This window comes from Oratosquilla oratoria, unplaced genomic scaffold (genome assembly GCF_046742065.1).
Source record: "Oratosquilla oratoria isolate Oo_2021 unplaced genomic scaffold, ASM4674206v1 SCAFFOLD131, whole genome shotgun sequence".
Taxonomy (NCBI): domain Eukaryota; kingdom Metazoa; phylum Arthropoda; class Malacostraca; order Stomatopoda; family Squillidae; genus Oratosquilla; species Oratosquilla oratoria.
In genome coordinates, this window is record NW_027467487.1 from 76421 (window position 1) to 148509 (window position 72089).

At 37.2% G+C, this 72089-nt stretch overlaps 1 protein-coding gene across 3 annotated transcripts; it reads right to left on the reverse strand.

Annotated features, from left to right (window-relative positions):
* Positions 1 to 19681: 19681 nt before the first annotated feature.
* On the reverse strand, positions 19682 to 56421 carry LOC143022641 (uncharacterized). 3 transcript variants are annotated; one of them, XM_076180954.1, is made up of 5 exons: positions 55042 to 56421; positions 53667 to 53815; positions 53150 to 53408; positions 51985 to 52057; positions 21340 to 21615 (listed from the first exon to the last, which is right to left on the reverse strand). In XM_076180954.1, exons 3-5 carry the CDS (start codon positions 53329 to 53331, stop codon positions 21448 to 21450), a joined length of 423 nt encoding a protein of 140 aa, XP_076037069.1. In that variant the 5' UTR covers positions 53332 to 53408; positions 53667 to 53815; positions 55042 to 56421; the 3' UTR covers positions 21340 to 21447. The 3 variants fall into 3 exon arrangements, with proteins under 3 accessions (XP_076037070.1, XP_076037069.1, XP_076037068.1); XM_076180953.1 differs by having other exon boundaries at positions 53667 to 56421; XM_076180955.1 differs by lacking the exons at positions 21340 to 21615; positions 51985 to 52057 and adding an exon at positions 19682 to 19811 and having other exon boundaries at positions 53667 to 56421.
* Positions 56422 to 72089: the final 15668 nt, after the last annotated feature.

Here is a 72089-nt window from a genome sequence, read left to right on the forward strand (position 1 = left end):
GAAGTAAAGGTGGAGAATGAGGAATTGAAGAAGAATAGTAAAGAAAACAGAGAGACAATAGCTAAAGAAACTAAAAATTGGAAAACAACCCAAGAAGGAAATAAGGTTTCATTCACTGACATAGTCAAACAGCAATTGAAAGAACATACTGAAGACTCAGTTATTAAAGTGATGAGACAAAAGGAGAATATAGTAAGAGATTTAGCAGACAAGAAGAAATGTATAATCATATTAGGAATGGAAGAGAAACACAACACAGATAGAACCACAAGAATCAAAGAGGAAAATGAAAAAGTAAGCCAATTACTAGAATCAGTTCAGGAAGATGAACCAGAAATTATGAAACAAATCGAAGAGAAATTTAGACTCGGAAAGTATAGCACAGACAAGACCAGACCAATTAAGATTAAATTCAAGTCACAAACAACGGCAGAGAATATCTTATCCAAAACAGGGAAACTAGCAACAAGTGAACAATATAAAAAGATATGGATAAAAAGGGAAATGAATAAAGAGGAAAGAGAGGAAGAAAAGCAGAAAAGACTGGAAGCTAAGGCAAAAAACGAGAACAGAACGGAGTCAGAGAAAGAGAGATTCTATTGGAGAGTAGTGAACATGAAACTAAGGAAGTTCGACATACAATAGAAAAACATAAGGGAAACAGAGAACACAATGGAAGTGGCAGAAAACTAAGAGTGTCTTACACAAATATAGATGGATTAATAACAGGATTGAATGAGCTGAATGATTATTTGAAGGAAAAAGAACCGGACATAATGGGAATTGTAGAAACAAAATTAAAAGGCCCACTACCACCCAACAGTGTAGGACATGATGCATACAATTATTGGATTAGAAACAGAGAGAAAAAGCAAGGGGGTGGAGTTATGTTCCTGACTAAGAAGGATATAAACGTGAAAAGTGTCATATATGGAAAGAATACAGTAGAGATGATTATGATAGAAGTGGAAGACAGAGATAAGAAGAGCAGAAAATTTGTGATAAATTATGTACCTCCAAAAACAGCCTCATGGGAGGAGAGTGAACATAAAAGTATATTAGAGGACACAAAGATAACATTAAATAAAATAATGGAAGATGGAGGAAGAATAGTTATGATGGGCGACTTTAATTGCAAAGAAATCTGCTGGGAAGAAATGACAGTAAAGGGTGGAGACGACTCATGGGGAAACACTCTACTTGAAATGATTATTGACCACACAATGACACAATGGATACAGGAGAACACTAGGTATAGAAATGAAGAAGAACCATCGAGACTAGACTTATTAATTACATCTGAACCTAGAATAGTGGACAAGATTGAATATAAAACACCAATAGGTAAAAGTGACCACATATTGATTGAACTGGAACTTAATGACACGGAAAGAAAATAAAAAAAGACAGCTATAGAAGAGATTTGAAAAAGAACAGCTTTCCACACAGAGTAATAGACAGTTGGAACAAGTTAGATGAGAAAGTGGTGTGTGCAAAAACAATACATGAATTTAAAAATTGTTTAGATAAAATGAGAAATGAAGACGGGACCCCACGAGCATAGCTCCCCTTCCCGTAAAATACTAGGTAAATACAACTAGGTAAATACATACACACATATATATGTGTGTATATACATATATATATATATATATATATATATATATATATATATATATATATATATACAGTATATATGTATATATATATGTACAACACTGAATGGGTCCCAGTGATTTGAGATACATTTTAACATCCGCAATGCACTCTAATTCTAAGCCATCAGAATCGGGCCAATGCTGATGGCTTAGAATTAAAGTGCGTTGCGGATGTTAATATATATATATATATATATATATATATATATATAAATTTATATATATATATATATATATATATATATATATATATATATATATATGTATATATATATATATATATATATATATATACTGTATATGTACAATACTGAATGAGTCCCAGTGAACAGATATAGTTTTTTTTTTCATTAAACACAGTACACTTTAATTCTAAGCCATCAACATCGAGATACTCGCAAAGGCCAGCATGGGTCGTACCACGTTTCAATTTCTGCATGTGGGCCTCCGCAAGTCTCTCGATGTTGACGGCTTAAAATTAAAGTGTATTGTGGTTGATAAAAATGTATATATATAAACAGATACTGAATAGTCTCCATTACAAAGATATTCATCTTATCATCACATTAACTTGTTTCCGTTTTAATTCCTTGCAAACACGAGTACGTAGCTCGATGGAAGCATATTCGGAAACTGAGACGCTGTCAGGCTGAGGACTCGAACCTAGCCGATACGTAACAAATACTGACCTAAACAATTCAACCATCAAGAAGGATATAAGTTAAAGAATTTCTTATATATGTATGCTTCAATTACATATACACGAACTTTTTACGAATCGGATAGGTTCGAGTCCTTGGGAATGTTTTTCGTTCTCCGATTTTGGATATGATTAAGATAAAGGTTGCGCTGACCTGACCGAATCTTCTGTCATTGTTTATTTTTAGCGGATGCATAAACCAATAATCACACAAACTCGTCATGAATAAATGTGAGTTGTTTTCAACTGTATATTCGGTACGTATAATTTATAGTTTGTGATTCTCAAAATTTGCTTTCTATTGCCTTAAAAAAGAGATAATTATTTCCTCTCTTTTTAATCTTATCAGAAAATATTTTAGAAAAGGATAATTACCATATCTGGGTAAGAAAACATATATATCAATAATAAACACGTTAGGTTTTTCGAGACATACAGGAGGATTTGCTGTGGATGTGCTGTGTCTTGCTACAATGCTTCTGACCCAGGGCAGTGGGCGAGATGCAGGGATGACCCGTCATCCAGGAGGAGCCAAGATGAGAGGGAGGGGGGTGAATGGGAGTGGAGTATTTGGGGACGGAATGTGGGAGTGGATTTTATGCCTTTGTTTTTTGGCTACCTCCCTTGTAAGAGGTAAACAGCCATTGGTAGTATGTATGTATATACAGGAGGGCTTGACAAAAAAAAGAGAGGGAGAAAGAGAGAGAGATGGTGAGAGAGATCTGTTGAAGATAACATACTGCCTGTATGTACTTTTTGAGTGTAGAAAACACACGGGAATACTAGTTGATATTTTGAGTCTTTTTAATTCAGGGTTTTATTGTTTGATTCACCAGTGTTTTAATGTGAACCTAGATTATAAGTATTTTCGTAATAACCATTTTCTTCTTTTTTTATCACTGGAAAGACGGAAACTCATAAAAATTGAAATATTTCCTTACACCTTCTGGTTGCAAAATGGGTCTTCCTTAAGAACATAACAATGAAAAAGACTGCAAGAGACCATAAGGCCTACACTAGGTAGTTCCTTAGCAGAGTAAAATGACCTTGGGCCAGAATAAATAAATGACTGGATGGAGAAATCAAGACTCTCATGTTTGTGAGAAACAACTGAAGCAGAATGGTAGAAAATATATTTTAATCCATCTGCGCCCTCAAAGATTTAACTTTTTTTTTTTCCTTATGGTTTTTTAACCCGTAACCCTTTCGAAAACAAAAACAGGGAATATCTTTCATTTCTTTTAAATGCAAAGCTCAACCAGAACAATAATCAGTATATCATTGATATTGTTATTTTAGTATTAATTACAACGTCATGAATAGACGAACAAAATCAGTCGAATTTCTTCTTTAAGTTTACAGATACGATAAGCGTTATGAATCAAGACACACCTGGATAAAATCGGTTGTAATCGACTGAAAATATACTTTGGTCGTTAGTTCGAAAATCTATATCTAATCCATGACTCTATGAACGTAGGTTTGGATTACGTTAAAAGAGAAATCAATTTTCTCTTTTTTTAATTGGAGTGCTGTAAATAGTTGATAACTTAGTTTATTTGAATTTGCACATCAAAGACACGATTTTATGTTTTCGATTCATGTAATGTTTTAGCTTAAGAATAAAAATAAGCGTATATTGCTCTATGACACGAATTCTGACAAAATAATTCACATACTAACTCAAGTCAAAACGTTACTTTTTCGTGAATAACTTCATATCCTGGATATAAATAAATATTTGTTTTTAATATGAAAATACATCTTATCATCCCAAAGGAGATAATGGACTTTATACTAATAATGATTTTTGTTGTGGTTCCGATTGCATTGAAAAAACACAGCGGGAAATATCAGATTTCGGGATATTACTAGAACATATCTAGAGGCAGAGTACTTAGGAAATTCAGAGTAACCACACCTTTAAAATATTAACTAACACATAAACTAGATCTGTATTGAAGCAAAGTAAATACCCATTGAATTATATTCAAGATAAAAGTTTACAGTGTACATTCTGTTAACCTATGATTGTCTCTGTTAAATTTGTCATGAAACGACAAAAACGTACTTCTTGTTCCTTATGTCTTGGCTAACACATTAGGAAGACGAACCCATACATCAGATGCAGGTAAAGAACGAAGATTATATTACTCAGATGCCGTTTGAGCAAATTGGTCCTTGCACCGACATACACGCAGACACACACACACACACACACATATATATAACAAAGGATTACAAAGGCGGAGCATGCCGACAGGAGACCTTTTGATCCATATCTAGGTCGGATGCAAAAAAAAAAAAAAAAAAAAAAAAAAAAAAAACATATATATACATATACACATATACACATATATATATCATATATTAATAATAGAATAATAAATAAAAACTATAATAATGTAAATAAATAAAATACATAAATAAATGCATAGGTATAGTTAAAATAATAAATAAATGCATAGGTATAGTTAAAATAATAAATAAACAGGTAAATAGTAAATAATAAATTAACATATAACTAATAATAAATGAAGATCAGACAGACAAATGATAACAAAACAAAAACAAATAATATAAGATAAATTATAATCATTACAGCATCTTACTTAGGTATTTATCTAAATGATTCTTAAAGCTTCGAACTGAACTACATTGCACTACCTGTGCAGGAAGTTTATTCCATTCATTAACTACACGGTTGGCGAAGTTGTTTCTACCTACTTCCAAATTGAATCTATTTCCGGACAGTTTGAGACCATTGTTTCTTGTCTGATTCTCATTCAATGTGAAAATTTGGTCACTTTTGATGTTGTCAATTCCCTTTAAAATCTTAAAGACCTGTATCAAGTCACCTCTGAGTCTACGCTTTTTTAGGGAAAACAGATTCATGTGCTTTAGTCGATTTTCGTATGATTTATTTTTGATATTTGGAATCTGTTTTGTGGCTCGCCGTTGTACTTTTTCTAGTCTGTCAATGTCTTTAATGAGATTCGGTGACCATACGGAAACAGCATATTCCAAATGTGGACGAACTAACGATTTATATAGCTTTGAGTCTGTGATAATATTTCTTAGAACGTACCGGGATCCTATATAGTGCTAGAAGACAGTCAGCCACGTCTACACCTCCCATGTTCTTTTTGTACAAATGTACGATGTTAGGCTGTGGAATTTCCACAGCTTTCCTCTGACTTCTATCATAGCGTCGTGCAATGTGAGTTGGATTGCCCTCAGCAAAGGAAGACAATAATGTCACACATTTATTGTCAAACCATTTGACTGTTGTTGCCTGGCTGCCCTCACCAGATAATTTCCATTCCTCAAATGTACCTCTGCCTTTCTTCTTCATGTCAGCGTCCAATGTGAACTTGAAGCCTTGGAGCCGATTTGCCCGGACTGTCCCACAACACCATATATTCCTGTCAGCCAGATGTTCTACAAGTGGTAAAGATGTAAACCAGTTGTCAAAATAAAGTAGGTGATTCTTATTGTTTGGAATTGTCTCAGCCAAGTGTAAGACAATATTAGAGGATGCACCCAGATCTGGAATACCGTCTCCATTCACAGGTTGAATTGACCCTGTGTAAGGTATGAAGTCATGAATAAGACCCCCACTGTCTGCAAGAACAAAGAACTTGAAACCCCATTTTCTGGGTTTCATGGGCATGTATTGTTTCATAGAGTGCCTTCCCTTGAAAGGCACCATTTGTTCATCAATGCAGAGGTTTTGTTGCAATGGAAGGTCTTGGAATTTTTTCCGCAAATGGTCTACCATTGGCCTGACTTTGAACAGTTTATCATTGTTTAACTCATCAGTGTTGTCCCGAAGATGTAAGTTGGATTTTATAGTCTCCCATATGTTGCAACTCATAACTAAAGCAGTATACTCTCTATACCTCCCAAATAATTCACCAGACCAATGGAGACGTGTCTGGGGAGTCCCAATAATGTTGAAATGAATAAGTAGACCTATCCATTGTTCAAGTTCTTGCCTAATGAGGTTTAGAGGTTTGTTCACATCTTTTTGTGTAGCATATAAATTAGACTGATAGACTATCATATCTAAAAAATCAGGAGTGAAAAACTGTGTGAAATACCATAATGGGTTCGACTGTGATGGGTTCAAGTCACTGTTGATTGAAGCTGTCTCATTGCCAGGGATAAAATTTGGTAAAGGTGAAGGGGTGTACTCTGTTTTTCTGGTCCAAAGACGTAGATGACGAATCCGTCATGTTGATCATACATTTCTTTGTGTGCGCCATATGACCAACATGACGGATTTGTCATTGACATAAAATGAGCTCATAGGGTCCTTATTTCATCAAAAAAGAAACAGTATGACATTCTCAGACATCTATAACTATTCCCATTTCAGAAAAAAATTATATGCAGCACGTAACATATCTGACAACTCTTCCACATTTGGAATATGCTGTTTCCGTATGGTCACCGAATCTCATTAAAGACATTGACAGACTGGAAAAAGTACAACGGCGAGCCACAAAACAGATTCCAAATATCAAAAATAAATCATACGAAAATCGACTTAAGCACATGAATCTGTTTTCCCTAAAAAAGCGTAGACTCAGAGGTGACTTGATACAGGTCTTTAAGATTTTAAAGGGAATTGACAACATCAATAGTGACCAAATTTTCACATTGAATGAGAATCAGACAAGAAACAATGGTCTCAAACTGTCCGGAAATAGATTCAATTTGGAAGTAGGTAGAAACAACTTTGCCAACCGTGTAGTTAATGAATGGAATAAACTTCCTGCACAGGTAGTGCAATGTAGTTCAGTTCGAAGCTTTAAGAATCATTTAGATAAATACCTAAGTAAGATGCTGTAATTATTATAATTTATGTTATATTATTTGTTTTTGTTTTGTTATAATTTGTCTGTCTGATTTTCATTTATTATTAGTTATATGTCAATTTATTATCATTTACTATTTACCTGTTTGTTTGTTATTCAACTATACCAATGCATTTATTTATGTATTTTAAATTGTTATTGACATTGTTATAGTTTTAATTTATTATTAATATGATTTTTTTTTTTTTTTTTTTTTTTTTTTTGCATCCGACCTAGATATGGATCAAAAGGTCTCCTGTCGGCATGCTTTGCCTTTGTAATCCTTTGTAAATAGCACCAGAAATACCGCGTTTGACACCACTGTTGATGTCATCAGCTGATGGGCAACTGCCCAAAGGACTCTCGACCAATCAGCTTCAAGTGTTGTTCTCAGAGAGAGGAAGCCTAGACGAATTCGTCAGGACAGACACACCGTTTATAACTGTTTTTCTATGCCAGTGAGACTCACCCGAAACTTGACTTACGATTTCGTCAGGTTGGGATATATAGGGTTAATGGGTAATTAGAATATTTGTATCATTTCTATTACATTGTATTGTAAAAAAACTAACTTTACCAATAAGTAGAATTCTATTATTAATGGTAATTAGAATACATTATATTGTAAAAACTAACTCTACTAATATTAATCTTAAGCAAACTTATTAATGTGTATAATTTTTATTACATTGTATTGTAAAAACTAACTCTACTAAAATTAATCTTAAGTAAACTTATAGTTTGATTATCCCTCAAAAATCTTATCATATCTATAATAACATCTGTACAGAAAAAACTTACTCTTCTCTTAAACGCACGCTCATAAGACTAATCACGCGTGTAAAGAAAAAATTATACCCGGTCTGGAAACCAAAAAGAAAAAACATGTATACAGAAAAACAAGAAAGCAACTCCTCTTAAACGCACGCTCATAAAAACTAATCACGCGTGTATAGAAAGGAAAGAAAAAACATGTATACAGAAAAACAAGAAAGCAACTCCTCTTAAACGCACGCTCATAAAAACTAATCACGCGTGTATAGAAAGAAAAAACGTGTACAGAAAAAAATTACTCTTCTCTTTACATACAAACACGCGCGCACGCGCACACTCATACAAGGAGTCCTCAGACAACCTTGAGAGACACACACAACGAGTTCTAAGACCTCCTCTGGCGTACCTGAAACACTCACGCGCGCGCGCGCACTCATACAACGAGGCCACAGGACGCGTCTGGCATTTTCACATCTACTGGCTCCTCCTGCATTAGATTTTTCTAGATGCGGCAGCTTTGCTTTACCGCACAATATGAAGTCTGTAGTATTGGCCATAAGGTCAGTCCTTTAGGCTGGAGCCGGAAAATATTTTTCTCACAGCCGGAGCCTCGGGCACTACGTTCAAGTCGTCTCTTGGCGATGGCAAATTGTTGCGCCGCCAAAGACTATCAGGGAGCCAAGGGACACAATCCCGTTCTTTCAAGCCCAAAAATCCATGCAGGACAAAATGAATTTCCCTGCAGGAATTCGGAGAAGAATCCCACCAGCTGGAGCCTGGGTCACAGCAATATAATTGCTGCGCCTTTTAAAGGCTCCTCACGTTGATATTGGCTCAGGCGGGAAACCTGCCAGCTAACAACGGACTCTCAAGTGAGGAAAATTCTTCTGACCCCAAAAGTAGTGATCGAAGAGGCTGACAACGTATATCCATTTCCATCTGTATACGCAACTCAGATATGTTCAATATTGGGTGTCATGATATATACAATTACTGACACTTTTTCATTATTTTAGCAGTGTTATATGTGGATATATATATATATTATATATATATATATATATATATATGTATATATACATATATGTATTTATATGTATATATATATATATATATACACAATGTGTGTGCGGGGGGCGTGTGCGTGCATGTTGATATATATACATATATGTATATATATATATATATATACATATATGTATATATATACAATATATATAATATATATATACATATATATATATATATATTGAACATATCTGAGTTGCGTATACAGATAGAAATGGATATACGTTTTTAGCTTCTTCGATCACTACTTTTGGGGCCAGAAGAATTTTCCTCACTTGAGAGTCCGTTGTTAACTGGCGGGTTTCCCGCCTGAGCCAATATCAACGTGAGGAGCCTTTAAAAGGCGCAGCAATTATATTGCTGTGACCCAGGCTCCAGCTGGTGGGGTTCTCCGAATTCCTGCAGGAAAATTTTGTCCTGCATGGATTTTTGGGCTTGAAAGAACGGGATTGTGTCCCTTGGCTCCCTGATAGTCTTTGGCGGCGCAACAATTTGCCATCACCAAGAGACGACTTGAACGTAGTGCCCGAGACTCCGGCTGTGAGAAAAATATTTTCCGGCTCCAGCCAAAAGGACTGACTTTATGGCCAATACCACCGACTTCATATTGTGCGGGAAAGCAAAGCTGCCGCATCTAGAAAAATCTAATGCAGGAGGAGCCCACATCGACCCTCGCTGTCGGAGGTCATGTAGCAGGGTCCCTCAAAGGAGTTTTATTCGGCGCTAGCTACGCAAGGTCCAGTTGACATATATTGAGTCAGTGCTACTCATTTTTCCACGCTTTAAGCGGGTAACTTTCCTGTAGCCAACCTGGGTTACATGCCAGCGGCAAAGGCTCCAGGCAACATTTTCCCAAGGACCCAAAGAGGGCAAAGGCTCCGAGTGACTTTTCTGTAAAAACCTTTAGGGACTTTTTAAAGAAACAAAACATTCGCACTTCAATATAATCGTAATAAGTGCAAACTGGAGGTAATTTTAATTTTGTTTACAAATCAACACTTGGGAAAAAAATCAAGAAAACATCACGAGTAGAATCTTTTTGGCGACTCTCATCATATGTAAAGATTTAATTTTTCCGAAAAGACTCTCAAGGATCAAGCCAAGTACATTCGAATTTGCGGAAAATGCGACATCTGCTGCAAAATGTGGCATCTGCTCAGTATCGAATTCTCATCTTGTCGACATTTTCAGCCTATACAAAACATGTCGACAAGATGAGAATTCGATATTGTAATAATAATAATAATAATAGAAATAATAATAGTTATAATAATAATAATGATAATAAAAATAATAATAATAATAATAATGATAATAATAATAACAATAATAATAATAATAATAATGATAATAATAATAACATACAAATAATAATAACAATATATAATAATAATAATGGAAATATTAGTAGTAATAATGATAATAATAAAAATAATTATAATAACAAAATAACAATATAAATAATAATGATAATAATAATAATAATAAAATAAAAACTAAATAATAAGATAATGATGAAATATTCAAATGATAATGAAAATAGTAATAAAAATAGTAATAATAAAGCTAATAAAAACAAAATAATAAAGTAATAAAACAATGATAAAATAATTGAAATAACAAAAATAGTAACAATTATGATAATAATAATATTAGTACCAATAATGATAATGATAATAATAATAATAATAATAATAAAATAAAATATAGATAATAATAATAATGAAATACAAACAAAATAATGACAAGATGATAAAATATTAAAGAATAACAAAAATAATAAAATGATAAAATAATAATCAAAGTAATAAAAATAGTAACAATAATAATGATAATAATAATAGTATTAATAATAACAATAATGATAATAATAACAATAATAATAATCATCATCATAATAATAGGCGTCCTAAGTTACTTTCATGAGTGATGATGACCACTACGAGACTAACAACATAGCAACGGGATAAAAGAAACATAATGATTACAATGAGCCAAGTGGATCTGGGAACGGACTACACGAAGTGACCAGTGACATGGGTAAGAAAGAGCGTACAACACCAGGATATCAGGAGGAAAATATACAACACAAGCGGCAAGAACAATGGAACAGTGAAAGAAGACCAAAACTATATTTCCCTACAGCCAACGCAGAACTAAACCTGGAAAAGAAAATCAAGAGGACCTTAAGATTATTCAAAAGACATCCCCAATTTGAGGAGTTGTTTAAGGAAGGGAAGAATAGGCCACACATCTAACAAGCCATGGCTTTGAAAATATAAAAATGGTGGCTCCAGACACAACCGAAAATCTTACAAAAGTTGTCATTTTCAATTTTCCTCTTTATGCAGATCATAATGATTATTTGGACGATGAGAAATTTGTATGGGTTAAACGTAGGATCGTTAAAGCTGAAGGGGAATTGGTGGAGAAACCCCAGCTTATCGCACTCGTGAAAGGACAGTTGACTGACAAAATATAGGGGACAAGAAAATTGATATTCACAAAGAGAAACATGTAATATGCTACAAATGCAGCAGCAAATGGGGACGTATGGCATGGAAATGCAATGAAAGCTTTAAGTGTGGGTATTGTGGTGAAAGACACGCGTCTAAAGAATGCATTGACAAAATTAACGAATTTTTTTTAAGCCCAATGCCTTTTAATGTTCTCATGGATCAAATTGCAAGTTACAACTTTTCCTACGGAGCTGAAATGATCATTTATGCTGATGACATCCTTATAAAATCCAAAACTAACGAGTCGATGTGTAATGCTTTAAGTGACCTACAACATGTGTGTAAAATATTGAGATTAGTTATAAATGAACATAAAACTAGATATCAAACAAGAATGACAAACGATGAAGAGTTCTGGTTAGATGAAGTAAAATTAGAAAAAGTGAACTGAACAGAATTGAACACTGATCAATATCTTGCTATGTATACATCATTTAGTAATACCAAAAGCCAAATATCACGTGTTAAAAACATATGTATATGTATAAGCTTGACTTCAATCGTAGGAAAAATGATGGAAACTATCATCAGAGATGCTGTCGAACATCATACAAAAAGTAACTGTTTGATAAATGATAGCCAGCATGGATTCAGATGGAAACATTCTTGCGTGACTAACTTACTTGAATTCTACAACACAGTCATCTCGAATTATGACAAAAGAAACAATATAGACTTTGCAAAAACTTTTTATAACGTTCCCCACGTAAGGCTACTTACTAAATTAGCTTCACACGGAGTATGTGGTAGCCTATTAACCCCTTCCATACGGGGCCGCACACGTAGGCGTCATGGGGAGCGAGTGTATTCGCGAGGCTGCCATATCGGCGTCTTGATTATATTTATTGTAGTCGCCCCTCCATAATGACATTCTTTCTAATTCTTTTGTAATCGCATTTTCTATGGTTATCAAAATTCACGGGTGAAGAGAGAACGATCGATATAAGCGGTGACTATATTTTATGATGCGAGTATTATTACGACACGTCGTACGGCTGGCATTGGCTGCTGCCACCGAGATCTAAGTCCATGACGCCTACGTGTGCGGCACCGTATGGAAGGGGTTAAGTTGGACTAGAAATTGGTTAAACGATTGAAACCAGTTGTAAATGACAAAACTTCTATATGGAAAAATGTTATGAGTGGAGTTCCTTAGGGTTCTGTTCTTGGGCTCCTTCTATTCATAGTATATATAAATGATATAGACTACAGACTGAAATCTATTGTCTCCAAATTTGCTAATACGAAACTGTGCGGAATGGCAAACGATCACTTAAATCAATTAAATATTCAAGAAGATTTAGATGAATTACAACAACGTTCTGAAAAGTGGCTAATGAAATTTAACTTAAAATGCTGGAAGATACAAGACAAACACTAAATGAAACCCTAAAGAAAGGAGGAAATCTGGTAATTGTGGGTGATTTTAACTAAAAAGAAATATCTTGGGAAGAAATGACTGTGAAAGGTGGAAAAGGTCACTGGGGAAACATATTACCAGAAATGTCCATTGATTACACATTGACGAAATGGGTCAAGGAAAATACCAGATATAAAAATAACAATGAACCATCAAAATTGATTTGACATTCACATTAGAACCCAAAATTGTGGATAAAATCAAATACAAGATGCCAATTGGAAAAAGTGGTCATATACTACTAGAACTAGAATTAAATGAAGAAACATAGAACAAATGAAAAACACAGAAAAGGAAGACTAATGTATAACAAAACAGATTTTAAGAAACTTGGAAAATTCTTTCAAGCAAATTGGGAAAAATTTGATAATGGAGAAACAAAGGTGGAAGAGAAATAGACAATTTGGAAGGAAATCTATAAGGAAGGAGTGGACATGTATGTACCTATACAAAAACAGGAAAGGGTATACGTATCCTGTATCCTGGTACAAAAAACAAAACAAAAACAAAAAAGTGAGGCAAAAGACAAGAGATAAAGCCTGGAAAATATGGGGAAAAAATCTGAATAATGGAAAATATACACCAAACTAAGAAATGAAAATAGAAAAATACATAGGGAAGAAAAAAGAAATTATGAAAAGGCCATAATAGACAAATGTAAAGATCAACCCAAGTTATTTTATAGATATATAAACAGTAATAGTACTGGGAGACCTTAATGCTAGGGTGGGAAATGGTCCAATCGATGGAGTGGTTGGGAAGTGTGGAGTTCCAGGAAAGAATCGTAGTGGAGAGTTGATGGTGGAAATGTGTCTAGAAAGAGAGTTGATGATAGCAAATACAGTGTTTCGGAAGAAAGTCAAGCATAAGTACACATGGGAGAGGGTGGTGGAGGGAAGGGTGGTAGATAGAGCGCTAATGGATTATGTAGTGGTAAATAGGATTATGATAGGAAGAGTTAAGGATGTACATGTGCTAAGGGGAGAGGGTGGGGGAATATCAGATCATTTTTTGGTGGGAGGTAAGTTGAGAGTGGAGGATAGATTGAGAAAGAGGAAAGGGACAAAAGGTAGGGAGGTTCTTAGAGTGAACTCCTTGAATGAAAAGGAAAAGGAGAAGGAGTACGGAAAGAAGCTGAAGGAGGAGTGGGAGGGAGTAAAGGATGGAGCAGAGATGGGTGTGGAGGAGGAATGGGGATGGTTCAAGGAGGGAGTCATAAAGTGTGCAAGGATGGTGTGTGGAACAAGAAGGACAGGGGGAAATAGAAGAAAGGGTAGTGAATGGTGGGATGAGGAAACAAAGAAGGTTGTTGAAGAGAAGAAGTGAGCTTTCACAGATTGGTTACAAAAGAGGACGAGGGAGTCATATGAGAGGTACAAAGAAAAGAAAAGAGAAGTAAAGCAAAAGGTAAAGGTTGCAAAGAGGAGAGCAGATGTGAAATGGGGTAGGAGTATGACAGAAAAATATACAAAATAATTGAATGCTCACTCAAAGAAGGAAAATTACCAGGAGACTGGAAAAATGCCAATATAGTGCCGATATACAAGGGGGGAAATAAAGAAGACCCAAGAAATTATAGACCAGTGTCCCTAATGAGTGCAATAGTTAAAATTTGTGAGAGAATCATCAAAGATAGATGGACAAAATATCTGGAGGAGAACAATATACCGATCCCGAGCCAACTGGGATTCAGACAGGGAAGATCATGTACCATTAATTTGATTTGTTTCTATTCAAGATTGATAGATATTTTGCAAGAAAGGGATGGCTAGGCAGACTGTGTATTCCTGGACTTACAAAAGGCATTTGATAAGGTACCAAACAGAAAATTGCAATATAAACTGGAAACAATAGGAGGCATACATGGAAGACTAATAAACTGGATGGAGGATTTCCTACATGGAAGAAAAATGAGAGTAGTGCTCAGAGACAAATATTCAAAATGGGGAGAAATGAGTAGTGACATCCCAGATGGGTCAGTACTAGCTCCAATAATGTTTTCTATTTATGTGAATGACATGGACGAAAGTATTGAATGCTACATGAACTTCTTTGGAGATGATGCAAAGTTATTAAAGAGAATAAGATCCGAAATAGACTGTGAGTCATTAGAGTGATCTGAACAAAGTCTCAAGAGTGGAACAAGAGATGGGAAGTAGATTTCAACATCAAGAAAGGCCGTATAATCGAATTTGGAAAAAGCAAGAACAGAATACCAGGACACTATAGACTAATGAAAAAGAAGTAAAGAAAGTAAATTTAGAAAGGGACCTAGGAGTAATCATCAACAAAGACAGATCACCAAATAAACTTATAAATGAAATAGTCAGAGAAACATACAATTTGTTGAAATCAATAAAGGTGGCTTTTAAATACCTGGGTAAGGAAATTATAAAAAAAAATATTACAAACACTGATAAGGCCAAAGCTGGAATATGCAGCGCTGATATGGTCACCCAATATAAAAAAGAATATAATATACCTGTCTGGGGTATTGGATGCATGTTGTTATGTCAAAGTAGCATGCATGCAGTTGATACTTTTGGGTCTATATGGGGCACCCCTACGGATCAGAGCCACACATCATTTTGTCTGTGATGGAGGAGGACTGCTCACAGAGAAATGATGAAACTTTTATTATACTGCTACTGTCCCTCCATTATGCTGTCCCCCAACCCCTTGTCTGTCTTGTACCATTACTCTGAATTTCATTTCCTTGTTTCGCCTACCCTGTGGTGGTGGTGGTGGGGGGGGGGAAGAATACTGCCACCAAGTATTTCCACTTGGATCGTAAGAGGTGAGAAAAACGAGACGGGGATTGGGACCAGGCATCCTTCATCCTGTAGCCCCACAGGGGGTATTCCTAAAAAAGTAAACGCATAAGAGGGTCAGGAGTTTTCCAACCAGCACCCTAAAGTTTGGGTTTTTTAATGTGCGTGGATGTGGTACAGATGAGAGTAAAAGGGAAGAGATAGGTAGTATGTTTGTGAGAAGATGGATGTGTTGGCCTTGAGTGAAACTAAGTTGAGAGGGAAGTGCGAGTCTGAGTTTGGGAGTGTAATTGGGAGGTATTCAGGAGTGAAGAGAGGGCGAGGGAGGGAAGGGGTGGCTATTCTAGTAAGTGAAGAGATAGGTAAACGTGTAGTGGAGTGGAATGAGGTTTCCTCAAGGATAATGTGGATGAAGGTGAAATTGGGAAAGGAGATGTGGGTTTTTGTAAGTGCATATGGGCCTGGTAATGAGAAGAGTGTAGAAGAAAGGGAGGCTTTTTGGATAGATTTAAATGAGTGCATAGCGAGATTAGGGAGGAACGTCAATGTAGTACTACTGGGAGATCTTAATGCTAGTGTAGGAAATGAACCAATTGACGGAATGGTTGGGAAATGTAGAGTTCCAGGAAAGAATCATAGTGGAGAGTCGATGATGGAGATGTGTCTAGTGAGTTGATGATAGCAAATACAGTATTTCGGAAGAAAGTCAAGCATAAGTACACATGGGAGAGGGTGGTGGATAGAGCATTAATGGACTATGTAGTGGTAGATAGGAGCATAATAGGAAGAGTTAAGGATGTACATGTGCTAAGGGGAGAGAGTGGGGTAATATCAGATCATTTTTTGGTGGAAGGTAAGTTGAGAGTAGAGGATAGATGGAGAAAGAGGAAAAGGACAAAAGGTAGGGAGGTGCTTAAAGTGAACTCTTTACATGAAAATGAAAGAGAAGACTACAAGCTGAAAGAGTAGTGGGAGGGAGTGAAGGATTGAGTAGAACTAGTAGTGGAGAAGGAATGGGGATGGTTCAAGGAGGGAGTCACAAAGTGTGCAAAGATGGTATGTGGGACAAGAAGGATGGGAGGAAATAGAAGGAAGGGTAGTGAATGGTGGGATGAGGAAACAAAGAAGGTTGTAGAAGAGAAGAAGCGAGCTTTCACAGATTGGTTACAAAATAGGACGAGGGAGTCATAGGAGAGGTACAAAGAAAAGAAAAGAGAAGTAAAGCACAAGGTAAAGGAGGCAAAGAGGAGAGCAGATGCGAAATGGGGTAAGAGTATAACAGAAAGTTTTGAAAGAAATAAAAAGATGTTTTGGAAGGAAATTAAGAGAGGAAGAGGAGGCAAATCAAGTACAGAAGAAAAGGTAAAAGGTGCAGATGGAGAGATGATAATTGAAGAGAAGGCCGTAAGGGGAAGATAGGCAGAATATTTTAGGGAGTTACAAAATGTGAAGGAGGATAGAGAGGGAAAGATAGTTGCAGTGGGAAATGCTAAGAAAATGACTGGGATGAGTGAGGAAAATGGAGGACAATTAAGGAAGGATGAAGTGAAGGCAGTTGTTAAGATGATGAGAGCAAGTAAGACACCTGGTCTGGATGGATGCCATGCAGAATGTCTAAAAAAAGAAGGTACAATGATGGTGGACTGGCTGGTGAGGTTATTTAATGTTTGCTGGAGAGAGGGTAGAGTACTGGAGGACTGGAGGAGTGCCTGTATAGTTCCTCTTTACAAGGGTAAAGGGGACAATTGTAAGTGTAGTGGTTTCAGAGTGATGAGCTTGTTAAGTGTAGTTGGGAAGGCTTATGGGAGGATCTTGACTGAGAGGAGTAGGAGATGAACAGAGGGAGTGATTGGCGAGGAGCAGTGTGGATTAAGGACAGGTAGAGGTTGCATAGATCAGATTTTTGTGGTCAGATATGTGAGAAAGCTATAGAAAAAGATAAGGATGTTTTTGGGGCTTTTATAGATCTGGAAAAGGCTTATGAATAGGTACACAGGAAGGCACTGTGGGAGGCCTTGCAGACATATGGGATAGGAGGAAAGCTTCTAGGAGCTGTTAAGAGTTTTTACGAGAGTAGTACAGCTTGTGTCAGGATTAGAAATGGAGAGAGTGAGTGGTTCGAGGTAAAGGTGGGACTTCAATAGGGATGTGTTATGTCGCCCTGGCTGTTCAACTTATACATGGATGGGGTGGTGTGAGAGGTAAATTCAAGGGTGGTGGGTCAGGGTTTGGAGATGGTTAAAGAAAATGGAGAAAAGTGGGAGGTGAGCCAGTTGTTTTTTGCGGATGACACTGCGCTTGTAGCAGGATCAGAGGAGGGATTGAGGAAGTTGGTGACAGAGTTTGGGAGAGTGAGCAGAAGGAGGAAAGTTGAAGATAAATGTCGTTAAAAATAAGGTGATGAGATGTACAAGGGGTGAAAGTGGCAGCAAAATGGAAATGAATGTTAAGGGAGAACTGGAAGAAGTGGATAGTTTTAGATACTTGGCGCAAATGTGGCAGGAAAAGGTGGAGTGGAGATGGAGGTAGAATGTAGATTGATAGAAGCGAGTAAATGCCTTGGTGTATTAAAAAGTGTAATGAGGAATAAATATTTGGGAATGGATGATAAGAGGAGACTGTATGAAGGAGTGATTGTGCCAACAGCACTATGGAGCACAAACATGGAACATAAGAGAGGAAGAAAGAGTTTGAATGTGTTTGAGATGAGGTGTCTGAGAAGTTTGACTGGGGTTACTAGGCTGGATAGAGTGAGAGAAATGAGGAGGTGAGGAGGAGAACAGGGGTGGTAAGGGAGTTGGGAGATAGGGTTGATGAAGAGTATTTGGATGGTTTGGACACATGGAAAGAATGAGTGAAGAAAGACTAGTAAAAGAGGTATGGGAGGTAGATGTGGAGGGAGTGAACATGAGGGGGCGACCTAGGATGAGGTGGATGGATAGGCTGAAAGGGGCTTTGGGGAAAAGGGGAATGTTTGTTGAGGAAGGATGAGAGAGAACAGAAGACAGGGGTGAATGGAGAATGGTTGTATATGGATGATGTTGTGATGCATGAGGTGGAATGGGTGGGGGGATGGGGGGTGAGGTAGTATGTGTGAGAAAAATTTGATGCAGCCCAAAGGGATTTCTCCTTGTCTTCTCCTTTTCTGCATGAGGGGACGGAGAGGGGGGGTCGCCGATTTAATGAAGCAGCCTTGCTGTGGATGTGCTGTGCCTTGTGACACTGCCTCTGACCCAGAGCAGTGGACAAGATGCAGGGATGACCCATCATCCAGGAGGTGTCAAGATAAGAGGGAGTGTGGAGGGTGCAGGGGAGTGGAGTGTATTAGGGATGGAATGGGTGGGAATGGTTTTTATGCCTTTTTCTTTTTGGCTACCTCCCTTGTAAGGGGGAAAAATTCTTTGATATATGTGTGTAGAAAGAATACAAAGAGCAACGATAAAGATGGCCACAACACTTTCAAACTTGACATATGAACAAAGACTGGCCAAACTGGAATTACCAACCCTGGAACAAAGATGAGAACAAGGGGACCTACTAACCATCTACAGGATTATGAAAGAAAAGGATTACCTTGATAGAGAGGACTTATCAAAAAGGAACAGAGGAAAAACAAGAGGACATGAAATGAAACTCAAAAAGGGAAGCTACAGAAGAGACCTGAAAAAGCACAGCTTCCCACACAAGGTGATAGACATATGGAACAAATTGGATGAAAAAATAGTGTGTACAAACACCATAAAATAATTCAAGAACAAACTTGATCTTGAGAGAAACAAAAACGGGTCACTATGAGCATAGCTCCCCTTCCCGTAAAATACAACTAGGTAAATACAACTATATATATTGAGACATTGTGACAGGTTTGAGGAAGGAGGAAGAGAAAGACACAGGTCTAGAGCTGAGTTTATTCCTGACCGTTTTCGCTTACAGCTTCTTCAGCGGAATGTTGATCCTGCATGACGCTGACGGTATACATAGTAGTCCGACACCACAATCCCACCAACTGGGCAAGGGATGTGGGTTGGTGGACAGAGACCTGTAAATAATCAATTGAGAATAAATAAAATAAAATGAATAAGGTAAAATAAAACGAGTTTCTCAATTCATGTATTCAAAATGAGTAAGAATGTAAAATTAATGAGAAAACTTGCGTGAGTGTGGAATTTGGAACCTGCCGGACAAAAGATCATTGGATGTTTTGACCACTGATCTAAGTTGAGGCCATGTTTGTGTTACTCCTAACAGCTGCGTATTTTGCTATGTATTTAGACCATTTTATGTCCCCTACCTTTTGGTTCATGTTCTTTTTGGTAGCTATGTATAAGGCCACAATTACCTTTCTCTGTCTCTTTGTTAGGCCTTTTCTCAATACTTCTGCCTCTTGCCACTTGGGTAGATGTTTTTCTTTTTCCGTGTGGCTCACCAGCGCATTTGAGAGGCGATGGTTTCTTAAATCTGCCTAGTACCCCCTAATTCTCTTTTGAAGACCTCTATGGCTTTGGCCAAAGTAAGCCTTCTTACATTTGCTACAAGGGATCTTGTAGACTACACTTAGGTCGTTACTTACCTTTGTTGTTGGTGTTACCAAGTGTCCTATTTTCTTACCTGTAAGTGAAACTGGTCAGGAATAAACTCCGCCCTAGACCCGTGTCTTTCTTTGCCTCCTTCCTCAAGATTATATATATATATACATATATATATATATATATATATATATATATATATATATATATACATATATATATATATATACATGCGAAGTATGTATGTGCCCAATATAATTATTCACCAATCCTAGTAAAGGGAAAATCACTCATGGCAAATAGACTTTTACCTCAAAGTTGTTCAACTTTGGACAATGATAAGTAATGATAGCAAAATTTCTGAAGAATTTCTAGCATTTCCAGCTGATCCTGACCAGGCAGGGGGAGGCCGCCTCCTTCACTCCAAGGTGGTTGTGAAGGCCAGGTTGCCTGCCTTTCTGTGCCAAACTACCTATTGCCTTTGTGTCTGCCTACCTTCCTGCTTGCCTTCAGACAGATAAAAGGACAGACAGAGAGGTAGAGTGAATGATATATATATATATATAGAGAGAGAGAGAGAGAAACAGGGAGAGATTAAGAAGAGAGGGTGAGAGAAAGGGATATGTAGATTCCAATCCATTATCACTAATTATTCAAATACGGAAAAATATAGACATAAAATAAACAATAGAAATAAAAGGATAACTAAATAATGATGAAAAATACATAGAAATGAAAAAATATGCAATAAATGATAGTGATAATAAATTGAAAATAAACAATAATTGATAAATAGTAGATTAAAATGATAACCAATAAGTAATGTCATAAGTACAAAATAATAAGTAATGAATAATAAATAATTAATAACAAGTAATTATTAATCATTAGTATTAGTAGATAATTAATCAATGAATAATGAACAACAAATCTTAAACAATGAATAAAAAAAATGAATAAAAATACATACATTGAACAATGAACATTAAATGATTAAAAACCAGCAGATAATAAATTAAAGACAATAAATAATAAATAATTATTTATTAATAAATAAAAAAAATTACATTTTTTGGCAAAATTATCTAGCTGGTGACAGTTATTTGGTAACAGTCCACAAGGACCTGATTGGCTGAGAGAGTGGTGATGTCACAGCAACGAGGACAACTGATTGGCCGAGAGTGGTGACGTTACGGCAACGGAGATGACTAATTGGCTGAGAACGCTGACGTCACAGTAACAGAGATGATTGATTGGCCGCTCGCGAAGCGAGCAGCTCTGCAGGCCAAGTGCCCATGGCGAAGCCAGCGCTTGTAGCTAATAAAATAAATAATGAAAAATTAGTAATAGATAACAAATAAAAATAGTAAACACATACATATGCCAAGGCTTTTTACCCCTAACAAGGGAGGTAGCCAAAAAGAAAAAGGCATAAATCATTCCCCCCAATTCATCCCTATATACCCTCCACCTCTTATCTTACCACCTCCTGGATGACAGGTCATCCCTGCACCCTGTCCACTGCCTTGGGTCAGAGGCAGTGTCACAAGACACAGCACATCCACAGCAAGGCCGCTTCATTAAATTGTCAACCCCCCCCCCCCCTCACACACACACACACACTTTCAACGAACGGACGGCTTGAAGAACGTTCTGAAGAAAAGTGCAGATTGTGGATCCCAACGCAAAGAGAAGTGCCTTTTTGTATTTACAGGGTGGGGGGAAATTGCTCGTGGGGTAGTGGGAAAGTAAGGAAAGAGGAGAAGGGGAGGGATTGCTGGGAAAATGGAAGGTAATGAGGAAGTAGAGGACTTGGTCCAAACAGACCGCCGTAAAGTAAACAAACGACCACAAGACGAGCTGGAGGACGACGGAATGTCTAATAAGAATGTAAAGATTAGAAGTATAGATAGGAACAATACAGTAGAAACTGATGAGAATATTTTCAAGGGATTTAAAGAGAGTGGGGGGGACACAAACCCCCCCCGACTGACAAGACTAGAGAAGGTTGATAAGGTGATCGAAGACTTGGAGAGTAGGTTAGGTCATATGAACACCATTTTACAAAGGGTTGAAAGATTGGAAGAACTGGAAAAGGCGAATAAAAACTTAACTGATGAAATAGAAGACCTAAAAAGACAGTTAAGAGAGGTAAAGGTGGAGAATGAGGAATTGAAGAAGAATAGTAAAGAAAACAGAGAAACGATAGCTAAAGAAAGTAAAAATTGGATGAAAACCCAAGAAGGAAATAAGGTTTCATTCACTGACATAGTCAAACAGCAATTGAAAGAACATACTGAAGACTCAGTTATTAAAGTGATGAGACAAAAGGAGAATATAGTAAGGGATTTAGCAGACAAGAAGAAATGTATAATTATATTAGGAATGGAAGAGAAACACAACACAGATAGAACCACAAGAATCAAAGGGGAAAATGAAAAAGTAAGCCAATTACTAGAATCAGTTCAGGAAGATGAACCAGAAATTATGAAACAAATCGAAGAGAAATTTAGACTCGGAAAGTATAGCACAGACAAGACCAGACCAATTAAGATTAAATTCAAGTCACAAACAACGGCAGAGAATATCTTATCCAAAACAGGGAAACTAGCAACAAGTGAACAATACAAAAAGATATGGATAAAAAGAGAAATGAATAAAGAGGAAAGAGAGGAAGAAAAGCAGAAAAGACTGGAAGCTAAGGCAAAAAACGAGAACAGAACGGAGTCAGAGAAAGAGAGATTCTATTGGAGAGTAGTGAACATGAAACTAAGGAAGTTCGACATACAAAAGAAAAACATAAGGGAAACAGAGAACACAATGGAAGTGGCAGAAAACTAAGAGTGTCTTACACAAATATAGATGGATTAATAACAGGATTGAATGAGCTGAATGATTATTTGAAAGAAAAAGAACCGGACATAATGGGAATTGTAGAAACAAAATTAAAAGGCCCACTACCACCCAACAGTGTAGGACATGATGCATACAATTATTGGATTAGAAACAGAGAGAAAAAGCAAGGGGGTGGAGTTATGTTCCTGACTAAGAAGGATATAAACGTGAAAGGTGTCATATATGGAAAGAATACAGTAGAGATGATTATGATAGAAGTGGAAGACAGAGATAAGAAGAGCAGAAAATTTGTGATCAATTATGTGCCTCCGAAAACAGCCTCATGGGAGGAGAGTGAATATAAAAGTATGTTAGAGGACACAAAGATAGCATTAACTAAAATAATGGAAGACGGAGGAAGAATAGTTATGATGGGCGACTTTAATTGCAAAGAAATCTGCTGGGAAGAAATGACAGTAAAGAGTGGTGATGACTCATGGGGAAATGCTCTACTTGAGATGATTACTGACCATTCAATGACACAATGGATACAAGAGAACACTAGGTATAGAAATGAAGAAGAACCGTCGAGGCTAGACTTAATAATTACATCTGAACCTAGAATAGTGGACAAGATTGAATATAAAACACCAATAGGTAAAAGTGACCACATATTGATTGAACTGGAACTTAATGAAGAAAAATATATGAAAAGAAATGAACAATATAGAAAAGGAAGAATGATGTATGAAAAAACAAACTTTGATAAAATAAGAGAATTCTTCCAACAAGAAAACTGGGAAGAAATATACAAAGAAGAAACATCAGTGGAAGAGAAATGGAATATTTTGACAAAAATTTACAAAAAAGGAGTGGAAAAGTATGTCCCAAGACAAAAACAAGAAAAAGAATATGTAAAATGCTGGTACAACAAAAGTTGTAGGGAGTTAAAAGACAAAAGAGACAAAGCCTGGACCAGATGGAAAAAAGACAGAAGACCTGAAAAATGGAAAATATATACTGGTTATAGAAATGAATATGTACAAAAGTGCAGAGAGGAAAAAAGAAAATATGAAAAAGATGTTATAGAAAAGTGTAAAGATCAACCAAAACTATTCTACAGATTTGTAAACAATAAACTGAAAAACAAACAAGACTTGGAGAAATTAAGACAAGGAGGAGTTGAATACACTGAGGAAATGGAAATGGCAGAAATTATGAACAAACATTTTAAATCAGTGTTTACAAGGGAAAATATACAACCTGAAGAGATTGAGTGGAAAGAAAAAGTCCCCCCTATGGAAGAAATAGAAGTAACAAAGAATGAAATATTGACACACTTGGGTAATTTTGATGTCAGAAAATCGCATGGGCCAGATGAAATAGCAAACTGGATTCTGAAAGAATGCAGGAATGAACTGGCAGACAAAATACATAGCATAATAAGCAGTTCCTTAAAAGAAGGAAAAGTTCCAGAAGATTGGAAAAAAGCAAATATAGTACCTATATATAAAGGAGGAAATAAAGAAGAACCTACCAACTATAGACCAGTCTCTCTAACAAGTACAATAGCAAAAATTTGTGAAAGAATTATCAAAAGTAGATGGGTAAAATACTTGGAAAAAAACAACGTACTAAATCCAAGGCAATTTGGATTCAGACAAGGACGATCATGCGTCACCAATTTAATATGTTTCTATTCAAGGCTAATAGATATAATACAAGAAAGAGATGGATGGGCTGATTGTGCATTTCTAGACCTAAAAAAAGCTTTTGACAAAGTACCACATAAGAAGTTGCTTAAGAAATTAGAATATGAAGGAGGAATACAAGGTAAATTACTAAATTGGATGGAAGACTTTTTGCAAGAAAGAAAAATGAGAGTAGTGATAAGAGATCAGCACTCAAAATGGAATGAAGTAATAAGCGGTGTCCCGCAGGGAACAGTTCTGGCCCCAATAATGTTTGCTATATATATTAATGATATGGATGAAGGAATTGAAAGCTATATGAGCTTCTTTGCAGATGATGCAAAACTACTGAAAAGAGTGAAAACTGAAGAAGATTGTGAATCACTACAGAGAGATCTAAATAAAGTACAAGAATGGAGTAGGAAGTGGGAGATGGAGTTCAATACAAAAAAGTGTAGTATAATGGAATTTGGAAAAAGCAAAAACAGAATAACAGGATCATATAATTTGGGAGAAGAAGGAATAAAAAAAGTAGAAAATGAGAAGGACCTGGGAGTCATTGTTATGAATAATATGTCACCTGAGAAACATATAAATAAGATTTTTGGAGAAACTTATAATTTAATAAGAACAATCAAAGTGGCATTTACATACCTGGATGAAGAAATGGTGAGGAAAATCCTAATCACCCTGATAAGACCAAGATTGGAATATGCAGCAACGATATGGTCACCAAGTACAAAAAAATGTATAAAAAAACTTGAAAGAATACAAAGAGCAATCACAAAACTGGCACCAACACTCTCAAAACTATCATATGAAGAGAGACTACAAAAACTTAAACTACAGACACTAGAGCAAAGAAGAGAGAGAGGAGATTTGATAGCTATTTACAGAATCATGAAAGGCATAGAAATTACTGATAGAGAGAATCTGATAAAATGGGATGACAGAAATACAAGAGGACACGGAAAGAAAATAAAAAAAGACAGCTATAGAAGAGATTTGAAAAAGAACAGCTTTCCTCACAGAGTAATAGACAGTTGGAACAAGTTAGATGAGAAAGTGGTGTGTGCAAAAACAATACATGAATTTAAAAATAGTTTAGATAAAATGAGATATGAAGACGGGACCCCACGAGCATAGCTCCCCTTCCCGTAAAATACAACTAGGTAAATACAACTAGGTAAATACACACACACACATGCAGAACAGTAGAAGACAGGGAGAAATCCTTTAGGACTGCATCAAATTTTGCTCACACATACTACCTCATCCCCCCACCCATTCCACCCCATGCATCACATCATCATCCACATACAACCATTCTCCATTCACCCGTCTTCTGTCCTCTCCCGTCCTTCCTCAACAGACATTCCCCTCTTCCCGAAAGCCTTCACCCCATCCATCCATCTCATCCTAGGATGTCCCCTCATGTTCACTCCCTCCACATCTGCCTTCCATACCTCTTTTACTATTCTTTCTTCATTCATTCTTTCCATGTGTCCAAACCATATCAATACTCTTTCATCAACACTATCTCCCGGCTCCCTTTCCACCCCTGTTCTCCTCCTCATTCCTCACTCTATCCAGCCTAGTAACCCCTATCATACTTCTCAGACACCTCATCTCAAAAACATTCAAACTCCTTCTCTCTTCCTCTATCATATTTCATGTTTCTGCCCCATACAGTGCTGTTGGCACAATCATTCCTTCATATAGTCTCCTCTTAGCATCCATTCCCAGATGTCTATTACTCATTACACTTTTTAATCCACCAAGGCATTTACTCGCTTCTCTCAATCTACATTCTACCTCCACCTTTTCCTGACACATTTGCACCCAAGTATCTAAAACTATCCACTTCCTCCAGTCGCTCTCCCTTAATGTTCACTTCCATTCTGCTGCCACTTTTACCCCTTGTACATCTCATCACCTTACTTTTACCCATATCTATCTTCAACTTTCTTCTTTCACACACTCTCCCAAACTCTGTCACCAACTTCCTCAATCCCTCCTCCAATCCTGCCACAGGCGCAGTGTCATCCGCAAACAACAGCAGGCTAACCTCCCACTTTTCTTCATTTTCTTTAGCCATCTCCAATCCCTAACCCACCAACCTTGCATTTACCTCTCTCACCATCCCATCCATGTATAAGTTGAACAGCCAGGGAGACATAAACCATCCCTGACGAAGTCCCACCTTTACCTCGAACCACTCACTCTCTCCATTTCTAATCATGACACATGCTCTACTATTCTCGTAAAAACTCTTGACAGCTACTAGAAGCTTTCCTCCTATCCCTTATATCTGCAGAACCTCCCACAGTACCTTCCTGTCTACCCTGTTGTAAGCCTTTTCCAGATCTATAAAAGCCCAAAAAACATCCTTCCCCTTTCCAATAGCTTTCTCACATGTCTGTCCTACCACAAAAATCTGATCTACACAACCTCTATCTGTCCTAAATCCACACTGTTCCTCACCAATTACTCCCTCTGTTCCTCTCCTAATCCTCTCAATCAAGATCCTCCTATAAGCCTTCCCTACTACACTTAGGGCACGTCCACTAGAAAATCGAACGTTTCATGTATGGGGTGAAAGTGGCCAAAATTTTTCCTAGTAACTCTCTTGTCTCAGAGAAGATGCCACCAAGTTTTCAAGTCATTTATGCTTATACTTTTTTTATTGTGATTTTTTTTTCTTTTTCAGGGTAATTTTTGAAAATGTTGAAATTGATTCAGAGGATAGACCTTTGACTGGATACTGATTATTTTTTGTCTTTATAATGGGCTAAGATAGATGAAGAAATGAAGGCAGAATTATTATGTTCTGATCAGTCTGTTATGAAAAAAAAAAAATCCAAAGTAAGCTGATGAAAAAAGAAAAAGAAAAAAAAAATGTATATATGAAAAAATCCTACTAGTCCATGACAGAAGGACATAAATCTGCCTCCAAATGTTCACCCAGTTCTACTGAATCCGAAAAGGATTTGCAGTTGAAAATCAGTGAAGGCGTTCTGGATATGAATCAAGTTAAATGTGCAAAAATCAAGCTTTTCAGGAATGAGCATCATAGTTTTTGTTCATGGCTACTGGTCCCCTTTCATTATTTAGGATGTTATGGTGTTGAAAGGGTATCATAGGCACCACTCTACTCTTTATTGCCAGCTTTTGATTAATTACAGGTTTATATGATGAATCCAGTTAGTATCCACCAGGGTTATATTGCTCAGGTTCCAGGCGTGCACTTTTCCTTTTCTTGGTGCGATGCATCTTTGGCGACAGACGATCTTTATCTGCCATCCTAAGCTGTTTTATGGCAGTATTGGTTGTTGTCCCTCTTGCTGATGGCATATATGCATGTTCATAACCAAAGATGTGGTTCAGAACTGCAACTTTAGCACAGAATTAAACTCTAGGAAATAGTACATCTCACTCACTTGATGACAAGCTATGAATAAGTCACATTCACATACTGTGCGACAGTACGTTAAGCAGTCGGGTCCCTGTTGCCATATCGTATGCTATTATTTATCAAACAAAAGCATAAATATTGTGCAAAATATGCAGTTTCTTTTGTTAGCAAATATATGTAACAACAGAAAACGTGATATGCAGTACGCAGCACACATGACCCAGCCACAGTAGGGTGGGGGGTATTGTATTATATTATTTTTTAGATAGTAAAAATCAAGAAACAACATCCATACTCGGCCACAAGATAGCTAATGAGCAAAACTTTTAGAGGAAATATTTTCAGAATTTCATATCTTTTTTTTATATTTTCGTGATTTTCTGATGGACAATCTCCTTAACAGGCTAATCCCTCTGAAACTACTACACTCACATTTGTCCCCTTTTCCCTTGTAAAGTGGATCTATACAGGCACTTCTCCAGTCCTCCGGCACTCTACCCTCTCTCCAGCAAACATAGTAAATATTAAATAATAAAATCTTGTTATGATAAATGATTATAATGATCAATGATATTTAATAAGTATCAAATACTAGATAAGAAATGATAAATTATAAGAAATGAATAATAAACTAGGTATAATAAATGATAGATATCAGATAATACAGTACATATCAAACAAACACATGGGTGATAACATGTAATGAAAAAATATAATGAATGAAAACAATAAATGATTAATACTAATTAAGAGGTAATAAATAACAAATGATAATTAAAAATAATAAATAAGGAATTATAAGTAATAAATAATAGACAATGAAAAAAAATAATACACCATAATAAATAATAAATAACAAATAATAAATCCTAACAAACAATAAGAAATAATAAACAATAAAAATAAATAATAAATGATAGTTACTATATAATACATTATAATGAATAGTAAAAATAAGTAATAAATTATAAATAATTTAAATTTAGTGAAATGGGGTAAGAGTATGACAGAAAATTTTGAAAGTAATAAAAAGATGTTATGGAAAGAAATTAAGAGAGAAAGAGGAGGCGAATCAAGTAGAGAAGAAAAGGTAAAAAGTGTAGAGGGAGAGATGATAATGGAAGAGAAAGAAGGCTGTAAGGGGAAGATGGGCAGAATATTTTAAGGAGTTGCTAAATGTGAAGGAGGATGGCGAGGGAAAGATAGGTGCAGTGGGAAATGCTAAGAAAATGACCGTGATGAAAGAGGAAAATGGAAGAGATATAAGGAAGGATGAAATGAAGGCAGTGGTTAAGATGATGAAAGCAGGTAAGGCACCTGGTCTGGATGGATGCCATGCAGAATGTCTGAAAAAAGGAGGTACAGTGATGGTGGACTGGCTGGGGAGGCTATTTAATGTTTGCTGGAGAGAGGGTAGAGTGCTGGAGGGCTTGAGGAGTGCCTGTATAGTTCCACTTTACAGGGGAAAAGGGGACAAGTGTGAATGTTGTAGTTTCAGAGGGATTAGCATGTTAAGTGTAGTTGGGAAGGCTTATGGGAGGATCTTGATTGAGAGGATTAGGAGAGGAACAGAGGGAGTAATTGGTGAGGAACAGTGTGGATTTAGGACAGGTAGAGGTTGTGTGGATCAGATTTTTGTGGTAAGAAAGACAGATATGTGAGAAAGCTATTGGAAAGGGGAAGGATGTTTTTTGGGCTTTTATGGATCTGGAAAAGGCTTACAACAGGGTAGACAGGAAGGCACTGTGGTAGGTTTTGCAGCTATATAGGAGGAAAGCTTATAGGGGCTGTCAAGAGTTTTTACGAGAATAGTAAATCATGTGTCAGGATTAGAAATGGAGAGAGGTAAAGGTGGGACTTCTTCAGGGATGCGATATGTTGCCCTGGCTTTTCAACTTGTACATGGATGGGATGGTGCAAGAGGTAAATGCAAGGTTGGTGGGTCAGGGATTGGAGATGGTTAAGGAAAATGGAGAAAAGTGGGAGGTGAGCCAGCTGTTGTTTGCGGATGACACTGCGCTTGTGGCAAGATCGGAGGAGGGATTGAGGAAGTTGGTGACAGAGTTTGGGAGAGTGTGTGAAAGAAGAAAGCTGAAGATAAATGTGGGTAAAAGTAAGGTGATAAGATGTACAATGGGTGACGGTGGCAGCAGACTGGAAGTGAGCATTAAGGGAGAGCAACTGGAGGAAGTGGATAGTTTTAGATACTTGGGTGTGAATGTGTCAGGAAAAGGTGGAGTGGAGATGGAGGTAGAATGTAGATTGAGAGAAGCAAGTAAATGCCTTGGTGTATTAAAAAGTGTAATGAGGAATAGATATTTGGGAATGGATGCTAAGAGGAGACTGTATGAAGAAGTGATTGTGCCAACAGCACTCTATGGGGCAGAAACATGGAATAGAAGAGAGGAAGGGAGAGGGAGTTTGAATTTGTTTGACATGAGGTGTCTCAGAAGTATGATAGGGGTTACTAGGCTAGATAAAGTGAGAAATGAGGAGGTGAAGAGGAGAACAGGGGTGGAAAGGGAGTTAGGAGATAGTGTTGATGAAAGAGTATTGGGATGGTTTGGACACATGGAAAGAATGAGTGTAGAAAGACTAGTAAAAGAGGTATGGAAGGCAGATGTGGAGGGAGTGAACATGAGGGGATGTCCTAGGATGAGATGGATGGATGGGGTAAAGGGGGCTTTTGGGAAGAGGAGAATGTCTGTTGAGGAAGGACGGGAGAGGACAGATGACGGTTGCATGGAGAATGGTTGTATATGGATGATGTTGTGATGCATGAGGTGGAATGGGTGGGGGGATGGGGGGTGAGGTAGTATGTGTGGAACAAATTTTGACGTAGCCCGAAGGGATTTCTCCCCGTCTCCTCCTTTTATGCATGGGTGGGATGGAGAGGGGGTAGCCAATTTAATGAAGCGGCCTTGCTGTGGATGTGCTGTGTCTTGTGACACTGCCTCTGACCCAGGGCAGTGGACACGGTACAGGAATGACCCGTCATCCAGGAGGTATTAAGATGGGAGGGAGGGTGGAGGGGAGTGGAGTGTGTTTGGGGATGGAATGGGTGGGAATAATTTTGTGCCTTTTTCTTTTTGGCTACCTCCCTTGTAAGGGGGAGAAAGCCTTGGTAATGTATGTATATATTATATAATAATATATAATATATAAGATATATATAATAAATTATCAATAATATATAAAGTATTTCATAATTATTAAACAATAAGTAATAACATGTTATAAGTAATTATACATAAATACTAGATGATAAATGATAGATAAAACTATAACAAATAATATATAGCAGATAATAAGAAATAAATAACAAATATTCAACTGTATATAATACATCATGTTATTTTGGCAAAGTATCATGCAGTTAATACTTTAGGGTCTATATGGGGTGCCCCTACGGACCAGAGCCACACATAATTTTTTCTGTGATACAGGAAGACTGTTCATAGAGAAATGATGACACTTCTATTATACTATGGCTGTCCCTCCGTTATGCTGTCCCCCAACCCCTTGTTACTGTAATGTACCATTTCTCTGAATATTCATTTCCTTTTTTCACCTACCCTGTAGTGGGGGAATAGAATGCTGCCACCAAGTATTCCCACTTGAGTCATAAAAAGCGAAAAAAAAAAATAGGACGGGAATAAGACTAGGTATCCTGCTACCTGTAGGCCCAAAGGGGACATTCCTAAAAAGTAAAGGCATAAGAGGGTCTAGGAGTTTTCCAACCAGTATCCTAAGGTTTGGGTCTTTTAATGTGTGTGGATGTGATACAGATGAAAGTAAAAGGAAAGAGATAGGCAGTATGTTTGTGAGAAAAAAGATGGATGTGTTGGCTTTTAGTGAAACTAAATTGAAAGGGAGGGGCAAGTGTGAGTTTGGGAGTGTAAGTGGGAGGTTCTCAGGAGTGAAGAGGGGATGAGGGAGAGAAGAGGTGGCTATACTAGTAAGTGAAGAGATAGGTAAGCATGTAGTGGAGTGGAAGGAGGTTTCTTCAAGGTTGATGTGGATGAAGGTGAAGCTGGGAGGGGAGATGTGGGTTTTTGTAAGTGCGTATGGGCCTGGTAGTGAAAAGAGTGTAGAGGAAAGGGAGGCTTTTTGGGTAGATTTAAATGAATGCATAGAGGGATTAGGGAAAAATGTCAATGTAATCATATTGGGAGACCTTAATGCTAGGTTAGGAAATGAACTGCTAGACGGAGTGATTGGGAACTATGGAGTTCCAGGAAAAAATCATAGTGGAGAGTTGATGGTGGAGATGAGCCTCAAAAGAGAGTTGATGATAGCAAATACAGTGTTTAGGAAGAAAGTCAAGTAAAAGTACACATGAGAGAGGGTGGTAGATGGAAGGGTGGCAGATAGAGCAATAACGGACAATATAGTGGTGACCAGGAGTATGGTAGGAAGAGTTAAGGATGTATATGTTCTAAGGGGAGAAAGTGGGGGAATATCAGATCATTTTCTGGTGGAAGGTAAGTTGAGAGTGGAGAATAGGTGGAGAAAGAGGAAAAGGGCAGAAGGTAGGGAGGTACTTAGAGTGAACTCCTTAAATGAGAAAGAAAAGGATAAGGAGTATAAAAAGCTGAGAGAGGAGTGGGAGGGAGTGAAGGATAGAGTCTAGGAGTAGAGGAGGAATGGGGATGGTTCAAGGAGGGAGTCATAAAGTGTGAAAGAAAAGGATAAGGAGTATAAAAAGCTGAGAGAGGAGTGGGAGGGAGTGAAGGATAGAGTCTAGGAGTGGAGGAGGAATGGGGATGGTTCAAGGAGGGAGTCATAAAGTGTGAAAAGATGGTGTGTGGAACAAGAAGGACAGGAGGAAATAGAAGGAAGGGTAGTGAGTGGTGGGATGAGGAAGCAAAGAAGGGTGTAGAAGAGAAGCAGGTTTTCATAGATTGGCTATAAATTAGGACAAGGGAACTGTATGAGAGGTACAAAGTAAAGAGAAAAGAAGTTAAGCATAAGATAAAGGAGGAAGAGAGGAGAGCAGATGGGGTAGGAGTATGACAGAAAAATTTTAAAGTAATAAAAAGATGCTTTGGTAAGAAATTATAAGAGGAAGAGGAAGCGAATCAAGTAGGGAAGAAAAGGTAAAAGGTGCAGATGGAGAGATGATAATGGAAGAGAAGGCAGTGAGAGGAAGGTGGGCAGAGTATTCTAGGGAGTTGCTAAATGTGAAGGAGGATAGGGAGGGAAAGGTAGTTGCAGTGGGAAGCCTTTGGTATATGTATGTACCGTATTTTTCGGACCATAAGGCGTGGGCAAAATCCTTAAAATCAGCCAAAATCGGGTGGTGCGCCTTATCGTGCGGTGCGCCTTATGTGTGGCTTCAGTGCAAAAAAAAAAAAAAAAAAAAAAAAAAATGCCTCGGATAGTGACGTACTATTTTGACACGTTTCGTAGCTAGCCTGATGACGGCGACAGTGCATAGGCTTGACAAAAGTTACAACCAAGTTATAACCAAGGTGCATGTATCTTGACAAGAAAATTGCGAAAACTTCGACAGTTTTCGGGTCCATGGCACCGCATTCATTCACGCTATCATGGCTATGACATGATAGCGTCCACAACACAGACAGCCATTTTGCATTGGTCTAGTCTCGCTTCACTCAGACTGTAGTCATTTGGGTATTTTTTTAGTTTCGATCATGGGCGCAATATAGCAATATAAGATTAATTATTAATTTTGTAAATTAAAATGTATCAAGGTAATATGCTAATGAAAGAAGTCGGTAGCATAGGATCGGGACGCCAACGTCTCTCACGACGACGACAACGAGGACGAGCCAGATGACATTTAATTTGCAGGGAATTATTTATTAAACACAGGTTAGATTAGGTTAGACGAATTTATCACCCTTTCATTTCTTCGACGTCGGCATCTATCATAACAAACATGGCGTACCATTCGTCCGACACGACTTCGTTACTTACGAAATACGTTTCAGCATTTTTTTTTTATTATTATTTACGCTCACAAAATTGCATATTACGTTGATACATTATAATTTACAAAATTAATAATTAATTTTCTATTGGTATATTGCGCCCATGGTCGCAACTAAAAATTTACCTTCATTTGTAATCTTGTGTTTTTAAGTGAATAGAGAATTCCGGGAATAAACTGCTACTGTTGGTTTTATTCCCCACAATTCCCGTAACATGTTTGTTGTTTTATAGGGGTATTGGCAGGGCAGACCGTCCATGGAGGTGGTCTGATTTCACTGACCAAAATAAAAAATATATCATTTATTTTTGTAATTTTGCTAAATCCCAACCGATTTTTCTCATTCAACAACGAAAATGTTCAGTTCTGAATGCACTCACATTTGCATGATTATCCGATGACGAGACCAGGTTAGCTAGGTCAACATGAAAATGGAATTCCTGATATTTGAGCTGAAGTAGTTCTCATGGGATGCAGAAAGTCGCTATGAGTACAATGCAATTTGAATTATCCATCTAGCTGTCCTAGTTCTCTAGATATTGCATTTTGAAGGAAACTCGGGCCGAAACGGTCTGACTAATCGCCGATCAAATGTAAACAATGACGGATTTTACAGACAGGCACAATTTTATATAAGAATTTAGCATATGGTTGCATTATTTGACCTATTTTCTTTAGAATGTGTGATTTCCATGTAATTTAATCAAAGAATTACGTTTTTATCCTCTGTAAAATTACCCACCACAGCTACGAATACCGTCTAATTACATGAAAATCACACAATTTAAAGAAAATAGTTTGAATAATTCAACTATATGCAATCTATTACACTAATAACACAACAGTAACAAACTTAAGGGGACCGGCTGATCAAAAGATGAAAATCTTTATTAATTGGGTTATTGCACAGAAATTTATGCCAGGAGTTAAGGACACCATATACATCTTTCCTAACCCAAAAAAACTAATCTGCAACCCTTTCATGTTTTGCCCCCCCATCTCCCTTTAAAAAAAAATGATAATTTTGAAATGACTACTCCTCCTATAATAATTGCTCTACATGAATGAAATTAATATGGTGGAAGGACCTTATCCAGACCTTCAAACTAATAGAGAGAAATTTTAGTTAAAGTAATTAGTTTGTGGAATTTTAATTTTTATATCTTTTCTCACCCCGTCCCCCTTCAAATAGGGACAAAAAATTTTTGGCAAAAATTAACCCTTTCAGATATTAAAAAAAAACGTTCTATTTCATCAATCAGGCAGATTTAGACATATTATGTGTGAATTTTCATTGAAATTGATGAAGAAGTTATGGAGGAGTAGAAATTTGAAGGTATAAAACTTAGGTTTTGAGATACGGGCCGTCAAAGTTTTCACTAACTTTGAACCCCTACATACTAATATAAATAAGGGATATCATGGCATTTCCTTATTTAGCTTTTTAGGCTTGAATGTTGATGATATTTAGAATAAAATTTATTCATATTCAGTCATATATGTTGATGTCCAGTCATATAATCCTGTCTTCTGGCTCATGGTCCCCACCTGCATTTTAGGCAGGTTATTACATTAGGGTGTCACAGCTTGCTTACTTTGTAATTCTTGCCTTTTCCTAGCTTCCTGAAGGTGTTTGGTTTGCTTGCGAGGACATGGCATCTCAAAAATAGTATAACAGCTTGTCAAATGACAAAAGGATTGATGGTGGCTTGCAGTGGAGCGTATCACTCAATTTTTGTCTACTGTTTATCGCTTTCTGAGGCATCTACCCATTCTGGGGTCTATATATAACCTCTGGTACAGAGACAAAGTTGCCAGAAGTCACTAGGAATAGCACTCAATCATTACAAATTATTGTTATTTATTGCAATAATATATATATTGTAGTGACCAATACGTATCATAGGGCCGAGATGGGGTCGAGTTGGAGGGAGGAGGGGGTTTATTTGCCATAACTACGAAAATAAGGCGAATTTTGATTAAATACTCCACATACAGACTGTCGATTGCCATACGCAGATGTAGAACTTTTTTCCCAGTTTTTCATTTTAACCCAATTTTCATCGATTCTTGACCAGCCGGTCCCCTTAATAGTGTAGCTTGATCCATACCACCAATGATCATAGATAGCGGGCAGGACGAATCGTAGCTGTGGTCCGTAATATTACGGAGGATAAAAACGTAACTTCTCTTTGATCATATGGCATGAAAATCACACATTTTAAAGAAAATAGTTCAAATAATTCAACTATAAGTCTATTACACTAATAACATAATAGTAAGAAACTTAATAGAGTGAAGTTTGATTCATACCACCAGTGATCATAGATAAGATGGCGGGATGGACGTTGATGTTGTTGTTATCCGATAATCCGACCCGATAGAAAAAAAAAAAAAAACTAATTAGTACCACCGATTTCTCAGCTCTTCCGTAACACGCTGCCTTTATTTTGGTATTAGAATAATCCGCGAGACTAGTAGTTTTCGTTCATTTTGGTCAGTTGCCAATACACTGAATTTATTTAGCTCATTTTTTACACTGAAACATAAACCAATTTTCGATTTACTGCTGAATGCAAGCCGCCATGTTTATCTTATGTTTTTATGTACCGACATGTAACTGATGATGTAATTGTTTGAAATTTACTACGATCGTAGTAAATACACTCGCATAACATTTGCATGAATGAAATTTCCCGCGGTATGTAAATTTGGCCGTTTGCATGGCGTGCGCATAAAATGACGCGCTATTGTGCTCGTCATCGACAGTGGCACCTCTGGTGGTGTTTGACCTACCTAACCAGGTGCGCCTTATGGTCAGGTGCGCTTTATGTAAGGACGGGGAATAGCAAATTACGGGTGCGCCTTATGGTCCGAAAAATACGGTACTTATTTATTCATTTTTCAGTTTGTTTATTAATATCTTTAATTATTCATTTATCTAATTACCTATTTATTCATTCATCAACATATAAATTTATTGAAAAGTCTATTTATATATATATATTTATCTATTTTTCTCTATTTAATGATTAATCAATTTTTTTTTTCATCTATTTATTTACTTATTCATTTATATGCTGACTTGTTTATTCAGCAGTTTGTGTACCTGTTTACCTATTCATTTAAATTCTTATTTATTTGTGTATTTAATTATTCATCTAATAATTAATTAACTCCCTCCTTGAACCATTTCCATTCCTCCTCTCCTAGTTCTACTCTATCCTTCACTCTCTCAGCTTCTTCTTATACTCCTTCTCCTTTTCTTTCTCATTTAAGCAGTTCACTCTAAGTACCTCCCTACCTTCTGCCCTTTTCCTCTTTCTCCACCTATCCTTCACTCTCAACATACCTTCTACCAAAAAATGATCTGATATTCCCCATCTCTCTCCCCTTAGAACATATACAACCTTAACTCTTCCTACTATACCCTTGGGTACTACTATATAGTCCATTAACACTCTATCTACCATACTTCCATCCACCACCCTCTCCCATGTTTACTTATGACTTACTTTCTTCCAAAACACTTTATATGCCATCATCTTTCTTTCGAGACACATCTCCCCCATCAACTCACCACTACAATTTTTTCCTGGAATTCCACACTTCCCAATCACTTCATCTATTGGTTCATTTCTTACCCTAGTATTAAGGTCTCCCAGTACAACTACATTGACATTTCTCCCTAATCCCTCTATGCACTCATTTAAATCCATCCAAAAAGCCTCCCTTTCTTCTACACTCTTCTCATTACACTTACAAAAACCCACATCTCCTTTCACAGCTTCACCTTCATCCACATTAACCTTGAAGAAACCTCCTTCCACTCCACTACATGCTTACATATCTCTTCACTTACTAGTATAGCCACCCCTTCTCTCCCTCGTCCTCTCTTCACTCCTGAGAACCTCCCAACTACACTCCCAAACTCACAATCGCCCCTCCCTTTCAACTTGGTTTCATTCAATACCAACACATCCATCTTTTTTATCATAAACATACTGGCTATCTCTTCTCTTTTACTCTCATCTTTACACATCCATGGGGCTACAGGTAGCAGGATTCCTAGTTCTATCCCCGTCCCATTACGAGTATGTCACCTTGTACAACTTGGTGGTAGCATTTTTCCCCCACCACAGGGTTAGGCGAAAAAAGGAAATGAATATTCAGAGAAATGGTACAGGACAGTAACAAGGGGTGGGGGGACAGCATAACAGAGGGACAGTCACAGTATAATAAAAGTATCATAATTTCTCTACAAACAGAGATTTCCTCTATCAAAGACAAAATGATGTGTGACTCTGGTCTGTAGGGGCACCCCATATACACCCTAAAGTATCAGCTGTATGTAACTTTGCCACATTAACCTGCATATACATAATGATTAATAAATATATAATAAATGATAAATAATAACTATTAATTTCTTAATTATTCTATAATGCGACACTGCTTAATTATCATATAATGCAGCACTGCTTCTGACCCAGGGCAGTGGACAGGATGCAGGGATGACCCGTCATCCAGGAGGTGCCAAGATAAGATGGAGGGTGGAGAGGAGTGGAATACATAGGAAATGGAATGGGTGGGAGTGGTTTCTATGTCTTTTTCTTTTTGGCTACCCCCCATGTAGGGGGAAAAAGCCTTTGGTATATGTATGTATGTAATTATCATATAATAGGAAATAATATATACATACATATACCAAAGGCTTTTTCCCCCTTACAAGGGAAATAGAAAAAAAAAAAAAAAAAAAATAATACAAACCACTCCCGTCGACCCTCTACCCTCTCTCTTATCTTGGCACTGGGTCAGAAGCAGTCTCGCAAGACATAGAACATCCACAGCAAGGCCGCTTCATAAAATCGGCAACCCCCCCCATCTCCGTCCCCTCATGCAGAAAAAGAGAAGACAGGGAGAAATCCCTTCGGGCTGCATCAAATTTTTCTCACACATACTACCTCACCCACCCCATCCCACCTTATGCATCACAACCTCATCCATATACAACCATTCTCCATTCACCCCTGTCTTCTGTCTTCTCCCATCCTTTCTCCACAGATATTTCCCTCTTCCCTAAAGCCCCTTCCACCCCATCCATCCATCTCATCCTAGGTCCCCCCTCATGTTCACTCACTCCACTTCTGCCTTCCACACCTATTTTACTAGTCTTTCTTCACTCATTCTTTCCATGTGTCCAAACCATCCCAACCCTATCTCTCAACTCCCTTACCACCCCCCGTTCTCCTCCTTACCTCCTCATTTCTCACTCTATCCAGCCAAACCCCTATCATACTTCTCAGGCACCTCATCTCAAACACATTCAAACTCCTTCTCTCTTCCTCTCTTATGTTCCATGTTTCTGCCCCATACAGTGCTGTCAGCACAATCACTTCTTCATACAATCTCCTCTTAGCATGGCAAATGTACATTAAACTAAGAAATGAATATGTAAAAATACACAGAGATGAAAAGAGGAATTATGAAAAAAAGATAGTAGACAAATGTGAGGAAGAACCCAGACCATTTTACAAATACGTAAATGGAAAACTGAAAAACAAACATGAAATAGAAAAACTGCACCAAGATAAAAAGGAATATACAGAAGAACTGGAAATGGGTGAAATTATGAACAACCACTTCAGAACAGTATTCACAATAGAAAACTCACCTAACAGTGTAGATAGAGAGACAGAATTATCCCCAGCAATGAAAGAAATAAACATAACACAAAAAGAAATCAGTGATCAAATTAAAACCCTGGATGTCAGAAAATCACATGGCCCAGATGGGATTGCAAACTGGATACTGAAGGAATGTATGGAAGAATTAACTGATAAAATATATAATTAAATCCTCACTTAAAGAAGGAAAAGTACCATTGGACTGGGAAATGGCAAACATTGTACCAATTTACAAGGGAGGTGATAAAGAAAATCCATCTAACTACAGACCAGTCTCACTAACAAGCACAATAGCAAAATTTTTTGTCAAAAAGAGATGGGTTAAATACCTGGAAGAAAAATCTATACTGAACCCAAATCAATTTGGATTCAGACAAGGGAGATCATGTACAACAAATCTGATCTGCTTTTACTCAAGATAAGTAGACATAATACAAGAAAGAGATTGATGGGTGGACTGTGCTTTTCTGGACCTGCAAAAGGCATTCGATAAGGTACCTCATAAGAAATTAATAAATAAGATAGAATCAAAGGGTATCAGAGGAAAATTATTGGAATGGATGGAAGACTTCCTGATTGGGAGGAAAATGAGAGTTGTAATTAGAGAAAAATTCTCCAACTAAGAAGTATAAAGCAGTGTCCCACAAGAATCTGTACTGGCCCCGATCATGTTCACCGTTTATATTAATGACATGAATGAAGGCGTGGAGTGCTATATGAATTTCTTTTGCAGATAATGCAAAATTACTTAAAAAGGTAAAAACGGAAGAGGACTGCAACTCATTGCAACAAGATCTGGACACGATATGGAATTGGACTCAAAAGTGGGAAGTGAAATTTAATATAAAGAAATGCAGTATAATGGAATTTGGAAAGAGTAAAAACAGAATATCAAAAGATTACAGAATTGGAGAAGAAAAAATAAAAAAGCAAACTGAAAAAGATCTTGGAGTGATGATTGGAAAGGACATGAAACCTGATGTATAAATAAAATATTCGGAGAAACCTACAATTTATTGAGGTCAAAGTGGCATTTACTTATATGGATGAAGAAATTATAAAAAAAATACTAACTACACTAATAAGACCAAAACTTGAGTACGCAGCATCACTTTGGACACCCAGCACCAAAAAGAATATTAAGAAACTAGAAAGATTACAAAGAGCGACAACCAAACTAGCACTGACTCTCGCCGAACTAACATATGAGCAAAGACTATCCAAACTGAACCTACCAACACTGGAACAAAGAAGAGAAAGAGGAGATTTGCTGACTATCTACAGAATAATGAAAGGAATGGAAATTTTAGACAGGAACGACCTGTTAGTGTGGGACAACGGTAAAACGAGAGGACACGGAAAAAAACTGAAAAAAGATAGTTATAGAAAAAACTTCGGAACAGTTTCCCACACAGAGTGATTAATACATGGAACAAATTAGACAACAACACATTATGTGCAAACACTATTCAAGATTTTAAGATAAAACTTGATGCGGAGAGATACAAAGATGGGTCACCATGAGCATAGCTCCCCTCCCGTATATTACAACTAGGTAAATAAATACAACTAGGTAAATAAATTTCCAAATGTCTATTTCTCATTACACTTTTTTAATCCACCAAGGCACTTACTTGCTTCTCTTAATGTACATGATAAATAATAGATATTAAATTATATACAACAAATAATATATGATAGATAATAAATAATAAATAAGTTCCAGATTATAAATAATCAACAGTATATAATAAATGATAAATCATATATAATAAATATTAGATAAAATATAATAAATGGTGAATGATAAATAATAGGTAATAAATTATGAATTACAATTAGTATATAATATAAAGTATATCATAAATAACGAATAATAAATTATAGATGTATATAGTCATGATAATTACCAATATATTTGTTTTTTCATATATTCATTTCTAGATTTATTCTTTTATAAATCTATTCTTTGATCTTTGTTATATATTCATCTCTTCATGTATTATTTTATTTATTTACTTATTCATTTATTTGCTGACTTTTTCAACTTTTGCTATTAAAGTGACGATAGTTGGTTATGAAGTCCGGTTTCCTGTTCTTTGTACCGAGTTTGTTCAGTTTTAGTAATTTCCTCGTTTGAGGACCTAATTTTCTTTGACGGGAATTGCCGGCTAAGGAGACTTTGTTATTCTCAAGAACTTTCGAAATTCATTGAATTGTTCCTTCAACTTGGTGGCCTCTATTGTTATATTGTCGTGGTTTCCCTTGATCTGTTTGCCTTCTTTCAATTTAAACATGTATTTAAACCAAATTGATGATTTTTTCTTAAATTCTGTCTTAATTGTTGCTTAGTTTGCAAGACAGTTTTTGGTACGACTGTCTTACTCTTGTGTATTTGGTGACGAGTTTGTTGGGGTTGCCGCTTCGATATGACTAGCAACAATAAATCCTTGTCTGACTTGGAGGTTTTGAAAAAACTCCGAAGACAGAGAGGTCATAAAAAGGGCCTTATCTCTAAGGACTTTAAGGTTCTAAATTCACAGTCTGACTCTTTATTTATTTCCGTCCTTGACAACATGTTAATTCAGATTGAGCATTTCCTCTCAAAAATACAAGATTTAGATGATGACATTTCGACTTGCTCCTCGAAGAAGAAAAGGACGAGGATATGGAAAAATCCAGGGCTTACTGCCTGTCCATTCTTCTTTAAATGTCTCCTTTTAAGGAACGGAGACAAGAGTTAAAGGGAGTTCTTGACTCTAAAATTGGTGAAAAATCTAGCAAGTCTACTGCTGTTAATTCTGTAAAACTTCTTCCTCCTATTGTTCTTCAAAATTTTGAGAAAAATTCCAACAATCCATTTGCTTATTTCAATTTTAAAAAGGGTTTTCTGAATGCCTTAGCTGGTATCCCCAATCTGACTAACAGTCAGAAGTAAATTTATTTCAAGGGATATCTCAGAGGGGAGGCTTTCCATTTTGTGGAGAATGTACTAGTGGATGATTCAAATTATGACTCTGCATTCCTTCTTTTTGATGAGTTGTATTTAAAAAAACAGGAATTACTGGACAAGGTGTTGATTTCCATTATCAATGCACCGGAGGTCTCACCCTTAAGGGACCTAGAAAGTTACATTAGGTCTGTAGATTCCAAGCTACAAGACCTTAAGGGAATTGGAGTAGATTTCACTAAGCCAGGAAGCGAGGGCCTTCTTTTGATCAGTAAATTAATTTTAAATAAGTTACCTAAATTGTTCTAAATTGAACTGTCTTGAGTGATTAATTCTAATTACCCCAATTTTAACCAACTCAAGGAAGTTTACCAGTCACTTTTAGTTAGACTTAAAATGGGATCAGATGATCTTAGTGTCAAACCTAAACGAAGTCTTTCTACCAGCTCCCTTGCTTTCGAGGAAAATTCCTTGAAAAAACCTCTTGATTCCTGTAAGGGAGTTGGTGGCTCCTTTAAGGTCAATTCAGATTCCTTTAAGAAGTCTATCAGTAGATGTAGATTTTGCCCTGCTTCCGACCATGCTAGTTTGAAGTGTACTTCATATATTTCCCTTGAGGACAGGAAAGTTAGAGCAGCTCAATTAGGACTGTGCAATAGATATCTAAATCATGGACATGGTTCTTTGGAATGCCCCGGGTTAAAGGCTGCTCTGCCTTACAAATGTTTTGTTTGCAACAAACCCGAGTACCATGGAGCCATGTGTCCTATGGCTTATAAGTCACCACTTTCTGAAGGTAAAGTGTTTAATTTTCATAATCTATCCAATTCCATTGTTCCTTTGGTTTCCCTTCCTATTAGCAGAGGCAAGAGAACTGCCCAATGTCTCTTTTTGTTGGACACTGGAGCCCAGTTTTCTATTATTAACAAGGAATTTGTAGAGGACGGAGTCAGACCTTGTTTAAGTCCTCCTATGGACAAGTTAGTTTCTTCCTTTGGTTTACCTCTAATGAATAAAAGAGGTTTTAACTACACTGCTAACTTAAAACTCCCCTCAGGGATGAATTTGTTTAGTTTGATTTTTGCTATAGAAGGATTCAACTTGTCCTTACAAATTCCTTCCTTATCCTCTGTACTACTTAGTATAAATAATCACAATTTTTTTGTTTCACCTAGTTTTCCAAAAGTGAAGGGAGATCAACTGAACGTTTTAGGCATCATAGGAAATGATATTCTTCAAAACTTTAAACATTTTTCAATTGAAAGTGCCCCCTTATATGGTAGCCCGTCATGCAAGGTTATCAAACTTGCTGATGGTTTCATTCCATACGTGGGACTCAATATATCCCTCCTAGTGAGAAGCCTTTCTACTTAAAGAGAATGATAAGGGGGATTCCAGAAATGCCCTCTAATGAAATGCAAAATGTTGATAGTTTCAAATGTAAGGAGAGGCCTCTAAGGGTAAAACCAAATTCTGACCTTGGATTGGATTCATTTAATTGCTTAGAGGAATATCATAGAGATTCTCGTTTTTTATAATTCCTCTTTCAAGACCAATGGAATTTCTCTAAAACCTGAGAAGAGTACTTCCCTTTCTCTGTCTAAAAGGACTGTTAAATACTTTCCTCCCAGAAGGTTAGGCAAGGAAAGGTTACTTGTCAACTTCTGTTTAGAACCTGGAAGTTCTCAATTTGATCCTTTGCAGGAAGTCTTTATTAATTCTAATGTAGAGTATGGTCTTGACAATTTCTATTCTTTAGAGTCCATTGGCATTAAAGAGGAACTTGATAGATTTAAACAGTCCATTTCCTTCAAGAATGGATACTACTATGTGAAGATCCCGTGGTAAAAGGATTTGGTGGACCTTGTTCCCTCTAATCTGAAGATTGCCTTTGCAGTGGCCCAAAGGGTTTATGACAAACTTGAGCAAAAGGGGCTTAGAGAGGAATATGAAGCTGTGTTTGACCAGCAAGAGGCCTTGGGTATTATTGAGCCAGTAACTAAAAGAGTCCCTGGACAAATCTTCATACCCTATAGACATGTGTTGAAGGATGATGATCTTGCCACTTCTAGAATAAGGACAGTTTTCAATTGATCTCTTAAAGTAGGAAAAGCTGTATTCCCGGGAGTTGAATTAATGAACAACCTCCTCTCCCTCTTGTTGTATTTCAGAACCAGTAATTATGTCATTTTGGCTGATGTTATGAAAGCCTTCTTGCACATCCGTCTGAAGGATGAGGCTGATCGTAACAGATTCTGTTTCTTTAGGAGGATTAACGACCAGTAGGTATAATACTATCATTTTTGGCTTCATTCGCTCTCCTTTCATTCTGAATTTTATTATCCAACACCATCTTTTTTTGCAGCCTGACACTCTAACTGTCTCCTTAATTGAGGATAAATTTGATGTAGATAATTTGGTATTTGTTCCCTCCCTGCTATGGTCGAGAAGATTAATGAGATCATGCTCAATGGAGGTTTACCTCTCAGGGAGTAGACATGCAACTTAACTTCTGTTCTTTCTGTTCTTGATCAAGAAGTAGTTTGCAATAAAGAGGTAAAAGTGTTGGGATATATTTATAATAAGGATTATGATACTTTGAGAATCAAGGATGTTTCCCTTGACAAAGATGCCTCAACCAAAAGACAAGTTTTGTCTTCCTTGTCTTCTGTATTTGATCCTTTAGGGCTTTTCTCTCCTGATGCTGTTGCATGTTATTAGAGAGATGTGCCAAAAGATGGTGGATTGGGATTGGAAATTAGATAGCGAGTTACTTGCTAGATGGAACAAGTTATGTGAAAATTTTAGGGAGGTTAATAACCTATCCTTTAAAAGGAAAACTTTCTGTTCTGAATCTCCCCTCAAATTATTTGTATTTGCTGATGCTTCCAAGGAAGCGTATGGATGTGCCATCTATGTAGGGCAAGAAAGAAGAGAATTAAAGGAGTCTAATACCTCTCTTCTATTTGCCAAGGTCAAGGTGGCTCCTATTAAACAAAGAACTTTACTGTCTTTGGAGCTTATGGCAACTTCTCTCTCTTTGAAATGCCTCAGCACTATTTTTGAGGAAGGACTGATATCTGCCCCACTGGTTGAATTTGTGTTTCTTTTTGTTAATAGTCAAGTTGCCCTTTCTTGGATCCTGACCAACAAGGTTCCTAAGAAAATGATATTTGTTAATAATAGATTAAAAGGAAATTTCCAACCTCTTGGAAATTTTCAAGGCCAAGTTCAAACCTATTTCTTTTACTTATGTTCCTTCTGAACATAATATGGCTGATTTCCTAACTAAACCTTGTAGTGCTAAGGTGTTCAAGGAAAAATTCAATTGGTGGATTTATGGACCTGAATGGTTGTTGTTGCCACCTCATACTTGGCCAAAGGATCCTAATGTTCAGGCTAGAGAGTTGGAACCCTTTGAAGAGGCCTCAGACTTAGAGGAGGTTAACTCTTTACAAGACGACTGTGTCTCTCTGGAACCTACCTCTTTGAGGCCAACTCGTAAGACTGCCCTGGGCTCTAGAGACCTAGTAGAGTCTCTAGCACTCAAAAACTTGTTGTAAATTTTGCTCAAAAGTGTTACATTTCTTAAACACTTTAATTTTGTTGTCAGGGAGGCTGTGGTAATTATTGTTGGGGAATTGCATTGTTTACCTTAAGTTACAGCAATTTCCCTCAAGGCTTGTTTAATTTCGATTCAGGAACCTTTCCTGAAACTGCGAACCACACTATCGTAACTTTAATTAAGAAACAATTAAATTCCCCTCCCTCTTTATTTTATTAAACCTATGATGTAATTTTGGTTTATAAATCGGGAACTTTGAGAATTTGAAGCTTTTATGAACACGTAAGAGTCCCTGCCAAACGACACTGCTTTTCGTCAACTGAACGTCAGATTACCTTCAGCACTGGTACCAGATGCTTCTCTCAAGAAAAGGAGGAAAAAGAGATTGCCAAAGAAATACTAAAAGAGTTACAAACAGATGAGTTACGCTGGGACCGAGAAATCGAGGAAACCCATAGAATGGGCAGGTACTCTAAAGATAAACAGCATAGACCACTAAAAGTTAAACTTAAATTGCAATCAAGCGCAGAAGAAATATTATCTAGAACAATAAGATTAGCAAACAGTGAACAGTACAAAAGTATTTGGATAAAAAAAGAAATGAGTGAGGAAGAAAAAGAGAAAGAAAAAGAACTTAGGCGAATCAAAGGAATGAGAATAGAACTGAAAAGGAAAAGGAGGAGTCTTTTTGGAGAGTGATAGACATGAGGCTGAGAAAAAGATATATAGGGAAAATGGAAACAAAGAAGACAGAAGGGAAGGAGGAGAAAAGAAACTAAAAATAGCTTATACAAATATAGATGGAATAATCTCAGGAATAAACGAACTAAATGATTATCTAGTCTCAGAAGAACCAGACATAATGGGAATTGTAGAAACCAAATTAAAGTACACCCTAACACCCCACACTGTGGGACAAGGTGTATACAACTGTTGGACAAAGAATAGAAAGAACAAACAGGGCGTAGGTGTTCTAATATTGACTAAGAAAGATTTGAGTGTAACAAAAATAACTGAAGGAAAATACAATGTAGAATCAATTATAGTACAAGTCGAAGGTAAACAAATGAAGAAAAGAAAATTTGTAGTGGTATATGTACCTCCTAAAACACAAGCCTGGACAGAAAGGGATCATTCCGAGTTACTAGAAGATACAAAGGATGAATTAATTGAAACACTGAAAGATGGAGGAAATACAGTAATTATGGGTGACTTTAATTCAAAAGAAATATGCTGGGAAGAAATGACAGTGAAGGGGGGAGAGAAACACTGGGGCAATGTACTCCTTGACTTGACCATTGAATACACAATGATCCAGTGGATTAAAGAAAATACTAGATACAGAGGAAATGAAGAACCCTCAAAATTGGACTTAATACTTACGACAGAACCTGAGATTATTGAAAAAATTGATTATAAAACTCCGATAGGAAAAAGTGACCACGTACTAATTGAAATGGAATTGAAAGAACAAATGGACCAAATCAAAAATGATAAACATAAAATAGGAAGACCTATGTATAACAAAACAAACTTTGAGAAACTTAAAACATTCTTTCACAATGCAAACTGGGGAAAAATTCCAAAACGAAGATACAGGGATAGAAGAAAAATGGAACATACTAAAAGAAATTTATAATGAAGGAGTGAACAAATATGTACCACAACAAAAAATGGAAAAGGCATACATAAAGAGCTGCTACAACAAAAGATGTAGTGAAGCTAAGGAAAAAAGAGACAAAGCTTGGAAAAAGTGGAAAAGAGATAAGAAACAAAGCAAATGGCAAACATACATCAAACTAAGAAACGAATATGTAAAAATACACAGAGATGAAAAGAGGAATTATGAAAAAAGGATAATAGACAAATGTAAGGAAGAACCCAAACTATTTTACAAATATGTAAATGGAAAACTGAAAAACAAACAAGAAATAGAAAAACTGCGCCAAGATAAAAAGGAATATACAGAAGAACTGGAAATGGGTGAAATTATGAACAACCACTTCAGATCAGTATTCACAATAGAAAACTCGCCTAACAGTGTAGATAGAGAGAATTATCCCCAGCAATGAAAGAAATAAACGTAACACAAAAAGAAATCAGTGATCAAATTAAAACCCTTGATGTCAGAAAATCACATGGCCCATACGGGATTGCAAACTGGATACTGAAGGAATGTATGGAAGAATTAACTGATAAAATATATAATATAATTAAATCCTCACTTAAAGAAGGAAAAGTACCATTGGACTGGAAAAAGGCAAACATTGTACCAATTTATAAGGGAGGTGATAAAGAAGATCCATCTAACTACAGACCGGTCTCACTAACAAGCACAATAGCAAAAATTTGTGAAAGAGTTGTCAATAACAGATGGTTTAAATACCTGAAAGAAAAATCTATACTGAACCCAAATCAATTTGGATTCAGACAAGGGAGATTATGTACAACAAATCTGATCTGCTTTTACTCAAGATTAGTAGACATAATACAAGAAAGAGATGGATGGGCGGACTGTGCTTTCCTGGACCTGCAAAAGGCATTCGATAAGGTACCTCATAAGAAATTAATAAATAAGATAGAATCAAAGGGTGGAATCAGAGGAAAATTATTGGAATGGATGGAAGACTTCCTGATTGGGGGGAAATTGAGAGTTGTAATTAGAGAAAAATTCTCCAACTGGGAAGAAGTAAAAAGCGGTGTCCCGCAAGGATCGTTACTGGCCCCGATCATGTTCGCCGTATACATTAATGACATGAATGAAGGCGTGGAGTGCTATATGAATTTTTTTGCAGATGCAAAATTACTTAAAAAGGTAAAAACGGAAGAGGATTGCAACTCATTGCAACAAGATCTGGACACGATATGGAATTGGACTCAAAAGTGGGAAGTGAAATTTAATATAAAGAAATGCAGTATAATGGAATTTGGAAAGAGTAAAAACAGAATATCAAAAGATTACAGAATTGGAGAAGAAAAAAAAAAAAAGCAAACTCTGAAAAAGATCTTGGAGTGATGATTGGAAAGGACATGAAACCTGATAAGCATATAAATAAAATATTCGGAGAAACCTACAACTTATTGAGGTCAATCAAAGTGGTATTTACTTATATGGATGAAGAAATGATAAAGAAAATACTAACTACACTAATAAGACCAAAACTTGAGTACGCAGCATCACTTTGGACACCCAGCACCAAAAAGAATATTAAGAAACTAGAAAGATTACAAAGAGCGACAACCAAACTAGCACTGACTCTCGCCGAACTAACATATGAGCAAAGACTATCCAAACTGAACCTACCAACACTGGAACAAAGAAGAGAAAGAGGAGATTTGCTGACTATCTACAGAATAATGAAAGGAATGGAAGTTTTAGACAGGAACGACCTGTTAGTGTGGGACAACGGTAAAACGAGGGGACAACGGTAAAACAAGGGGACACCGGTAAAATGAGAGGACACGGAAAAAACTGAAAAAAGATAGCTATAGAAAAAACTTGAAAAGGAACAGTTTCCCACACAGAGTGATTAATACATGGAACAAATTAGACAACAAAACAGTATGTGCAAACACTATACAAGATTTTAAGATAAAACTTGATGCGGAGAGATACAAAGACGGTCACCACGAGCATAGCTCCCCTCCCGTATATTACAACTAAGTAAATAGGAAGCCATCAAGATTTCACTTCAACTTCAGACTACTAATGTCTGAGAACAGAAACAAGTAAGTTCTCAGACTGTACAGATGAAATTTGTAAACCATAAATACGGTACTACTTAATTTCTTATATATTTGTGTATTTACTTATTTTTATAATCATTCAGTAATTCTTTAATCGGCTATTCTTTTGTTGATTTGTTTATCTATATATTTGTTCAGTTATTTGTGTATTTATTTATCTAGTTCCTCATATATTTATTTGTTCATCTTTTTATTTACCTCTTTACTCATTTATCTATTCATCTATTTATTTGTTTAATATTTTTAATTGTTTATCTTTTTATCAATCTATTTATTCATTAATTTATTTATCTATTGATGTAAATATCCAACTATTTATTTAATAAGCTATCTATGTGCTGCAACTGTGAGCCTTAGACATATGCATACACTGCAGATGTCTCAAGTGAAGACAAAACACACTAAGAGCAATTAAGAATTCTTATCCAACTTTCATTGACTAGACTATAAATGACACAAATTGTATTGGAAGCTGTTTATTATGCTTGTTTGTTTGAATTCACTGATATAAAGTTTATTTAGTATCTCCAAACCAAAATTCTATCTGTATTTTGATAGTCTCTACCCAAGTGACCAAAAAAAACAAAAAAAAAAACAAAACAAAAAAAAACAGATTTACTAGAGCTTTCAGGGTATCAAGGCATTATGTCAAAACAAGGGTGGCCTATATTTTGGACGTGATTTTTTGTTAAGCTCTGAATAGATTATTTGGGGGATTTTGCATGTTAAAGTACTTTATATTTTTGGATTATGGTGAAAAAGTTCGCTTTGTAAAATGTTTTTCCTCTTTTTGCCAATATTATACCTGATACTCCTGGACTACACATACATACATATACTGTACATTGATAAGGCCTAGACTAGAGTATGCGGCGACATTGTGGTCCCCCAGTACCAAAAAGAATATAAAGAAAATATTCCAAAGAGCAGCTACAAAAATGGCACCTGCACTTGCAAACCTATCATACGAGGAGAGATTGGATAAACTGGAGTTACCGACACAGGAGCAAAGAAGAGAGAGAGGTGACCTATTGACCATCTACAGAATCATGTAAGGCACAGAGATACTTGATAGAGAGGACTTACTTAACTGGGACAAGAGAAACACAAGAGGACATGGAAAGAAAATAAAAAAACATAGCTATAGAAGAGAACTGAAGAAAAACAGTTTTCCACATAGAGTTTTGGACACTTGGAACAAACTGGATAATGAAATAGTATGCACAAAAACCATTCATGAGTTTAAAAGCAAACTAGACACTGCGTGATACAATGGCGGGACACCACGAGCATAGCTCCCCTTCCCGCAAAATACAACTAGGTAAAGACCAAGGCTTTTTCCCCCTTACAAGGGAGGTAGCCAAAGAGAAAAAGGCATAAAATCATTCCCACCCATTCCATCCCTAAATACACTCCACTCCCCTCCACCCTCCCTCCTATCTTAGCACCTCCTGGATGATGGGTCATCCCTGCACCTTGTCCACTGCCCTGGGCCAGAGGCAGTGTCGCAAGTTACAGCACATCCACAGCAAGGCTGCCTCATTAAATCAGCGACCCCCCCTCTCCATCCCCCCATTCTACATAAAATGGACTACACACGCAATAGAAAAGGAATGCAGAACATTAGTGACATCATGTCGCTTGCCTCTGACCAGCCTCAATGGAAATACGATCATATTTATTTCAAATTTATTTTTCCTCATTCTGCATTAAATATCTGCATTTTCACTTGTGCTGCCATATCATGGAGTGAATACATGCATTTTCATACAAATACCTTTATCAGATAATTTTGGCAATGAACATCAATTAAAAAAACAGGAGTTCCAGTGATATCTACCAAGGCAAGCTTCCATAGATACTGAAATGGCACCTCGCAGGTTTCAATCCCGGGACCCTCAGGACGCAGCCCACTGAAAAACCACATGAGAAAAAGCACGGTGCTGCTGAGATTCGAACTTGGATCTGCTGATACGGTGTCAGCCATGTGTGCCATCATACCACAGTGTCATGCACTCATCTAAGGTAATTAGTACCATACATATTTCATATCAATACTTTATGTTATAGACCATAATACTGTACTGTATATTGCAAGGTTATAATGTTAATGTTACATACATACATATATACACCAAAGGCTTTTTTCCCCCTTTGTAAGGGAGGTAGCCAAAAACAAAGGCATAAAAACTACTCCCACCCATTCCATCCCCATCACACTCCACTCACCTCCGCCCTCTTCCCTCCCTCTTATCTTGGCACCTCCTGGATGATGGGTCATCCCTGCATCTCGCCCACTGCCCTGGGTCAGAAGCAGTGTCACAAGACACAGCACATCCACAGCAAGGCTGCTTCATTAATTCGACAAACCCCCTCTCCATTCCCTCATGCAGAAAAGAAGATGGGGAGAAATCCCTTCAGACTCCGTCAAATTATTTCTCGGACATACTCCCTCACCCTCATTCCCTACCCATTCCACCTCATGCATCACAACATCATTCATATACAATCATTCTCCATTCACCCCTGTCTTCTGTCCTCTCCTGTCCTTCCTCAACAAACATTCCCCTCTTTCCCAAAGCCCCTTTTACCCCATCCATCCATCTCATCCTAGGTCGATCCCTCATGTTCATTCCTTCCACACCTCTTTTACTAATCTTTCTTCATTCATTCTTCCCATGCATCCAAACCGTCCCAATACTCTTTCATCAACCCCATCTCCCAACTCCCTTTCCACCCCTGTTCTCCTCTTCACCTCATTTCTCACACTATCCAGCCTAGTAACCCTTATCATACTTCTCAGAGACCTCATCCCAAACACATTCAAACTCCTCCTCTCTTCCTCCCTTACGTTCCATGTTTCTGCCCTGTACAGTGCTGTTGGCATAATCACTCCTTCATACAATCTCCTCCTAGCATCCATTCCCAAATTTCTATTTAATTGTCTCCTGATGTCATCCAGGTCTGTCCTGTTTGGAGTGATTATAAGCACATTGTCCACATACCTGAGCCATATTGGCCTCCTTCCTACCATATGAGAGTAGTGGTCCTTCTCTTGGACCTCCATGAAGAGGCAAGCAGCCACGGCACTCAGAGGTGACCCCATTGCTAGGCCATTGTGCTGAAGAAACTCTTCTCCCTCAAAGGTGAATGAACCAAAGTTTACGCACATGGATACCAGCTTCATGAAGTCTCCCCTGGGCAGCGGCAACTCCTCCTCGTCCACCTTGATGACCACTCTCCACACTGCCTCCAAAGCGCCATCTATGGGAATTTGTGTGAATAAGGACTTGACATCATAACTGGCCATTTTCATGCACCTCATGCTTATCCCCTTTAATCTGCGCAGCAGGTCCTCTGAGTTTCTTAGATGAGACCCACTTATGGATCCCATGGCTCTGGATAGGGGCTTGGCCAAAACTTTTGCTAGTCATTTATTTTTCCTCACTCTGTGTTAAGTATCTGTGTTTTCACTTGTGCTGCTATTTCATGGAGTGAATATAAGCATTTTCATACAAATACCTTTATCAGATCATTTTGGCAATGAATACTAATTCAAAGAACAAGAGTTCCAGTGACATCTACCAAGGCGAGCTTCCATAGATACTAGAATGGCACCTCCCAGGTTTCGAACTCAGGACCCTCGGGATGCAGCCCAGTGACTCTAACCACTGAACCACCACAACATGAAAAAAGAGAAAAAATCAAAAGCACGGCACCACCGAGATTTAAACTCAGATCTGCTGATACGGTGTCAGCCATGTGTGCCATCACACCACAGCACCATGCACTCATCTAAGGTAATTAGTACCATATATATTTCATATCAATACGGCAGAGACTTCAACAAAAACTCTTATGGATAAGGTAACCAGGGCATTTGTTTTGTGACTTTATGTTATAGACCATAATACTGTATATTGCAAGGTTATAATGTTAATTTACATACATATATATACCAAAGGCTTTTTTCCCCCCTTGTAAGGGAGGTAGCCAAAAAACAAAGGCATAAAAACTACTCCCACCCATTCCATCCCCATCACACTCCACTCACCTCTGGCCTCTTCCCTTCCTCTTATCTTGGTACCTCCTGGATGACGGGTCATCCCTGTATCTCGCCCACTGCCCTGGATCAGTAGTGTCACAAGACACAGCACATTCACAGCAAGGCTGCTTCAATAATTCGGCGAACCCCCTCTCCATCCCCTCATGCAGAAAAGAAGATGGGGAGAAATCCCTTCGGACTGTGTCAAATTATTTCTCATACATACACCCTCACCCCCCATCCCCCACCCATTCCACCTCATGCATCACATCATTCATATACAACAATTCTCCATTCACCCCTGTCTTCTGTCCTCTCCTGTCCTTCCTCAACAAACATTCCCCTCTTCCCAAAGCCCCTTTTACCCCATCCATCCATCTCATCCTAGGTCGATCCCTCATGTTCACTCCTTCCACATCTCTTTTACTAATCTTTCTTCACTCATTCTTTCCATGCATCCAAACCATCCCAATACTCTTTAATCTACCCTATCTCCCAACTCCCTTTCCACCCCTGTTCTCCTCTTCACCTCCTCATTTCTCACTCTATCCAGCCTAGTAACTCCTATCATACTTCTCAGAGACTTCATCTCAAACACATTCAAACTCCTCCTCTCTTCCTCCCTTATGTTCCATGTGCCTGTCCTGTACAGTGCTGTCAGCACAATCACTCCTTCATACAATCTCCTCCTAGCATCCATTCCCAAATTTCTATTTTTGCTTCTGTATTATTTAACAGACTTAATATTAAATTTTTAAATGTAATGTTAAGTCTGTTAAATGATACAGAAGCAAAAATACACCTTCAACACTGGACAAAAGATAAATCGATTCCTATTGAGGCTGCACATACCTGCTATCTCTCCAGCGAGGCATCTTGGGGTCAGAGAGAAGCAACATGACATCATCAATCCTTGACATTTGTTTTCTATGGCGTGCAAGAAGATATACGGCTTCATTGGTAAATAGAGTGATATAAAAACAGCAAGATGAATAGTATTAATGTAGACATTTATAGGAATGACAAAATAGGGAGTATGAAAGAGAAGAGTGGAAGAGCCAAGGAAGAAAGGCAATGAATTGCTTGATGAAAACAGGGACCGCAAATCTTAGCAGTTGTGGACACGTCTTTATGTGAAGGCATTAGAACTGTCATTGGATGTAACACTTTATACTTGTCTATATCTATCTGCATTGATCTACCTTACTACCTATGTATTTACCTAAGCATATCTACCTATTTACACACCTAACTATGAATATAGGCATGTGTATGTATGTATTTACCTAGTTGTATTTTGCAGAAGAAGAGCTATGCTCATAGTGACCCACAGTTATATCTTTTTGCATCCATGTATCTATTACTCTGTGTGGAAAGCTGTTCTTTTTCAAATCTCTTCTGTAACTGTCCTTCTTAAGTTTCTTCTCATGTCCTCAACTATTTCTTCTGTCCCATTTAAGTAGATCATCCCTGTCAAGGATTTCCATCCCTTTCATAAGGCTGTAGAATGTAGATGGTTATCAAATCACCTCTTTCTCTTCTTTGCTCCAGAGTTAGTAAGTTTAGTTTGTCCAATCTTTGTTTGTATGTCAACTTGCTAAGTGTTGTTGCCATCTTTATTAATACTCTTTGAATTCTTTCTAGTTTCTTTATGTTTTTATTGTACTGGGTGTCCATAGTGATGCTGCATATCTAAATTTGGTCTTATCAGTGTAACTAGTATTCTCTTTACCATTTCCTTGTCCATGTAGTCAAAGGCCACTTTCATTGCCCTTGTTAAATTGTAAGTTTCTCCAACTATTTTGTTTACATGTTTGTCTGGGGACATGTCGTTTGAGATAATTACTACTAGGTTTCTAAGTTTACTTTTGTTAACTTCCTTTGTTCCAATTTTGTATTGACCAGATATTCTATTTTTACTTTTTCCAAATTCCATTATATTACATTTCTTAATGTTGAAATTCACTTCATTCTTTATATTCCATTTCCAGACTTTGTCCAGGTCTTCTTGAAAAGATTTGCAATCTTCTTCTTTACTTACTCTCTTTAATACTTTTGCATCATCTGCAAAGAAGTTTATATAACATTCAATCCTTCATCCATGTCGTTTATATAAACAGTAAACATTATCAGACCAACACGGAGCCTTGGGGGTCTCCAATTATCTTGCTCACCCAATCTGAGTTCTTTTCTTTAAGTACCACTCTCATTTTTCTTCCGTTCAAGAAGTCTTTCATCCATTCCAATAATTTCCCCTGTATTCCAGCTAATGTTTCAATTTTTCCTAGTAGCTTTTTGTGTGGTATTTTGTCAAAAGCTGTTTGTAAGTCCAGGATGGCACAGCCTGCCCAACCATCTCTTCTATTATATCTACCAATCGTGAGTAAAAGCATACTAAGTTTGTAGTACATGATCTTCCACTTGTAAATCATAATTGGTTGGGGTTTAGTATTTTGTTCTCTTCCAAGTGTTTAGTCCATTTATTTTTGATAACTTTCACATATTTTTGAAATTGTGCTTGTAAGGGATACTGGTCTATAGTTTTTTTGGATTTTATTTATCTCCTCCCTTATATATTGGTACAATATTTGCATTTTTCCAGTCTTGTGGTACTTTTCCTTCTTTGAGTGAGAAGTCAATTATCTTGTGTATTTTATCTGTGACTTCATCAATGCATTCTTTTAATATCTAGTTCGCTATTCCGTCTGGCCCATGTGACTTTCTGACATCAAAGTTCTTTATCTGGTCCCTTATTTCTTTTTGTGTCACCGTTGCATGTATGTATTTATTCACCTAGTTGTATTATACGGGAAGGGAGCTATGCTCGTGGTAACCTGTCTTTGTATCTCTCAGCATCAAGTTCTTTTCTTAAAATCTTGTATAGTGTTTGCACACACTGTTTCGTTGTCTAATTTATTTCATGAATCTATCACTCTGTGTGGGAAGCTGTTCCTTTTTAAATTTCTTCTGTAACTATCTTTTTTAGTTTCTTTTCGTGTCCTCTCTTTTTACTGTTGTCCCGTACTAACAAGTCATCCCTATCTAAAACTTCCATTCCTTTCAATATTCTGTAGATAGTCAGCAGATCACCTCTTTCTCTTCTCTGTTCCAAAGTTGGTTGTTCTAATTTGGACAGTCTTTGCTCATATGTTAGTTCGGAAAGAGTTGGTGCTAGTTTGGTTGTTGCTCTTTGTAACCTTTCTAGTTTTTTAATGTTCTTTTTGGTACTGGGTGTCCAGAGTGCTGTTGCGTACTCGAGTTTTGGTCTTATTAGTGTAGTTAGGATTTTCTTTATCATTTCTTCGTCCAAATAGGCAAACGCTGCTTTGATTGATCTCAATAAATTGTAGGTTTCTCCGAATATTTTGTTAATATGCTTATCTGGTGTCATGTCCTTGCCAATCATCACTCCAAGATCTTTTTCAGAGTTTGCTTTTTTTCACCTTTTCTTCACCTATTTTGCAATCTTTTGATATTCTGTTTTTACTCTTTCCGAACTCCATTATACTACATTTCTTTATATTGAATTTTACTTCCCACTTTTGGGTCCAATTCCAGATCTTGTCCAAATCTTGTTGCAATGAGTTGCAGTCTTCCTCCATTTTTACGTTCTTTAGTATCTTTGCATCATCTGCAAAGAAATTCATATAACACTCTACACCTTCATCCATGTCATTAATGTATATGGCAAACATGATCGGGGCCAGTACAGATCCCTGCGGGACACCGCTTTTCACTTCTTCCCAGTTTGAGAATTTTTCTCTAATTACAACTCTCATTTTCCTCCCAATCAGTCTTTCATCCATTCCAATAATTTTCCTCTGATGCCACCTTTTGACTCTAATCTTCTTTATAAGTTTTTTATGTGGTACTTTGTCAAATGCCTTTTGTAGGTCGAGAAAGGCACAGTCTGCCCACCCATCTCTTTCTTGTATTATGTCTATTAATCTTGAGTAGAAGCAGATCAAATTTTTGTACATGATCTCCCTTTTCTGAATCCAAATCGATTTGGATTTAGTATAGTTATTTCTTTCAGGTGCTTTACCCATCTATTTTTGACAATTCTTTCACAAATTTTTGCTATTGTGCTTGTCAGTGATACCGGTCTGTAATTAGATGGGTCTTCTTTATTACCTCCCTTATAGATTGGTACAATGTTTGCCTTCTTCCAGTAATACTTTAATCATAATGTATATTTTGTCAGTTAATTCTTCCATACATTCTTTCAGTATCCAGTCTGCAATTCCATCTGGACCATGTGCTTGCATGTATATATGTATGTTTTTTTGTTTGTATGTATACAGACGCTCCTCAACTTACGTTTTAGTTGCGTTCCGAACGGCCGAACGTAAGTTGAAAATGAACGTAAGTTGTTACTGTACTATACATCCGTAAATTCTATTACCGTATCTTATAAAACACCCCTAAATCATTAATTATACACATAACATTGTAAAATATAGTAAACTTCCACTTATCCGAACTCCAAGGGGGATTAGAAATGTCCGATTAACAGAAATGTTTGGTTAATCCGACTTTGTATGTTTCATTCCCGTAGAGTTTTATGCGGTAATGTTGTATGCAATATTCGTACCTGTAAACTTAACATACACATGGAAATGCTTATAATAGTTCATAAACATATTCTATAGAACTAACTACAAAGTAATGTCGTATCACATTAGTAAATTTCAACAAAAACCCACTGTGTTGGATAAGAAGAAATTAAATAAATAGATTCCATATATTTCGATCACGGACTGTGATCCTCTTCAGTGGAATACAGAGTAGAGGAGCAAAAGGCATGTCTTATAAACAGTAAAAGAAGAAACATGGATAGGACTCAGGTAGCGTCTAATGCTTTGCGGGGCAGGTCACCCGCCTTCACCAGAGATAGTAGTAATTTGTGGACTGCCCACCATCTCTGGTGAAGGCGGGTGACCTGCCCCGCAAAGCATTAGACGCTACCTGAGTCCTATCCATGTTTCTTCTTTTACTGTTTATAAGACATGACTTTTGCTCCTCTACTCTGTATTCCACTGAAGAGGATCACAGTCCGTGATCGAAATATATGGAATCTATTTCATTTCTTCTTATCCAACACAGTGGGTTTTTGTTGAAAAATATTCTATAGAGTATAAACAGCCGATTAGGTGTAAACATGGAGTGTGCTGCCACCGTGTGAGCACTTAGTGAAGCTTGCGGGTGGCGGAAGAGGCGGCGGGGTGTTTGAATGTTCGGTTGAGATCCAAATACATTCGGTTGAAGCGATGGCTACCGTATTGAGAAAATATTCGGTTAATGCGATTATTCGGTTAAAACGCGTTCGGATAAGCGCGAGTTTACTGTAACATTAATTTCAAATAAATTAAATTCAAGCAACATAAATTGAGATGGTGGAGGAGGAGGAGGCAAGGCACGTTCAGTCTGTCGTTTGTATCATGTAAACAATGGACGCAGCGTCATGCGTAAGTATCGTTTGAACTACGGAGAGCGCGCTAAACTAAAAAATTCACTCGAAAAAAAATTACCATTTTTTTTACAGTCAGTTCAAACGTAAAATCGAAAAAACGCAAAACGAATGAACGTAAGTAGAGGAGCGTCTGTATATATAAGTATGCATGACTGTAATAAAAATGAATGTGTGGCCACAAACATGAATTTAAAGAACAAGAGTTCTGGCAAGCTTTCATAGAAGGTCCCTGTGGGCTCAATGTGAGGTATATATGCTTCTAATTCTCCTTCCTTGCATGGCGCCATGGTGTGATGGCACACATGGCTGACACTGTATCAACATATCCAAGTTCGAATCTCGGCAGCGCCGTGCTTTTGCTTTTTTCTCTCTTTTCATCATGCGGTAGTTCAGTGGTTACGGTTACTGGGCTGCATCCTGAGGGTCCTGAGTTCAAAACCTGGGAGGTGCCATTCCACTTTCTATGGAAGCTCGCCTTGGTAGACGTCACTGGAACTCTTGTTCCTTGAATTAATATTCATTGCCAAAATTATCTGATAAAGGTATTTGTATGAAAATGCATATATTCACTCCATGAAATAACAGTGCAAGTAAAAATGCAGATACTTAATGCAGCGTGAGGAAAAATATTTGAAAAATAAGTATGATCATATTTCCGTTGAGGCTGGTCACAGGCAAGTGACATGACATCACAAATCTTCAACATTTCTATTGAGTGTGTAGTCCAGGACCATTAGTCATAATATTGGCAATTAGAAGACAATAATTTTAGAAAGCAGACTTTTTTTTACCATAGTCTAAGGATATAATACACTTTGACATGCCAAAAGCCCAAGGAAATCTATTTGGAGCTTTAACTAAAAAAATCACGTCCAAAGTACAGACCAACTTGTTACAAAAATTCTATATGGAAGAGACAAAAGTGGATGAGAAATGGAATATCTTGATGGAAAATTACAATGAAGGGGTAAACAGGCATGTGCCAAGACAAAAGTGAGAGAGTACATCAAATGTTGGTTCAACAAAAGATGCAGTGAGGCAAAAGACAGAAGGGACACAGCTTGGAAAAGCTGGAGAAAAGATAAAAAACCTAGTAAATGGCAAATTTATATAAACTACAGAAATGAGTATGTTAATGTGAGAAGAGAAGAGAAAAGGAACCATGAAAGGATATTATAGATAAGTGCAAAGATCAACCCAAGCTATTCTATCGATATGTGAATGGTAAACTTAAAAACAAACAGGAAATGGTGAAACTATGCCAAGGAAATATAGAATACACAGAAGAATTAGAAATGGCCGAAGTCATGAACAATCACTTTAAATCTGTCTTCACCAGAGAGAAAATACAAAATTGGGATGAAGATAATAACAAGCAATCTCCCAAATGAGTGAGTTTACAACACAAAAAGAAATATCAGAACACCTATCAAAAGTTGACGTCAGAAAATCACATGGCCCGGATGGTATTGCATATTGGATTCTAAAGGAATGCAAAGAAGAACTAACAGACAAAATACACATCATAATAAATAGCTCACTCAAAGGAGGAAAGATACCTAAAGATTGGAAAAATGCTAACACTGTACCAATATATAGAGGAGGAAACAAGGAAGAACAAACCAACTATAGGCCAGTATCACTAACAAGCACTATAGCCAAAATTTGTGAGAAAATCTTCAAGCATAGATAGATAATACATCTGGAAGACAACAGCATAATAAACCCAAGACAATTTGGGTTCAGACAAGGAAGATCATGCACCACAAACTTAATATGCCTCTCCTCAAGACTAATAGACATAGTGCAAGAAAGAAATGGATGGGCTGATTGTGCCTTCCTAGAAATGCAAAAAACTTTTGACAAAGTACCACACAGAAAATTACTAAAACAAAAATGGAACACATAGGAGGAATACAAGGGAACCTACTAAAATGGATGGAGGACTTCCTGACTGGTAGAAAGATGAGAGTAGTGCTCAGAGAAAATATTCAGATTGGAAAGAGGTGATCAGTGAAGTACCACAAGGATCTGTATTGGCACCAATAATGTTTGCTATTTATGTGAATGACATGGACGAGGATGTGAAATGTTACATGAGCTTCTTTGCAGACGACGCCAAACTGTTAAGGAAAGTAGAAACTGATAAGGACTGTGAAGCACTGCAGGAAGACCTGGATAAGGTATGGAACTGGAGTCAGAAATGGGAAGTGGACTTTAATACTAAGAAGTGTAGCATAATGGAGTTTGGAAAAAACAAAAACAGAATATCAGGAAAATATACAATTGGAACCAATGAGGTAAAGAAGGCAGGATCCGAAAAAGATTTGGGGGTAATTATCACAAACGACTTGTCCTATGATAAACAGATTAACAAAATTGTCGGGGAGGTTTACAACTTGCTAAGATCAATAAAAGTGGCATTTGCATACTTGGACGAAGACATGATAAAAAAAATATTGGTTACATTGATAAGGCCTAGACTAGAGTATGCAGCGACATTGTGGTCACCCAGTACCAAAAAGAATATAAAGAAAATAGAAAGAATCCAGAGAGCAGCAACAAAAATGGCACCTCCACTTGCAAACCTATCATATGAGGAGAGATTGGCAAAACTGGAGTTACTGACGTTGGAGCAAAGAAGAGAGAGAGGTGACCTACTGACCATCTACAGAATCATGAAAGGCACAGAGATACTCGATAGAGAGGACTTACTAAACTGGGACAAGAGAAACACAAGAGGACATGGAAAGAAAATAAAAAAAACATAGCTACAGAAGAGAACTGAAGAAAAACAGTTTTCCACATAGAGTAGTGGACAATTAGAACAAACTGGATAATGAAATAGTATGCGCAAAAAACATTCATGAGTTTAAAAGCAAACTAGACACTGCGAGATACAAAGGCGGGACACCACGAGCATAGCTCCCCTTCCCGCAAAATACAACTAGGTAAATACATACACACGAGCAGCGGTTGAAGTAGGACGTATCGAAAACAAGTTCCGAACCCCTAAGCAGTGCTTCGCTGATGGACAAATTTGGAACCAAACCTACCTAGTTGTTTACAAAAAACAAGAAGGGAAAATATACTTCGAGTGAAAATGTAACCGTCTTTGTATCTTCATTTTTTTTTTTCACTGTCAGTGACTTAAAAAAATGGAAGGAAAAGATGAGAATCAAAGGGACAAAGAACCAACAAAAAGATGCCTAACGTAATTATGGTTGAATCACCATTCAGGGTAATCCCAAAAAGACATGCCTGAACGAGACGCCGAAGGCGTACCAAAGGTTTGAAAAAAATCTATCTTCTGGTTTTGATAGAAACAATAGTATTATGTATAGAGGAATAGAAATGGGAAGAGAACCCAGGTTTAAAAATATAATGAGAAATGGGGAAATCATTAACTTGTTATAGATTAATCAATTGAACTCAAAAGTGAATGTAAAATTATATTCAAAGAAGCCCTATTAAGAAGGGCCAATGAAGAAAATAACAGGGAAATAGATGAGTTGAAAAAGGAACTAAATAAAATAAAGGGAGAAAATGAAAGATTGAAAAATGAAGATATGAATAGGAGTGAGGCATTAAAGAAAGAAATAAAGGTTCAAATGCAGGCAGTGACCAAGAAAGTGGAAGAAATTATAAAAGAAAATGACTTCCAGGAAATAAACAGTGTAAAGTAGAACAGGAAAGTCATAAATTATCTTTTAAAGAAATAGTGGAGCAACAGGTCAAGAAAAATGCTAAGGAAATGGGAATCCAAGTAATTAATTAAAGAGAAAGGTAATTTGGTCAGGGACACAGTGGATAATAAAAGATGTATTGTAATCTATGGTATTAAAGAGAAGTATGATGTTCCTAGATATCAGAGAGAAAAAGAGGAAAAAGAGATCACTAAAGAAATTCTGAAAGAGATTCAAGAGCAAGGACAAAGAAATTGAAGAGACATATGAAATAGGTAGATACTCAAAAGAAAAACAATACAGGCCACTAAAAGTGAAACTTAGGTCACAAATGATTGCAGAGGAAGTACTATCTAGAACAACAAAACTGGCAAATAGCAAACACAAAAATGTATGGATAAAAAAAGAAATGAGCAATGAAGAAAAAGAAAAAGAAAAGGAACTTAGAAATGAAGCAGATGAAAAAAATGAAAAAAGAATGGAGACTGAAAAGAATGATTTTTTTTTGGAGAATGGTGGACCTGATGCTGAGAAAATGGTATATCAAGAAAAAAGAAACAAAGCAGACAGAAAAAAAAAGAGAAAGGAAAAAATTTAAGTTAGCCTATACCAACATAGGTGGAATGCTTTCATGACTAAATGAATTAAATGACTATCTGGCATTAGAAAAACCAGACATAATGGGAATAATAGAAACTAAATTAAAAAGTACTCTACCACCAAAGTCTATATAACTGTTGGATGAAGAATAGAAAGGAAAAACAGGGTGGGGGATTATTACTTCTGACTAGGAAAGACTTAAATGTGACAAAGATAACAGAAGGAAAAAACAATGTAGAATCAATTATGATAAAAGTTGAAAGCAATTACATGAAAAGTAAAAAAAAATTGTAATAGTGCATGTGCCCCCAAAAGACAATCTTGGACAGAAAGTGATCATTCCAAACTGTTGAAAGATACAAAATATGAACTAATATACTGAAAGAAAAGGGAAATATAGTAATTATGGGTGATTTTAATTCAAAGTAAATATGTTGAGAGGAAATGACAGTGAAGGGTGGAGAAGACCTCTGGGGCAATGTACTACTTGATATGACCATTGAATACACAATGACTCATTGAATAAAGGAAATTGACTAAAACATATGAATCTGTTTTCCTTAAAAAAGCGTAGACTCAGAGGTGACTTGATACAGGTCTTCAAGATTCTAAAGGCGATTGACAACATCAAAAGTGACAACATTTTCACACTGAATGAGAATCCGACAAGAAACTGTGGTGGGAGTCACCACTGTAGTGGGGGTCAGGGATAATGACTAGGCGGTTTGGGTTATGCAGCGGTACTGACTTCTTCACAGAGACTGAATCTGAATCTGAATCTCTAGGAAAAACCACCCGCTTGCGCGGGATCGGGTTTTGTGGGAGGGGAAGAATGTCTGTAAGAAAATGAAAAGATAGTAGCGTATAAAAGAGGGCTATTGCCACCGGGCGATTTGCGAGCGATTAGGGGTTTATTGGTGGTCGTGGCTCGGGAGAAATGAACCGGGAGCTTGGACGGAGGTGCTGACGCTGGGGTTAGGATTAGGATCACCAACGAAAGTTTAGAAAATGGTAGGAGGCGTAGTAGTAGAGAAAGGTGGAAAAACGGAAAAATCTTTAGTGGGAGGTAAACTGAAATGAGAAGATGCAGTATAAGAGAAAGTTAGAAAGGAAGCGAATTTTAGTCGAAGAAAAAGTAAGTGTAGATGTTTGTGCGTGTGTTGTGGCTCTGTTTGTGAGAGGTGTGTGTGTGTATCTTACAGGAAGTGAGTAGAGTTCACTTCCCGTGTGTGGAGCGCATTCCTGTTAAGCCACAGGTGGGGCGTGCGTTGCCTGTTTTTCCCCAGGTTGGGTTGAGTTCCTGAAGAGTTGATTCAGTGGCGGTGCGAGGGGGGGCAGGCGGGCAGTGTAAACCCGCCTGCCGACGTCAACGAAGAGATCGGTCCGTAACCACACTGGCAGCGGCAAAGGAGATATAACTCCTCCCCACCACCGCTGGCGAGCGCGTTCCTGATAACCTGCGTTTATTAGCGCTATTTATAGTTAACATAGCATAGCATTGTGGGAGGTTTGCCAATGTGGACCAATCAGGAGTCAGGTATAATGTATAACAATTAGATAACAGATTGACAAACAGACATGGGGAAAATATTATAAGTACAAATTCTAAAGATATTAATTACAAGTGTGAAATATTATGAAATTAAAAGCAAAGAATAATTTACATCCGATCACAGCGACACGGGCCCAAACAAACATAGCAACGGGTACACACATTTTCAATATTTAACACAATAACACTTGTACATGAGTAAATAGGAGTTTTTAATAACACATTGATTTATGGAACAAACTTCGTGTACTGCATTTGCCGCAGGACGCTACAGGACTCCCCCCACCAGATGTGGAGCATATGAGATGTACGGAGGTCAATAATAGGAGAAATCTGGGTCTTTCTTGAACGTGACTTTACGTCTTGATCTGGTATACACTGGTGCACGTGGAGTATCGTCTGGCTCGGATGTGGGTACGTTTGTGGTGCGCTGTAGTTCAACGAGTCCATCATTCGCGGAAGGAACTGGAGCTGGAGTAGATGCTGCTGATGGCGGTGTTGGGAGATGAGCCGGTTTTAACCTGTCGATAGAAACTGTTTCGTTAGCACCGGACGGAAGTAGTATGGTGAACGTTTTGTCAGAACATCGGAGCACCTTGAAGAGGCCACAGTACGGCGCTTCAAGGGGCTTACGGACACAGTCCACTCTAACTCAGACCTGGGCACAACTCATCAGCTGGTGTGAAACAAACGGCTTAGCAGAGGAGTGGTCAGTCGTTGCAGTGAGCTGGTGAAAATCAAGTTCTGACATACGTGCGCAGAGGTCACGGACGAATTTGTGTTGAACACGGGCGGAGTCTAATTCAGTGTTGACTAGGACACGAGAACACATAAGCTGGCTGCCTGTAACGGCAGTGAATGACGATAACACTTGTACATGAGTAAATAGGAGTTTTTAATAACACATTGATTTATGGAACAAACTTTGTGTACAGCATTTCCCGCAGGACACTACAAAACAATGGTCTCAAACTGTCCGGAAATAGATTCAATTTGGAATAAACTTCCTGCAGAGGCAGTGCAATGTAGCAAGATGTTGTAATGTGTACCATTTATTTTATATTATTTATTTGTTTTGTTATCATTTGTCTGTTTATTATCTCATTTATTTCTACTTATATGTTAATTTATTATTATTTACTATTTACCTGTTTATTATTTAACTATACCTATGCATCTATTTATGTATTTCAATTATTATTTACATTATAGTTTTTGTTTATTCATTTATTTGTTTATCATTATTATGATTTTTCTTTTTGCATCCGACCTAAATATGGACCAAATGGTCATGTTGGCATGCTCTGCCTTTGTATTCCTTTGTAATCCTTTGAAAATACCAGATATAGAAACAATGAGGAACCATCAAGACTGCATCTAATACTTACGTAAGAACCTGAAATTGTGGACAGAACTGATTACAAAACTCCAATAGGAAAGAGTAACCATGTACTGATAGAATTTGAACTAGAATAGCAAATGGACCTAAGAAGAAACGAAAAACATAGAAAAGGAAGACTAATGTACAACAAAACAAAATCTGAGAAACATAAAAAATTCTTTCATAATGCACACTGGGAAAGATTCTTAAATGAAGAAACAAGGATGGAAGAGAAATGGAATATACAAAAAGAAATCTATAATGAGGGAGTGAACAAATATGTATTACAACAAAAGCAAGAAAGAGTATACATAAAAAGCTGGTACAACAAAAATGTAGTGAAGCTAAGGATAAAAGAGACAAAACTTGGAAAAAAATTAAAAGACAAAAACACAAGCAAATGGCAAACATACATCAAATTAAGAAACAATTATGTAAAAACATGCGGTGATGAAAAAAGAAACTATGAAAGAGAAATAATAGAAAAATGCAAGGAACAACCTAAACTATTTTACAGGTATGTAAATGGTAAACTAAAAAATGGAATATTTTGACAAAAATTTATAAAAAGGAGTGGAAAAGTATGTCCCCAAGACAAAAACAAGAAAAAGAATATGTAAAGTGCTGGTACAACAAAAGTTGTAGAGTGTTAAAAGACAAAAGAGACAAAGCTTGGACTAAATTGAAGAAAGACAAAAGACCTGAAAAATGGAAAATATATACTTGTTATAGAAATGAATATGTACAAGCATGCAGAGAGGAAAAGAGAAAATATGAAAAAGATGTCATAGAAAAATGTAAAGATCAACCAAAACTATTCTACAGATTTGTAAACAACAAACTGAAAAACAAACAAGACCTGGAGAAATTAAGACAAGGAGGAGTTGAATGCACAGAGGAAATAGAAATGGTGGAAATTATGAACAAGCATTTTAAATCAGTGTTTACAAGGGAAAATATACAACCGGAAGAGATCGAATGGAAAGAGAAAGTCCCCCTATCAAAGAAATAGAAGTAACAAAGAATGAAATAATGAAACACATGAGTAATCTTGATGTCAGAAAATTGCATGGACCAGATGAAATAGTAAACTGGATTTTGAAATAATGCAGAAATGAACTGGCAGACAAAATACATAGCATAATAAATAGTTCCTTGAAAGAAGGAAAAGTTCCAGAAGATTGGAAAAAAGCAAATATAGTATCTATATATGAAGGACGTAATAAAGAAGACCTTACCAACTATAGACCAGTCTCTCTAACAAGTACAATAGTAAAAATTTGTGAAAGAATTATAAAAAGTAAATGGGTAAAATATTTAGAAAAAAACAGCGTGCTAAATCCAAGGCAATTTGGATTCAGACAAGGACGATCATGCGTTGTTTCTATTCAAGGCTAATAGATATAATACAAGAAAGAGATGGATGGGCTGATTGTGCATTTCTAGACCTAAAAAAAGCTTTTGACAACGTACCACATAAGAAGTTGCTTAAGAAATTAGAAACTGAAGGAGGAATATAGGGCAAACTGCTTAAATGGATGGAAGACTTTTTGCAAGAAAGAAAAATGAGAGTAGTGATAAGAGACAAACACTCAAAATGGGATGATGTAATAAGCGGTGTTCCACAAGGAACAGTTCTGGCCCCAATAATGTTTGCTATATATATTAATGATATGGATGAAGAAATTGAAAGTCATATTAGCTTCTTTGCAGATGATGCAAAACTATTGAAAAAAGTGAACACGGAAGAAGATTGTGAGTCACTACAGAGTGATCTAAATAAAGTACAGGAATGGAGTAGGAAGTGGGAGATGGAGTTCAACACTAAAAAGTGTAGTATAATGGAATTTGGAAAAAGCAAAAACAGAATAACAGGATCATATAAATTGGGAGAGGAAGGAATAAAAAAAGTAGAAAATGAAAAGGACCTGGGAGTCATTGTTATGAATAATATGTCACCTGAGAAACATATAAATAAGATTTTTGGAGAAACTTATAATTTAATAAGAACAATTAAAGTGGCATTTACATACCTGGATGAAGAAATGGTGAAGAAAATTCTAATCACTCTGATAAGACCAAGATTGGAATATGCAGCAACGATGTGGTCACCAAGTACAAAAAAATGTATAAAAAAAACTTGAAAGGATACAAAGAGCAATTACAAAATTGGCATCAACACTCTCAAAACTATCATATGAAGAGAGACTAGCAAAACTTGAACTACAGACACTAGAGCAAAGAAGAGAGAGAGGAGATTTGATAGCTATTTACAGAATCATGAAAGACATAGAAATTATTGATAGACAGAATCTGATAAAATGGGATGATAGAAATACATGAGGGCACGGAAAGAAAATCAAGAAAGACAGCTATAGAAGAGATGTGAAAAAGAACAGCTTTCCTCACAGAGTAATAGACAGTTGGAACAAGTTAGATGAGAAAGTGGTGTGTGCAAAAACAATACATGAATTTAAAAATAGTTTAGATAAAATGATATATGAAGACGGGACACCATGAGCATAGCTCCCCTTCCCGTAAAATACAACTAGGGTAAATACACACACGTTGCAACAAATTACTGCACGTTGCTGTTCATTTGCAATTCACAATTGTGCTGCCTATAATTCACTTACAATAGTACAATCGTACCTCGGTACTCGACCATAATCCGTTCTGAGGTGGTGGTCGAGCACCGATTTGTTCGAACACCGAAACCAATTTTCCCATAAGAAATAATGGAAAGTATTTTAATCCGTTCTTACCATTAAGAAAAATACCTAAAATATTATAAGAACGTGTATCTAAACAACAATAAAGATGTAAATGTGCACAAGCAGTACATGATAAAGATAAATATAGCATTATAAACCATTTTGTATAATTTACTTACGTTTTGGAGAGTGGTTGATGGCATACAGGAATGGATGTGGAGAGGACGGGAGGGAGGGTTACTCCTTGGAAGGGGAATCCCCTTCCATGATGACGCTAGGTAACGCGCCTTCAGGGGTTTTCTCCCTTCTCTCTCTCTTCCGTGGAGGTGAATCTGGCTGGGCAGTAGCCTTCCTCTTTTCTTTAAGAAGGAACCTGTCCATTGTCAGTTGCTTCTGCCTTTTCTGCACTATTTTTCGGAAGTGCGCCATAACAGTGTCATTGAAAATTATCACAGCACGGTTACTGACTGCTGTATCAGGATGGTATTTTTCAACAAACGCCTGCAACTCACCCCACTTAGCACACATGTCATTGATCACTGCACTGGAAGCCTCCTCTCTTACATCCTCATCTTCTGAGGATTCCTGCTCCTGAACCAAATCTTGCTGCTGCTGTTGTTGCAGGTACAATAACTCTTCTGTGGTCAACTCAGAAGAGTGGCCTTCCACAAGCTCATCGATGTCCTCCCTGTTGACCTCAATGCCCATACTTCTTCCCATGGAAAGAATGTCCTCCATGACAGCATTTTCTTCAGTAGTACATGTACCAGCAGGAATAACAGCAGCAGTGCTTGGACCAGCCTCATACTGGAAACCCTCGAAGTCCCTCTCAGGTACACACTCAGGCCAAAGTTTTCGCCATGCAGAGTTTAATGTCCTATAAGTGACGTTACCCCAAGCTTGGTCTATTATGTTAACACAATTGAGGATATTAAAGTGATCCTTCCAAAATTCTCTAAGGGTCAACTGGGTATCACATGTCACATCAAAACACTTTCGGAAGAGGGCCTTGGTGTACAGTTTTTTAAAGTTAGCAATTACCTGTTGGTCCATAGGCTGGAGTAAGGGAGTAGTATTGGGGGGCAAGAACTTCACCTTGATGAAACTGTATTCATCTGTTAAGTCATCCTCTAGACCTGGAGGGTGTGTAGGGGCATTGTCCATCACTAAAAGGCATTTTAATGGCAACTTCTTTTCTATGAGGTATGCCTTAACTTGGGGAGCAAACACTTCATGGATCCATTCAGTAAAAAATTGTCTTGTGACCCACGACTTAGTGTTAGCTCGCCACATAACTGGTAACTTAGTTTTTATGATGTTATTTCTCTTGAATACACGGGGATTGTCTGAATGATACACTAATAAGGGCTTGATCTTACAGTCTCCACTAGCATTGGCACACAATAACAGCGTTAGCCTGTCCTTCATAGGCTTGTGACCAGGCATTTTTGTCTCCTCCTTTGTGATGTACGTATTGGCCGGCAATTTCTTCCAAAACAGGCCGGTCTCGTCACAGTTAAACACTTGTTCAGGAACATACTCTTCAGCCTTGATGGTCTCGCTGAATTCTGTAACATATTTCTCAGCCGCTGCTTTGTCCGAACTGGCTGCCTCCCCATGCCTGGTAACTCTATGAATTCCCGTTCTATGTCTAAATTTTTCAAACCATCCCCTGCTTGCCTTGAAAGTAAATGAACTAGCACTTTCACCTCCAGTAGTTTTCAATAGATCTTCGTAAATTTGAAGAGCTTTTTCGCAGATGAGAGCTTCACTAATGCTGTCCCCTGCCAACATCTTTTCCTTGGTGAAGATAAGAATCAACTTCTCCATTTCTTCCATTATCTGAGGCCTTTGCTTACTAATTGCTGTCACTCCCATTGCAACATCAGCTTTCTTTAACACTTCCTTATGCTTCAAGATAGTGGAAATGGTTGACTTTGCCATTTCGTACTGCGACGCGAGGTCGGACACTCGTACACCACTTTCATATTTTGCTATAATTTCCTTCTTCAGTTCAATAGTGGTCCTCACTGTTTTCCTCTTTGCCTTCCCCTTATCACTGTCTTTCTTTGGACCCATTATTAAGGGCTAGAGCAACACGAAAAAGTTTAAATCTGGGAAGAAATACTCGAACAAACTGCGTACGTCTTACTCCGCTGGCGGTCTGAGTCGAACTGACGCTTACCCGCTGTTCGAGCTAGTCGAGTACCGAAAATCTGTTCGAGGTCCGATGCATTTTCTACTCGAATTTTTTGGTCGAGCACCGATTTGGTCGAGTATAGAGGCGGTCGAGTACCGAGGTACGACTGTATATATATTGTATGTGTGTGTGCGTACACTAGGAAATTTTTAAGTACGTATCATTTTTATAATCTGCTCTGGCAACACTGTAACACCAACACTCACTCGCTCAATTTAACGGAAAATTCAATTTTGCGGACTGGACCTTGGCTGAATTAGTTCGTTAAATCAGGCTTCTACTGTACTCTGTACA

Bases quoted from the DNA above. Each gene is read 5' to 3' on its own strand.
- LOC143022641 (XM_076180954.1), bottom strand. From the start codon at position 53,331: ATGAAGCTGGTATCCATGTGCGTAAACTTTGGTTCATTCACCTTTGAG. The intron at 52,058-53,149 runs GTATGTGGACAA...GTGGTTTTTCAG, and splicing joins AGGAGGCCAATATGGCTCAG to TGGGCTGCGTCCTGAGGGTC. The intron at 21,616-51,984 runs GTAGATATCACT...TTATTTTATTAG, and splicing joins ATCTATGGAAGCTTGCCTTG to CTACAAGCGCTGGCTTCGCC.